Source organism: Hibiscus syriacus, unplaced genomic scaffold (genome assembly GCF_006381635.1).
Source record: "Hibiscus syriacus cultivar Baekdansim isolate YM2019G1 unplaced genomic scaffold, ASM638163v2 tig00111671_pilon, whole genome shotgun sequence".
NCBI lineage: Eukaryota > Viridiplantae > Streptophyta > Magnoliopsida > Malvales > Malvaceae > Hibiscus > Hibiscus syriacus.
Window position 1 is genome coordinate 968,518 of NW_024063152.1, and position 60,948 is coordinate 1,029,465.

General features: G+C 36.7%; 9 protein-coding genes and 1 pseudogene across 10 annotated transcripts; 5 read left to right on the plus strand and 5 right to left on the minus strand.

The window, feature by feature from the left end:
- Nucleotides 1-3,492: 3,492 nt before the first annotated feature.
- On the minus strand, nucleotides 3,493-5,711 carry LOC120167318 (rust resistance kinase Lr10-like). The gene is made up of 4 exons (XM_039176375.1): nucleotides 5,039-5,711; nucleotides 4,841-4,950; nucleotides 4,708-4,737; nucleotides 3,493-4,619 (listed from the first exon to the last, which is right to left on the minus strand). The coding sequence occupies exons 1-4, from the start codon at nucleotides 5,707-5,709 to the stop codon at nucleotides 3,508-3,510; spliced, it is 1,923 nt and encodes a 640-aa protein (XP_039032306.1). The 5' UTR covers nucleotides 5,710-5,711; the 3' UTR covers nucleotides 3,493-3,507.
- A 468-nt stretch (nucleotides 5,712-6,179) lies between these two features.
- LOC120167376 (rust resistance kinase Lr10-like) lies at nucleotides 6,180-8,274 on the plus strand. The gene is made up of 3 exons (XM_039176409.1): nucleotides 6,180-6,943; nucleotides 7,045-7,071; nucleotides 7,157-8,274. Exons 1-3 carry the CDS (start codon nucleotides 6,226-6,228, stop codon nucleotides 8,269-8,271), a joined length of 1,860 nt encoding a protein of 619 aa, XP_039032340.1. The 5' UTR covers nucleotides 6,180-6,225; the 3' UTR covers nucleotides 8,272-8,274.
- Nucleotides 8,275-9,550: 1,276 nt separating this feature from the next.
- Nucleotides 9,551-10,871, minus strand: LOC120167377. 2 transcript variants are annotated; one of them, XM_039176411.1, is made up of 2 exons: nucleotides 10,304-10,871; nucleotides 9,551-10,273 (listed from the first exon to the last, which is right to left on the minus strand). In XM_039176411.1, the coding sequence occupies exons 1-2, from the start codon at nucleotides 10,792-10,794 to the stop codon at nucleotides 9,721-9,723; spliced, it is 1,044 nt and encodes a 347-aa protein (XP_039032342.1). In that variant the 5' UTR covers nucleotides 10,795-10,871; the 3' UTR covers nucleotides 9,551-9,720. The 2 variants fall into 2 exon arrangements, with proteins under 2 accessions (XP_039032342.1, XP_039032341.1); XM_039176410.1 differs by having other exon boundaries at nucleotides 9,551-10,871.
- Nucleotides 10,872-23,445: 12,574 nt separating this feature from the next.
- On the minus strand, nucleotides 23,446-25,134 carry LOC120167319. Its single transcript, XM_039176376.1, has 3 exons — nucleotides 24,502-25,134; nucleotides 24,267-24,405; nucleotides 23,446-23,723 (listed from the first exon to the last, which is right to left on the minus strand). The coding sequence occupies exons 1-3, from the start codon at nucleotides 25,132-25,134 to the stop codon at nucleotides 23,446-23,448; spliced, it is 1,050 nt and encodes a 349-aa protein (XP_039032307.1).
- Nucleotides 25,135-25,833: 699 nt separating this feature from the next.
- LOC120167263 lies at nucleotides 25,834-26,966 on the minus strand. Its single transcript, XM_039176333.1, has 4 exons — nucleotides 26,831-26,966; nucleotides 26,434-26,544; nucleotides 26,252-26,307; nucleotides 25,834-26,160 (listed from the first exon to the last, which is right to left on the minus strand). Exons 2-4 carry the CDS (start codon nucleotides 26,534-26,536, stop codon nucleotides 25,849-25,851), a joined length of 471 nt encoding a protein of 156 aa, XP_039032264.1. The 5' UTR covers nucleotides 26,537-26,544; nucleotides 26,831-26,966; the 3' UTR covers nucleotides 25,834-25,848.
- Nucleotides 26,967-33,336: 6,370 nt separating this feature from the next.
- Nucleotides 33,337-34,775, plus strand: LOC120167320 (annotated as a pseudogene).
- A 599-nt stretch (nucleotides 34,776-35,374) lies between these two features.
- On the minus strand, nucleotides 35,375-38,476 carry LOC120167213 (calreticulin). Its single transcript, XM_039176295.1, has 14 exons — nucleotides 38,364-38,476; nucleotides 37,555-37,662; nucleotides 37,278-37,470; nucleotides 36,925-37,183; nucleotides 36,783-36,839; nucleotides 36,639-36,686; nucleotides 36,467-36,553; nucleotides 36,328-36,385; nucleotides 36,165-36,232; nucleotides 35,978-36,073; nucleotides 35,847-35,894; nucleotides 35,739-35,768; nucleotides 35,542-35,649; nucleotides 35,375-35,448 (listed from the first exon to the last, which is right to left on the minus strand). The coding sequence occupies exons 1-14, from the start codon at nucleotides 38,461-38,463 to the stop codon at nucleotides 35,437-35,439; spliced, it is 1,272 nt and encodes a 423-aa protein (XP_039032226.1). The 5' UTR covers nucleotides 38,464-38,476; the 3' UTR covers nucleotides 35,375-35,436.
- A 4,432-nt stretch (nucleotides 38,477-42,908) lies between these two features.
- LOC120167218 (protein CANDIDATE G-PROTEIN COUPLED RECEPTOR 7-like) lies at nucleotides 42,909-44,289 on the plus strand. The gene has a single exon (XM_039176298.1). It carries the CDS (start codon nucleotides 42,933-42,935, stop codon nucleotides 44,256-44,258), a length of 1,326 nt encoding a protein of 441 aa, XP_039032229.1. The 5' UTR covers nucleotides 42,909-42,932; the 3' UTR covers nucleotides 44,259-44,289.
- Nucleotides 44,290-45,890: 1,601 nt separating this feature from the next.
- LOC120167321 (protein CANDIDATE G-PROTEIN COUPLED RECEPTOR 7-like) lies at nucleotides 45,891-46,856 on the plus strand. Its single transcript, XM_039176378.1, has one exon. It carries the CDS (start codon nucleotides 45,891-45,893, stop codon nucleotides 46,854-46,856), a length of 966 nt encoding a protein of 321 aa, XP_039032309.1.
- Nucleotides 46,857-59,230: 12,374 nt separating this feature from the next.
- Nucleotides 59,231-60,586, plus strand: LOC120167322 (F-box protein At3g07870-like). The gene has a single exon (XM_039176379.1). The coding sequence runs from the start codon at nucleotides 59,231-59,233 to the stop codon at nucleotides 60,584-60,586; it is 1,356 nt and encodes a 451-aa protein (XP_039032310.1).
- The last annotated feature ends 362 nt before the right edge of the window (nucleotides 60,587-60,948 follow it).

Here is a 60,948-nt window from a genome sequence, read left to right on the forward strand (position 1 = left end):
GTGTACCTTCAACATAATGCAGATTGAAATTAAACAACAAATCAATTAAACAAAAAAGTCAAACGTCTACTAGTAATAACTTGTTTATATATGGTAGTATTTGTGTTAACTTACATCATTCATCATCGTATATGGTAGTAAATATTCCCAATCCAATAGCCGAATCCTCTTCCAGGTAATAGCCCTAGGAATATCATTTGAATTTTTTATGGCATATGTTCGCATGCTGGGAAATGCCTCAAATATCCAAATCTACAAACAATATAATACACAAACATTAATTTTAGTAATTGTTAAATAATTAATTATAATTTTAGAAACATTATATAGAAATTCTTACCTTAAAGGTCCAAATAAAGCCTACCAAAGTGTATTTGGAACCATGGTCACGCAAACTACGACGGTCCTCAAAGGCAGGCGATAACTTTTTCCAGGTAGCTTTCCATAGATATGAACCCCACGGAAACACATTCCATGCATCTAGGTCCTCTACCAATAATATTAAATCCTCAAAAATAGGTTGTCTGCCCTCTTTGCCTATAAAGCCGGCATTCAAAAGTAATAAAAGGCATACTCGGACAACATCAAGGTCATCCATCCGAGTAAAACCATCTTTAAGAAGTAATCTTTTCAAATCGTCGACGTGTAAACTGGGCTTCGCCTTTGCTAGCTCAAGAAAATCCCGAAATAACCATGATGGGCGGGTGATATGACTAGTGTACCGACCTACTTCATCGTGTCATCCGAAATGTAGACCAGTGATTAGGCAAAACTCCTCCCGCCCAAAACAAGTATACGCCGGTGGAAAATGAAACCATATCTCTTCATCACCACGTTGTATCCTCTCGGGTAGATCGTTAGTCATGGTCTGAAGAAACAAATGGGTCAACATAGCATCTCCATCTGGATGTTGTACTTTCAGCCATGGCCCGAAACAAGTTTTCTCAAATAAATTTCTTTGTATAGGTATAAGTGTCGACACAATTGTAGTGACTAGGCTTAATTTATTCCTTAAAGTCAATGAAGCCGAAAAAATTCCTAACAAAAACAATAAACATACCAAGTTAGATATACCAAAAACTACAAATTATACACTATAAACAAACATGATATTAAATAGGGAAAATATAGCCAAATATGTTTCAAACTAGCACGGTATTCACCCAAGTCATTATTCTATCATAGTTCACAAAATGCATCAGATAACATTCCAGAAGTAAGCACTTATATAAACATTTAAAAGGACAACATATAGGTTTAGTGCAGGTTCAAGGACAACATAAAGAGTAGTAGTTTATTCTTGAAACTTAAATTCGCAACACTGTGAAGTTAGTATTTGTCTTTGTTTTTTGGTTGAAGTAATGTAATTCATTCAAGTTTCAATTTGCAGAAGAAGAGTAGTTTTTTAAACTTAAATTCGCAACACGACAATGGAATCGCGTTGCGAATTTCATTTTCGTGTTGCGAATTTAAGTTTCAAAAACTATTCTTCTGCAAATTGAAACTTGAATGAATTGCATTACTTCAACCAAAATACTAACTTCACAGGGTTAAAGACTAAACAGTTTAGCAGTATTGGCAGCAACCGAATGTATTTAATAAGCAATCTAAGTGAAATGGTTAATCTATATATTGAAATTACCAGTAAATTTATCATCAATTTAAATATGAAAAATCTAATAATAATACAAAAAAATCAAAATAAAAATAATTAAAAAAACTAACCATCGGTGGTTGATTTTCTATTTGTGGCCGTGAATGGTTGTGAGAGGGTGGCTCTGAGAGATGGAGATAGAGGGGGGACGCCGGATATGGAGACGGATGTCGCCGGAGATGGGGACGGATGTCGCCGTAGAGATTGAGAGATGGAGATGGGACTGAGTTGTGATTTAGGATTTTAGGTTATGAGTTGCGATTATACTGTTTACATTTGTGTTGCGAAATTAATATTGTGTTTCGAATTTGAAAATAAAATTCGCATTGCGAAAATAAACACGCTTTGCGAATTTGACTTACATGTTGCGAATTTGATTTTTGTGTTGCGAATTACAAATTCGCGTTGCGATTTACATATTCGCGTTGCGAATTTGGAAAATCGCGTTGCGGAAAAGAAATTCGAGTTGCGAATTTCAAAATTGAGTTGCGAATATGGGAAATTCGCGTTGCAAATTTAGAAACTGTGTTGTGAAATGGGTGTTCGCATTGCGAATTTGTTGGTCATTTTCGCAAATCCAAAAAAAATTGGTTAAAATCGTATATTATAAGGCATCTTCGGTCACTGAAGTTATTTTCTCTTGTTTAAATTTAATTGTGAATATTTATAATATTATGGTACTAATTGATTTCAATTTAAACATATTATAACATATATCATGCATAGAGTTGAGGGACATGACTCTTACTTAAAAGTCAGTCCACAAATTCCTACAAATTTTAAATTATTTGAGTTCTATTTAAGACGAGTTTATGAAATTAGAAGTCGAATAGAGTTTTTTAGTGTCAAATCAAGTTGAAAAATTTAATTTTTTCCCCGAGTCGTCAGTATAGATATGTTCATCAATGGGAAAAGTTTAAGAACTTACAGATGTACGTAGAGTGGAAAATTCAAGTCTTTGAGCAATGGAGATGCTTTGGAAAAGCTCCATGAGTGATATGGGGCTGGAACAGCGCAAAGGTGAACGAATATGTGTAACAGCAGAAGTTAAAAAATGGTGAAGCACTCATGCTAAAACCCAGAAGAGAATGTTCCATAATATCGAGATATTCAAGCTTTGGTGCTTCAACAACATAAAAACTACAAGAGCCTTCATATTGTACTCGACGTTTCCATCTTAGAATATTCAATGAAGGTGAAATAACAAAAAACCTCCGGTTTCTGATACAATCGGATGCTGATGGTTCAATGAGGGTTTTCAGGTTTTATCACTGATGAAACGTGCATAACCCATGAATATGAAAGGTAGAAGCTTTTTACAGGCACTGTTCTGTAATGGCCGGTTAAAACCTTGTTGGTGAAGTCGATGAAGTCTTCTCCCATGGACTGATTCAAATACAAGGTGATATTCTGAGTCAAAGTCCATACCTTTTCCCATCGTTTTGATAAAAGACGGGTTCTGAAAACATCCCTTAGTTCCAAAAAGGACAGAATGTGAGCCAGAACACCGTCCGGTGAGCTGCTGATAATGTCTTCTTCTTCTTCTTCCTCTTCCATCATCATCTCCCTGCTTTTGGGTTTAGCTCTACGTTTCCTTTTTGGATACATGTTACTATGAAGCTAATGCCCTAATATTTTGTTAAATTTAAGATAAACTATACTTGTGACCACTTAATTATTATCTTTTTTACAATCAAGTCACTAGATAAACTTTACAAGTCATGGAAAAAAATAACATACCTTCGAAATTACATATTCCTAATCCAAAGTGATAAAGAGATTTTGAAAATTAACATACCTTATCAAAGATTACATATACATATACGTATACTTAATACAATAAAACATTACAGTTACAGGTCGACAGAACATTTCGACGTTGTTGCCTCATCCATGGCGTTATTCTCAGTATGATCTTCAGTCGACATTTGGAGAGAAAACAGAAAAGGTTTGGGAGGCAACTCAAGCTGCTCAACTCCATTTTCAAGCATTTCCAACACTTTGTTCATCGAAGGACGGTTAAGGGGTATCATTTGTATGCACCAGAATGCAGCCATGATCATTTTCCTCGCAATCTGTTCATCAACTTCAGTCACATCTCCTAACCCCATGCTCTCCCCTTGATCAAATCGATCATATATCCATGATGGAAAATAAATTTGACTCAGATGTTCAACCGATACATTCAGATTCTTTCTTCTTCCCACCATCTCCATTAATAACATCCCGAAACTATAAACATCAGCTTTGTATGAGATGCCCCCAATGTTTTTGTAGAACAACTCAGGAGCAATGTATCCTAATGTACCACGAGCTGCTGTGAGAGAGATGATACTGTCGTCCACTGAATATAGTTTTGCAAGCCCAAAATCAGATACTTTAGGGACAAAGTTTTCATCCAGAAGAATGTTGTGTGGTTTTATGTCGAAATGTAGAATCTGCATTTGGCATCCTTTGTGCAAGTAGTCGATCCCTCGAGCCACACCGAGTGCAATCTCCAGCAGGTTTGGCCAATTTAAACTGCAAGTTTCCTTTGAAAATATGATTTTGTCTAAAGATCCATTCACCATGAAATCATATACAAGAGCTTGTTTCGATCCCTCTACACAGAATCCAATGAGTTGCACTACGTTCATGTGATGAATCCTTCCGATTGTCGCAACTTCACTGATGAAATCTTCTCCATTTGCTTTGGATTTGCCTAGCATTTTTACTGCAACAAACCGACCACTACGAAGCTTTCCTTTGAACACAGAACCGAACCCTCCTTGGCCTAATTTTACTTTGAAACCTTCTGTCATTCTTTTTATTTCATGGTAAGAATATCGAATAGGCATGAAATTATTTTGACTTTGAAGAAAGTTTTCAATGGTGTCATCCATTGATAAATGTCTTCTCCTACACTTGTGTGTAACAAGTGCAATCAAACAAAATATTCCCAGCAAAGTTCTTGCTAATAGTATGCCTGTTTCCCCATGAAAATCACATACACAAATTTTTATCGTTGAACCATATATATATGCTTAGTAAAATGTTGGGAAAGTGAGAATTACCTGATATTGCAAGACAAATAAGGTAGCCTCCTGTAAAAACACAAATTGAACAATAATTGCATACTTGAATACAGAGCGTAAAGCAAAGGTAAACCCATTAAAACAAAATACATTATCAAATCTAAAAACTAACCTTTTCCATAGGAAACATATTGGCTGAAGTTTCCCGGAAGAATAAAGGCCAGATCGTTTTGTATATATGCAATAATTAGAGTTACCAGATTTATCGCCAACTTTAGCAATCTAGAACACCCCAAAAAACCAACGAATCCATTAACAAGACCGTGAAAATATATGAAAGAATCTAAAGAACGAATCCTAGAAAACTCACACTTTGAGAATCGGGTTTGAAGGCCAAAAGTCGAGTTTATACCATGACACCTCGACGCCTTTCAACAGGTTTCTGTAAATATCAAAAGTGGATAAGCCACTGATATTAGAAAGCATGAACGGGAACTGGGCTACAAATCTGCACGACTGGTGGAAATCGGATATGTTTGAATAGGCGCCCGAAAAGTAGAAGTAGGTCCATGGCGAGGAAGAGCTATTGGCTCGGCAACGAGAAGCATCAACATAAACTGAAGAGTTCATCTTTGTCGTGCAATTCACGAGATACATGATGTGACTTGGATACCAACTTATCATGTCTACAAGATAATTGTTCGTTACGAAGGAACTGTGAGGAATCGAGCAGTTAACGTCGACCAGACTCGCATCCACGAGTCGAAGCGTTTTGTTAACATAAGAGATGTCTAGGACATAAAATTTCCCATATTTCATGGGCAGACTGATTCGGTTTCTCATGCACTCAAGTTCAATACTTTTGTGACCGCACTTGTGAGGTTGACCTTTTAGTCGAAAAGGCCTCCTGATTTCAACGTTTCCACACATAGAAGGGCCGCACTGGTTGCTTCGGCCTGGTCTAGCGTCAGAAACATCCGGGGATAAAGATAAAGTGAGTACCAAGAAGCTAAACAAGAGATGTTTAAATCTTAACATCATGAAGTTCCGGTGGAGCTCCGTTGGGGAAATAAACAATGGGATGTTATTTAATCTTCACCGTCAATTATTCATTTATTATATGGCTGTAACTGAAAGAAGGAAATATCTACATTTGAAAAATCAACAAACTAATAAAGAAAAAGTGGAAAAAAGGGTTAATATAAGTCGGTCAATGCTTGGAAAAGCTGACACACTCGACTGCGACTGGACGGCTAATGGATCCCTTCACGGCAACCCACTGGCCGGCTAGGAAAGTTGTAATTTAAAGTCTTTGTTGACTGTCTACTCACCGGTTTAAGAACTTGTTAATGATTTTGATGTTGAAAACGAAAAAGGTAACTTCCGGGAAGCTGATGAATCAAAGCATACATTTAAATATGTTTGTTTTAACTATAATAATTTTTTTTATAATATGTCTTTAAAATTATAGTTTAAATATGTTGTTAATCCTCCTCTTAACCGACACAAAGCATTGCTATTGGTATTTTACTCTGAAGAACTGAACCACCGATATCAATGGAACGTTTCACTTCAGGGGCTCACGAGTTTCTAATACCAATGGTATTTTACTCATTATTCTGCCTTGTCTTAACTGTCAATGTTGCAGGTGCTGTCTCGATACAAGACGACTGCCACGAGCGGCGGTGCAACAACCACGAGCCACCCGTCCGGTTCCCATTCCGATTACAAGACCAGCAGCCACCCCACTGTGGCTATCCTCATCCCGGGTTTCAACTTTCGTGCTCCGAAAACAAACAGACCCTGCTGAAGCTTCCTCGTTCGATGAAGCTGTTGGTGAAGCGCATCGATTATGATGCTCGGTGGATCAACTTGTACGATCCCAGTCGTTGCCTCTGGCGACAGCTTTTGGATCTCAATTTATCTACTTTTCCATTCGTGGACGAAATCGAACCGGCTGCATCCTACACCTTGCTAAACTGTTCAAGCCAAGATGAAGCTTTGTATAAAGGAAATAGAGTCGATTGCTTAAGCACCTCTGCCTCTCAAATTATAGCTTTTCGTTCTGATGGCTATGCATATTTGGATAACTTGTTAAATTGCAGCATGATTGGCAACATCTCGGCACCGATTTCTCCATACTTTTTCCGTTTTCGATTAAAATGGAATAAACCAGATTGTGGTGATTGTGAAGCTCAAGGCAAGGGATGTAGACTGAAGACCAATAGCACAGAGGATCAAACCGAGTGTTTCTATATCCCCAAGCACCGTATAAGTATGTTTTCAGTTTACTTGAAAGAGAAGCTTAAATGTTATGGTGAGCCCTTTTGCTCAATTTCCCATGTATCAAGCTGAATGATTTTAAATGTTTCGCAGGTGTACGAGAAAGGCTGATGATTGCTGGTAAGTTGGATTTTCCTTTTGACTTCAGTTTGTTAAGACAGATGATAAAGCATGATCTAACACATGATTAACGTATGGTTTGCAGGTATTGTCTTAGGTTCTTTGATTCTTGCAATGATTTTCATTGCAGTCGGCTGGAGATATTACTCAGAAAAGAAGAAGAAAGAAGGTTTACTCAAGATTGAAATGTTTTTGGAAGATTACAGAGCGTTTAAACCCTCGAGATACTCCTTTGCTGATGTTAAAAGGATAACTAATCATTTCAAGGACAAACTTGGACAAGGAGGTTATGGAACTGTCTTCAAAGGCAGACTTTCCACTGATATTTTGGTTGCTGTCAAGGTACTCAATAACTTCAAGGGAAATGGTGAAGAATTCATCAATGAAGTGGGTTCAATGGGAAGAATCCACCACGTGAACGTGGCACGTCTGGTCGGGTTTTGTGCCGATGGATACGATCGAGCTCTCGTTTATGAATACCTACCGAACGAGTCATTAGAGAAGTTTATATTTGCAGCCAGGGGAAAGGATCGATCCCTTAGTTGGGAGAGGCTTCATGATATTGCTCTCGGTGTAGCCAAAGGTATCGAGTACCTCCATCAAGGTTGCGAGCAACGAATCCTCCATTTCGACATAAAACCTCACAATATCCTGTTGGATCATAACTTCACCCCCAAGATATCTGATTTTGGCCTTGCTAAATTGTGTTCCAAGGATCAAAGTTCCATCTCGATGACAACTGCGAGAGGAACCATGGGCTATATCGCACCCGAGGTACTGTCTCGCAACTTCGGAAATGTCTCGTATAAGTCCGATGTTTATAGTTTCGGAATGCTATTGCTGGAGATGGTCGGAGGGAGAAAGAACATCGATGATACAGTGGAGAATACGAGTCAGGTATACTTCCCGGAATGGGCTTATAATTGTTTGGATAAAGGAGAGGAGCTGGGGATCAGAATTGAAGATGAAGAACAAACAGAGACAGCAAAGAAACTCACAATCGTTGGACTTTGGTGCATTCAATGGTACCCCGTCGATCGTCCTTCGATGAAAGACGTGGTTCAGATGTTAGAAGGAGACTTGCATGTTCTTACGATGCCGCCGAATCCTTTCGCATCGACAGATCCGACGAAGATGGGAGCCACCATACCTAGGAAACCGGTTAATAGAGAGCTACCTACTATACCTGAAATAGAATAAGAACAATCTCAATATATATATATATATTTCATTAATAACATTTTCAAAACTACAAAAATCAGTTCTATATGAGATGCTAGTTTTCCTTCTTTGGTGTTTTCACCACAGCATGATGATTTTCCTTGGAGATATCTGGTTTCACATTTTCCTCAAAGAATCCTTGCATGTTAATTAAGTGATGGTCATCTTTTTCAATATCTTCCCATTATACAAAGGGTATAGAATCACTTCAGTTGCACAAACGCTCAAGTTGATGTGACCTTTTTTACAACCATGCTCAGAACCAGGACTCAAAGAGAGACAGAAGACCGAGCCATCCGGGAATTCTGATGAATTTGGGCCAGGTTTGTCAGAAGGGAGTAATGAAGTCCCAGAGGAATGAATTATGTGGGTCACAAATGGCTCCTCCTCCATTGCTACTCGGGGACTGTATGAAAAAGCCCGTCCCACTATTTGTCATAGTCGGTGCCCAAGGGCACTTTGGTTGATGTGATTGTGCCACCATTTGCCCCTAATAATTTTGATTCCGCATTCTCTCTGTTCAAACAAGAGCTCTGGGTTGTGGGCTCAGACTAAGCTTATCCATAAAACCAATTATATGAGGGACATAATGTTTTATCATTGGAAAAGGCAGAAGAATCTTGTTCATGTGCTTTCTTGGAGTTTTCAATTCCTTTTTCCCTAAAAGCAAATGGAGTTACATGAGGATCACAAGATACAGAGGAAAAACCCAGATAGATGATGCCAAAAAAGGATATTAATCCCTTTGTTTGGCATTGGAAACACTGTCAAAATCAAAGTCCAAGTCTCATATAATCTTAACTTCTTATATGTCCATGTCTCATGATACAACCTTTATGTCAACATCTACTAAGACTACATGCCCCCATTGCTCACAAGCATTTTTCTAACCATGTGTTTTGTTTTGGCCTAATCACAAACTTCATCCCTCTACTTTGTAGGCAATGTATTTTGAGGCAAAAATCAAGTAAAGTTAGGAGCAAGGTTGATGTCATTGCATATCTTTACAAAATCCCAACAAATCCTTATCTTTTTGACAAAAATATATATATATATATATATATATATATATATATATATATATATATATATATATTCATGTGCATGTGACTCACACGGATGAACCAAGAAGAAACAAACAAAAAGATCCAGAGTTTTTCATTAAGATTGAGGGGCCATCCTCATGTGCTGGTGCTGCTTTGGGCTCACCTTTTATTAACTCCATAACTCGACCACGTGTGTGATATTATTGCGATGACCTTTTAAAATCTTATAAATACATCAATAATGGCTAAGTATACTGTTCTCATTGATTTCTCAACACCGGCACAACATACCCATTTGGTTCAACAAGTTCATAACATTATAGAATCTAACTGTAAAAATAAACTTATGAATAGTCTTCTATACATATGGTACCTCTAATATTTACCTTGAGGAAACAGGGTTCAAAGCTCTACAGAAGCCATTCATGGCGCCATAGCCTTTTGAACTGAACCCCAAGCACCCAAGTAGGCCTTGCCTGTAAGGCAAAAAGGTCTTCTTCCTCATTTCTTCGGCTTGTGCTCTATTTGCAGTGTAATGCAGCTCATGTGGAGATGGTGGAACCACCCTCCTTTTCATTACCCCATTGACAGGCTTATTGTTGATCTTATTGCTTCTTTGATTCTCTGCTGGTTTCTTTTCTTTTGTTGCTTGAGAGAATGAAATGGTTGACCAGAACTTGTTGTTGCTTCTTCCAGTTCCTTCACTCTTGCTCCTCAAGAAATCTTTGAGAAAAATCCATCTCTTTGAGCTTCTTCCTGCTGAAGAAGACCTTGAAGAAGCAGCACTTGTTTCGTTGATGTCGGCTTTCTTGTACTCCAAGCTTTGAGTTTGGTCATCAATGGTGAGACCAAAAGTGGCATTATTGTTTCTCAAAGGGGACATGGATCTTGTCCTTCTCCTTAAACTTAACGACTTAACCCTCAACCTCAGATCTCTACCTCTTTCTTTATTATCATCATCTTCTTCTTCTTCTTCTTCTTCATGTTGAATATCCATCAAAGGAGCCAAGGCTTGTGGCCTTTCCAAATGAGTGGACAGCTTCATAGGTCTGATCTTCCCATTCAAGAAAAGCTCATCAGCCGAGCTCATGGATCCTGTTTGACCCGACCGTGATGAAGAAGACCCGTATCTCGCAGAGAACTCGAACTCAAAACCGAGTGCCACTGAGTTGTTGTTATCAGGAGAAGATGGTTGAGTTGATGATACCTTTGAAGCAACCGAGGTGATGGAGAAATGCATAGGACTGGATGGTGCACTGTAATAGAACCCACCACAACCATAGCCATTGATGGAGCCGGGACCCGGACCAGGCGCCCGACCAGGGCTTGAAGGAGCACTTACATAGGGTGTGGAGCAAGTGCTGTCATCATAGTATTCATGGGAATCTAAAGTTTGACCATTTGGGGTACTTTCTAAGGTTGAGTTTGATTTGTTGTTGGGGTTTTGAAACTCCATTTTCTTCTTATTTTGTGTGACAAAAGCTCAAGGAGGAAGGTTGTGGAGAAAAGAGATGGCAAAGCTTTTGAGTTTGGGATTTGTTCATCGATGTGGTTTTTGTGAGATGGGGAGTGATTTATGATTTGTCAAATACCCAAAAAATGTCAGATGGGGGGCTTTTATTTTTTTATAGGGTAAACTACATATTAAATACCTCAACTATCACTTTTGTTCCATTTTGGTCACCCAAAAATATATTAAATACTAGGGCAAAATACACATTATTACCTAAACTATTACTTTTTTTATTTTGGTACACAAACTTTTTTTTTTCAAAACCATACCTAACATTTAATTTAAATTTAGTATTGTGTGTTAAAAAATTAATAGAACTACAGATGTGTCATATTTTATTTTTTTCAATGATAATGTGGCAGTCAACATCATTGTTAAGTTTTTAACGACTGAGTACCAAATTGAAACCTAAACTAAACTTTATGTATGGTATGAGAAAAAAATAAAGTTTAAATATTAAAACATACTAAAAATGATAATTTAAATACTAAACATGTAGTTTACCCTAAATAAGATTAGTCATAGGAATATTTCTCTCCATTGGATTGTAGACCTCTATCAAGGAAGTAGATTTGAAATGAAGTAAATCCCTATTCCATACACAAAAACAAATTTTAAATTCAATTTCACCCAAAACTCAAAAGTCAATGCCAACTAAATTGATTAAGAAATAGCCTGCTTGTAAGGGTGAATAATGGGAGCTAAATGTCTCCCAATTTGTAGCATAAAAAACTCTATGCAAATAAAAAAATTAAAAATAAAAAGAGTTAATTATATCATAGGCTTTCAAATTATCATTTTTATTATAAATTAATATCTAGACTTTTAAAAGTTTCAATTTTATTCATAAATTATGACTCTCATTTTAAAATGCTTCTCAAACTTTTGAACATTTTAATTTTATCTCCAAGCTAGGACTCTTATTCTAAATCGGTCCCTTAAAATTTTGAATGTTCTAAATTCATCTCAAGTTATCGGTATATGCTATTCATGTTCGTTGTTAATAAAACAATTTAAAAACATGAACTATTATATAAACACTGACGTGTACTCTTTAATAATATCATGTGACATAAATGATAATTAATGTTTGATTTAAATAAAATAATATTTTAACTTTGGAATATAAACAAATTATAAATAATTTGAGAGAAGAAAAATAAAAAAATAAATAACTTTTTAATTTCATTTTAAATAAAAATTTTAAGGTACGTTATACATCATTAATTATCGTTTGTGCCACATCATATTATTACTTAATACGCATCGATGTTTACATGATAGTTAACGAATTTTTAACAGTTTTATTAACAAGTGATGTAATTAGCATATGCCGATAGTTTAAAATGAAATTGGAACATTCAAAACTTCGATGATTAATTTAGAATAAGGGTCATTATTTAAAGATAAAATTAAAATGTTTAAAAATTTAAAATTCGATTTAAAATAAGAATAATAATTTAAGAATGAAATTAGTATATTTATAATTTTAAATTAAAATAATCATTTTTATTGAAATTAATTATTAAAAAATAATTACAAATTCTAAACATAAACAATGAAAATATATAATACAAGACATGTTGAATTGAAGGCATGGGAGACAGCTGTGTCCTACAAGGCTGAGGGTCCTGCACTGGCACCTACATCACCCTGTCTCATGATCAATAATTAATCATTTTTGTACTAAATTAATATGATAAGAGATGAATAAATTAAGGGTAAGAGAACTTTTTAGACCCTAATCAATGTTAACATTGACCCTTTAAATTAATGAGAAGGATTAAGATCTGTACATGCTAATCTGTAAACACCTCTGAAGACTGTCAATTTTCAGTTCCCTGTGCCCAAGAAAGAAGAATATTTGGTAGCATTTTGTAGCCTTGGGAACCAATCAAGGCTTAGCTTGTGTAACCCCCTAGACCCGGCCTAAACGTTAGACCCAAATCTAAGCGGGCACATGTCCCATTCAGAGATTTCTTTATATTTAAAACACTTATATTACATTATTTATAATACAAAACAAGATATTAGTAATACAAATAAGTCCAAAACGATAGCAAATACATGTCACCAAACACAACTGAAAAACATATAGAGATATACGTTCGTACAAATTAAGTAGTTGATCTTCCCTGATGCCAAATCTGCTAGCTTACGGTCTTCTACTATCTGAAAAAGGTTAAAAACTACAGAATGAACTAAAAAGCTCAGTGTGCTCCATACAGTATATAATAAAAACATACGGATAAAATCTTTCAATGAAATCGGTTTATGCAACATGTTTTTAAAACATGAACACTACCCCCATCCGTTCACATCATAATTGTGTAGGTTCCCCAGAACCATACACCCAACCGCACATGCCATTTAGACCCTGAGCACAAAGCCGAGAAGTCTGCAGATAATCTTCCTTCAACAATACCCACCCAAATGACAATGAATGTATTCAAATGAAAACAATGATTAATCACTTAAAACATAACAAATATTTCATGCTTAAAAACCATATGCAGAAATACGAAAATCAGAATTCAAATCAATAATTCAGATATCAGATAAGCAGATCTCAGAAGTCGGTATGAAATACCTTAATTCAGAAATTATATCAGAATATACAGTAAATCAGATATCAAGTATTCGGTATTCAGATAAATCATTTAAATCAGTAATATAATACTGTTAGGAAACACACCTGTAACAGTCTGAGAAATCGGATAGGGAAGCCTACTACTGGATTTGTCGATCACACTCTGCTGCAGCGCTAGATCCTACGAATTGGAAAAATCCTTATTGGAATTCTAATAAAAAAAATAATCTTAATCTTTACTTAAATAATATACGGAAACCTACGGGCAGTTCTTGTAATACGCGGTTCGGACTGATCTGACGAACGGACAACACCGGACCTGACTGATCCTTGCTCAGGTGAAACACGAGTACCTTCATAAAATATCTTACTTAATCAATTTCTTAACCATATATCAAAATACTAAAATACTAAGCCTTTTTAGGTTCACAAGCTCGATTCGGGAATTTTGGGTCAGAATTTGGCAAAACGGACTTCGGAATCAAACTCAGGACGTCGAAAAACATAAAGTATGACCTTCCGAAATTTCGAATTCTCGGTCAAAATCAAAGTCAACGGGTTTGACTGACGATTTGGAGACTTCTGGGTTCGAATTTGGTGAAACAGACCCCAAAAACGGATTCGGGACGTCGAAAACTGTCAGGATAGGTGTTTTCGGAAAAGATTAACGATCGTTTAATAGCCGGTCAAAGCCGGTCAAAGTTCTCGTCAAAGGAGGTCAACAATCTGTTGAACATTTTACACAAATATCACCCTTTTTCGAATTATTTACCAGAATAGCACCAAAACTGAATTATTTACCAGAATAGCACCAAAACCGAATTATTTACCAAAATAGCACCGGTCAACGGTCAACGGTCAACGGTCGGGTCGGGTCAACGGGTCGGGTCAACGGGTCGGGTCGGGTCAACTATCGGGTCGGGTCGTGACAGGTCAAACCGGTCAAACCCTTAAGAAAACCGGTCAAACCGGTTTTTTTTCAAACATTCACTCGCCCACCGGCGGCGCGTGTAGGCGCGTGAGACGTCTTCCGGGACTCTAAAAATTCCGGAAAAATTTCTAAAAATTATTTTCAGTGATTTCGAGATACTTACAAAGATCAGTTCAAATTTTTGAACGGCGGAGAGCTCGATTTCATCAAATCGGAAACTTTGACCGCTTCACCTCCCCACGCGCCGCCGTCGACGGAGATCGAGGATGACACTGGCGAACTCGGAACGGCACAAGGAACACGATGGTGCGGGAGGTGTCGTAAACGGAGCAACGATCGACGATGAATTTAGGATTTTCAAGGCGATTGAGCTAAAAAAAACGTCGATGCTTTGACTTGAAATTCACGACGTTTGGCAGCGTTTCGCTTCAATTAAATTGAGGGGATTGTTCCTGACTCGATAACGAACACGATGGTGCTTTCAAAACAACGATCGGAATTCAGACGGCGTCGGAATCGGGGTCGGAAGTTGAGGCAAGGAAATGGAAATTTGGGAGGAATTGGGTTCTGATTTTCAGAACCCAATTCACGCATAAATCATATATATAAACCAAATACCTAACTTTTTTGGGTAAATTCAGGGCTTGGTCCCTGAATTTCCTTTAACTCTAAAACAAGCTTCAAGTTTTAAAATCTTTCAATTTAGTCCCCAAATTTTCACCAATTACACAATTAAATCTTCAAATCCCAAATTAATATTATTTGAAATTTTCGGGTTGTTACAATTCTCCCCCTCTACAAGAAATTTCGTCCTCGAAATTTACCTTATGAAAACAGATGAGGAAATTGAACCTCCATTGACTCCAATGTCTCCCAAGTAGCTTCTGAGGGGCTACGGTTACTCCACAGAACTTTGACCATTGGAATACGCCTATTCCGAAGAACTCGCTCATCCCTCTAAAACATGAACAGGCTCCTCCTCATATGACAAATCAGGTCTCAGCTCTACCTCATCAACCTGAATGATGTGATCTGGATCTGGACGGTATCGCCTTAACATAGACACATGAAAAACATCATGAATACGACTGAGCTGGGGAGGCAACTCAAGCTGATAAGCAACAGGTCCAACTTTCTTCAGAATACAATACGGCCCAATAAATCTCGGACTCAATTTACCCTTACGTCCAAATCTCAATACCTTCTTCCATGGAGATACCTTGAGAAAAACCTGATCTCCAACCTCAAACTCGATATCCTTACGTCGCTTATCTGCGTATGACTTCTGCCTATCAAATGCCTCTCTTAAGCGATCACGGATCAGTCTGACAGTATCTTCAGTCTCTCGAACCAAGTCTGGACCCAAAGTCTTCCTATCATGCAATTCAGTCCAACATATAGGAGTACGACATCTACGTCCATACAGAGCCTCATACGGTGCCATGCGAATACTCGCCTGATAACTATTATTGTAAGCGAACTCAGCTAATGGCAAGAAATCTTCCCAGCTACCACGAAAATCAATCACACAACCACGTAACATATCCTCCAACACCTGAATCAATCGCTCAGACTGCCCATCGGTTTGAGGATGAAAAGCTGTACTGAAATTCAAACGAGTACCCAGAGCCTCGTGCAAAGCTTTCCAGAACCTGGAAGTGAATCTCGGATCTCGATCAGATATGATAGACAACGGGACACCATGAAGTCTAACGATCTCAGAAATGTACAACTTAGCCAGTTTATCCAGAGAATAATTAACCCGAATAGGGATAAAGTGCGCTGACTTGGTGAGTCGATCAACAATCACCCATATAGAATCCTTTTTGGAAGGAGTTAGAGGAAGACCAGTAACGAAGTCCATCGTAATACGCTCCCATTTCCACTCAGGAATCTTAATTGACTGTAACAATCCAGATGGATGCTGATGCTCTGCCTTAACCTGCTGACAAGTCAAACACCTCGCCACAAAATCTGAAATATTTTTCTTCATACCAGTCCAAAAGTAGCGCTCTTTGAGATTATTGTACATTTTGTCCCCGCCAGGATGCATAGCATATGGACTACTATGAGCTTCCTGAAGAATAACCCGTCTCAACTCATCATCTTTAGGGACGCAATGACGATCGTGAAAACACAAAATACCATCCTGATCCAAAGTATACTCCGAACTCGATCCCTGCTTAACTTGTTCAATAATGGGAAACAACGAGCTGTCAAGGAGTTGTTTGGCCTTAATCTCCTCGGCCAAAGTAGGTTTAACCTGTAACTCTGCTAACATGCTATTATCATCAAATAAGCTCAAGTTAGCAAATAAGGCTCTGAGATCTGATATCGCCTTACGGCTCAAGGCGTCTGCCACTACATTAGCCTTCCCTGGATGATATTCTATCTCGAAATCATAATCCTTTAAAAGCTCCAACCAGCGACGCTGTCTCAAATTCAATTCTTTCTGAGTAAGCAGATACTTCAGACTCTTATGATCAGTATATATATAACATTTTTCTCCGTAGAGGTAGTGTCTCCAGATCTTTAAAGCGAAAACCACAGCAGCTAATTCCAGATCGTGAGTAGGATAGTTACGCTCATGCGGCCTTAACTGACGTGATGCATAAGCGACAACCTTCCTATCTTGCATCAAAACACATCCTAATCCAGAATGAGAAGCATCACTGTAGACAGAAAAATCCTTCCCAGATTCAGGCTGAATCAACACTGGGGCTTGAGTTAGAACAATCTTCAATTTCTCAAAGCTAGCTTGTTGGTCCTCAGACCAGACAAATGGAACATCTTTCCTTAATAGTTTCGTCAGAGGAGCTGCAATAAGGGAGAACCCCTCAACGAAACGACGGTAGTAACCAGCTAACCCCAAGAAACTACGGATCTCAGAGACGTTCCTAGGTTACTTCCAGTTCAGAATAGCCTCCACTTTGCTCGGATCCACCTGAATGCCATCAGCAGAGACAATATGTCCAAGAAAAGTCACTTCGCTGAGCCAGAATTCACACTTGCTCAACTTAGCGTATAGTTTATTCTCCCTTAGAGTTTGAAGAACAATCCTTAAATGCTCCTCATGTTCTGCTTCACTTCTAGAATACACCAGTATGTCATCAATGAATACAACTACAAACTGGTCCAAATAAGGTCGAAACACCCTATGCATCAAATCCATAAAGGCAGCAGGGGCGTTAGTTAACCCGAAGGACATCACCAAAAACTCATAGTGCCCATACCGAGTACGGAAAGCAGTCTTCGGAATATCCACATCTTTCACTTTGAGTTGGTAATAACCAGATCTCAAGTCTATCTTTGAAAAGATAGAAGCCCCTCGGAATTGGTCAAAAAGATCATCGATTCTGGGCAGAGGATATTTGTTTTTAACCGTGAGCTTGTTCAGTTTTCTATAATCAATACAGAGTCTCAATGTCCCATCTTTCTTCTTAACAAAGAGAACTGGGGCTCCCCACGGTGATACACTGGGTCGGATAAATCCCCTGTCCAACAACTCCTGGAGTTGGACTTTCAGTTCCTTAAGCTCCTTTGGGGCCATACGATAAGGAGCCATTGAAACCGGGTTGGAACCAGAATAGACTTCAATCTCAAACTCGACTTCTCTATCTGGAGGTAATCCAGGCAACTCCTCGGGAAAAACATCGGAAAATTCCTTGACAATTCGGATGCCTTCAATATCTGATTGAGATCTCCTAGTGTCCAGAAATAAGCAAGAAACGCCTCGGAACCCTTTCTGATCATCTTCTCCGCTACCAAGGAAGACACAACATTCGTCAGAAATCCACGTCGTTCCCCGATCATTACAATCTTTCGATTATCTGGGGTCTTCAGAACAACTCTCTTAGTCTCAAAATCAATATTTACTCGATGTTTGTTCAACCAATCTACGCCGAGAATCAAATCGAACTCTTCAAAGGGTAACTCCATCAGGTTAGCCAGAAAAATCTCCCCGTTGATCTCTATAGGGCACTTTCTAAAAATACGATGCAACACGATGGATTTGCCTAAGGGACTTTGAACTATCACTGAATGCTCAGTATACTCAACAGGAATATTTAGACCCTCAGAAACGGAATGCGATACATAGGAATTTGTAGAGCCACTATCAAACAATGCAAAGTATGGAACTGAATGAATAGTAACAGTACCTGCAGTCACATTAGGCCCATCACGATCTTGTCGAAGTCTGGCAGTATAAACCAATGCAGGCTGTCTGGCCTCAGATCTGACTGGACCCCTATTTTGAGATGCTCGGCCTCTATTAGCCGATCCAGGTGCTCTCTCCTGAGTACGACCACCTACAGGAGTCTGAACAGTACTCTGAGATCGAGCGGGAGTACGAGCTGGTGTCTGAACTGTAGAAACTGGCACTGGACAATCCCTTATAATATGGTCACCAGAACCACATCTAAAACAGGTGCCAAATTTTCTTCTGCATTCCCCAAGATGATGTTTCCCACAGTAATCACATGTCTGCAAAGGTTGCAACCCAGAAGATCCACCATGTCTAGTAGACTGAAAAGTTGAAGCACCAGATGCAACAGGTCTGACACTCGCACTGCCTCTCTGAAAGAAATCACCCCTGCCTCTCTTGCTAGGATGTGCAGAAGAATTAACAAAACCAGAAGGCCTCCTGAATCGATTCTGGGCTCGATCAGTATCTCTCTTGTGCTCCATACCCAATAGCTCTATTTCTTCAGCAGTCTTGGCTATCTCGACCAAGGCGTCAAAATTCCTCTCCCGATGGGTAGCAACTCGACTCCTGATCTCATACCTGAGTCCATTCTCAAACCTCAAGCATCGATCTGCCTCAGTGTTAACAAGTCCAAGGGCATAGCGACTCAATCGGATGAACTCAACCTCGTAGTCCATAACAGTCATATTACCCTGCTCCAGATTCTGAAACTCCTGGCGTCGTTCCTGTAGATATCTCTCTCCGACGTAACGACTCCGGAAACGTTCTTTGAAAAGATCCCATGTTAACTGGTTTCTTGGAATACTACCAGAAATGGATTGCCACCATCTGAAGCTTTCTTTCTTTAACATAGTTAGGGCCCCCTTCAACTTCTGCTCAGGTCTGAGGTCCATCTCATCCATAATCCTCTCTGTGTCCTCCAGCCAATACTCAGCGTCTGTCGGAGGTCCACCAGTAATACCCTCGAATGGAATTACACCAGCAGCGACCAAAGAATTTGAAATCTCCACTGCAGTCATGTTACTAGGGGCTCTAGCAGCTCTCTGAAACATGCGGAAGATAGCTCTATTAATGGCGTCTTCATTCATCTCAGAATCCTCATTTTCAGTGACAGGAGGGTCTCTCACAGGAGTAAACTGATCATCTTGAGAAAGAGTCGGATCTACTTGTGGAACAGGAGAATCAAGTGGTGACAATGGATCGTCTATCGTAACAGAAGGTCGAGCGACTCGCCCTCTACCACGTCCACGTCCTGTCCTACGACCTCTAGCAGCATTCATTATTGGATCTATAAGGCTCTACAGAAAGAATTCGAAACATATGTCAGATTAGCATCAGGGATCTCGAGAAAACTTTAAATTATAAAATATGGTGACACATTTTTTTTTTTCAAAATTTAGGACCCATATACAGTCCGAGTGTTTAAAACCGAAAGCTCTGATACCACCAAATGTAACCCCCTAGACCCGGCCTAAACGTTAGACCCAAACCTAAGCGGGCACATGTCCCATTCAGAGATTTCTTTATATTTAAAACACTTATATTACATTATTTATAATACAAAACAAGATATTAGTAATACAAATAAGTCCAAAACGATAGCAAATACATGTCACCAAACACAACTGAAAAACATATAGAGATATACGTTCGTACAAAATAAGTAGTTGATCTTCCCTGATGCCAAATCTGCTAGCTTACGGTCTTCTACTATCTGAAAAAGGTTAAAAACTACAGAATGAACTAAAAAGCTCAGTGTGCTCCATACAGTATATAATAAAAACATACGGATAAAATCTTTCAATGAAATCGGTTTATGCAACATGTTTTTAAAACATGAACACTACCCCCATCCGTTCACATCATAATTGTGTAGGTTCCCCAGAACCATACACCCAACCGCACATGCCATTTAGACCCTGAGCACAAAGCCGAGAAGTCTGCAGATAATCTTCCTTCAACAATACCCACCCAAATGACAATGAATGTATTCAAATGAAAACAATGATTAATCACTTAAAACATAACAAATATTTCATGCTTAAAAACCATATGCAGAAATACGAAAATCAGAATTCAAATCAATAATTCAGATATCAGATAAGCAGATCTCAGAAGTCGGTATGAAATACCTTAATTCAGAAATTATATCAGAATATACAGTAAATCAGATATCAAGTATTCGGTATTCAGATAAATCATTTAAATCAGTAATATAATACTGTTAGGAAACACACCTGTAACAGTCTGAGAAATCGGATAGGGAAGCCTACTACTGGATTTGTCGATCACGCTCTGCTGCAGCGCTAGATCCTACGAATTGGAAAAATCCTTATTGGAATTCTAATAAAAAATAATCTTAATCTTTACTTAAATAATATACGGAAACCTACGGGCAGTTCTTGTAATACGCGGTTCGGACTGATCTGACGAACGGACAACACCGGACCTGACTGATCCTTGCTCAGGTGAAACACGAGTACCTTCATAAAATATCTTACTTAATCAATTTCTTAACCATATATCAAAATACTAAAATACTAAGCCTTTTTAGGTTCACAAGCTCGATTCGGGAATTTCGGGTCAGAATTTGGCAAAACGGACTTCGGAATCAAACTCAGGACGTCGAAAAACATAAAGTATGACCTTCCGAAATTTCGAATTCTCGGTCAAAATCAAAGTCAACGGGTTTGACTGACGATTTGGAGACTTCTGGGTTCGAATTTGGTGAAACAGACCCCAAAAACGGATTCGGGACGTCGAAAACTGTCAGGATAGGTGTTTTCGGAAAAGATTAACGATCGTTTAATAGCCGGTCAAAGCCGGTCAAAGTTCTCGTCAAAGGAGGTCAACAATCTGTTGAACATTTTACACAAATAGCACCCTTTTTCGAATTATTTACCAGAATAGCACCAAAACTGAATTATTTACCAGAATAGCACCAAAACCGAATTATTTACCAAAATAGCACAGGTCAACGGTCAACGGTCAACGGTCAACGGTCGGGTCGGGTCAACGGGTCGGGTCAACGGGTCGGGTCGGGTCAACTATCGGGTCGGGTCGTGACCGGTCAAACCGGTCAAACCCTTAAGAAAACCGGTCAAACCGGTTTTTTTTCAAACATTCACTCGCCCACCGGCGGCGCGTGTAGGCGCGTGAGACGTCTTCCGGGACTCTAAAAATTCCGGAAAAATTTCTAAAAATTATTTTCAGTGGTTTCGAGATACTTACAAAGATCAGTTCAAATTTTTGAACGGCGGAGAGCTCGATTTCATCAAATCGGAAACTTTGACCGCTTCATCTCCCCACGCGCCGCCGTCGACGGAGATCGAGGATGACACTGGCGAACTCGGAACGGCACAAGGAACACGATGGTGCGGGAGGTGTCGTAAACGGAGCAACGATCGACGATGAATTTAGGATTTTCAAGGCGATTGAGCTAAAAAAAACGTCGATGCTTTGACTTGAAATTCACGACGTTTGGCAGCGTTTCGCTTCAATTAAATTGAGGGGATTGTTCCTGACTCGATAACGAACACGATGGTGCTTTCAAAACAACGATCGGAATTCAGACGGCGTCGGAATCGGGGTCGGAAGTTGAGGCAAGGAAATGGAAATTTGGGAGGAATTGGGTTCTGATTTTCAGAACCCAATTCACGCATAAATCATATATATAAACCAAATACCTAACTTTTTTGGGTAAATTCAGGGCTTGGTCCCTGAATTTCCTTTAACTCTAAAACAAGCTTCAAGTTTTAAAATCTTTCAATTTAGTCCCCAAATTTTCACCAATTACACAATTAAATCTTCAAATCCCAAATTAATATTATTTGAAATTTTCGGGTTGTTACAGCTTGTGCTTCTATTTGTGGTTTTATTTTCTTTTTCTCTTAAAACCTTTATTAAATTGTTTATGGGAAAAAGAAAAAAGAAAAAATTTAAGTTCTAAGAAAAGTAATTTGAGTATGAGAATTCCAAGGTTTAAAAATAAGACTAAAGAAAAAGTTGATGTTAATTATCACACAACTATTCATTGTGTTCTAAACTTGACATTTTCCGTTAAAAATTTAACGACAGTCTGAACTGGACATTAACCTGTTGACTGATATATGATAAAATACAATATTATAATCTAAAACGACTACCATATCTTTATCACATGTTAAAGGCCAGCTCAGACGATCATTAATTTTTTAATGAAAAAAAAATAGTTTGGAACATAATAAATAGTCAAGTGGTCATTTTGTAACTTTTAACAGTCAAGTGGCTCAACAAAATAATATCCTATAGTTGGGGATCATTTTGTAACTTTTCATAGTCGGGGACTCAACAAAATTGTATACTATAATCAAGGGATCATTTGTGTAATTTACCCTAAAAATAATTGGGGGTGAGAAAACCATATGATATTTTGTTCAAACCATCATAACTGTAATTTATAGTTAATACACATGAAAGGGTGAATTTATTGCTTGTAAAAAACTTAGTGTAGAACATGAATTAATAATAAAATCTGATTTAATAAATTTCATGATAATTGTTTGGACCAGAATCAATTTTTTTTAAAAAAAAATATAAGTACTAGAAGTGACCAAATTAAAATACAATTACTAAATCTACAACTTTTGCATAATACATGGACCAATAGAAGAATTTGGTCTAATAATAATAATTTATCAACATTCTCTCAGCTTATATGTGCTGCTCTTGATCATGCTATGCAAAGTTCACAATTGTGAATTATACACAAAGTATATATCTTCTTCTTGAACAAAGAAGATCCAAATTGCAGTAGGTGAATGAGTAATACCCAGACAGGCTGAGATTTTGATAATGGAAACACAGAAGCAAAAATGGAGTCTAACCTCAAAGCAAGAAATCAGAAACTAATTCATCAACTAAACAGGTTAATATGTTCTTCACGATTTCGACGCCCTCTTCGAGTGCTTCCATGTCAAAATCAAGCCATCTCCCATGCTTCATGCTCATGTCCTTGTCTGCAAGATCATCCACCATTGTGTCCCCCATGCTTTTCCAACCCAAAATCTCTTTGTTCACCTCCTCCGCCAGCCAATCCCGGTTTTGCATCTTTTTTCCCCCATGTAATGCATCCTTTGCAGCTTCCGACCAGAACCTGTCGAAACCTCGACTCCACACATTCACTCACACAATGGAGTAAAAGCTTTTGTTCGAGCTTGTAATCTTCTCCGTTTCTCTCTGCGCAGGTTAGATGCTCTAGCTTATTGAAGGCCTTCAGGGTCGTAACCTTTTCAGTCTGACCCAGTGCATATTCTATCAACAATAGCTCAGAATCTTTTAGCACCATTTTCACGAAATCGACTTCCCAATTGGTTGACTGTTTATAGTCTCTGGAATTTAATGCCATTGTTATAAGCTTTCGCTGTGTCTCCTGCAACTGTAGAGTGTATGTGTCGGTTAGAACAATGATGATGATATAAACAAAAATACAAGTATCATGCAAAATTCACACACATATAACCGTTGCATGCTTCTCAGACATATAGTTTAACTATACTCTAGACTTTGTCCGAAGATTTAATCAGAATAATGTTCCTAGCCGCTTCATAGCGTTTTCAACTCAAATACGAAACATAAGGAAAACGGTTCAAGTGGCAGAAATTCAGAACTACAAAGAGGAAAATAAGAATAAGAAGAGTGCAGCTTACCATTTCTGCTACCTGAGCAGCCTGCGCTTGTGATAACAGGCTCAAGAGTTGAAAGCAGGCCGGGATGCCGGTTATCTGCTTCTATGCCAGTTTCGGTGCTGATGGTGCTAGCATTTTGCTCTTCAGTTTCTTTAGATTGCTGGCATCATTCAAACAAATTTGAATATATCATTATTATGTAAGATCGAAAACTAAGAATACAATTTTATTTATAGAAACTAGAGGTATAACAGACAATAAAATGGTTCCAAATCATTCTAGCTTCTGAACAACTGTTGCATATATGAAGAAATGTTGATGTATCTTTATCTAGATCCACCTGAAGTCTTCTATGATGTGCCGTTGATGTTGTGGTTGCCATGTCAGATGAGGGCAAGGAGTTTTGCGAACTGGATGTAGGGCTTGCAGAAGCCCCCTCTATAATGATATTGCAGTTGGATGACTCAATTCTACATGTCAATTCCTGAAGCTTTTTTTCCAAAATGGTACTCGGAGCATCCCAACCGATTATATTGAATCCGGAAGAATGAAATGCCGAGCTTTTCAAAAATAGCATATCATTGTCACCAGAAGTATCAGTATAAAAGCAGCTGCTGCCCCTCTTTTCTGCAACTGGACTAGTGGAAGATATGTCAGGCATGGATCTCGATAAGGGGGACGTAAATGTAAACGAAACAACATCCATACTTTTTTTCTTTACATCTGCATCCTGGTTCAAGTGCCCATCAGTTGTAACATTACATTTTAAGGACCTTTCACTACAATTTGTAGATGAAATATCTGGAACAGTTTGCCCCGACAGAATATCCTCATTTACAGGGCATTTCTTTCTAGGCAAATTCTTTCTTCTAGACATATGGATCTCCATTGCAGTTTCAGTCGCCACTGAGACTGTCTTCCTGGAGTTTATGGTCCAATTAAGGCCGAATGCACCATTTACGGACCCTGTGTTTCTACCTTGGTGGTCTGATGTTGAAATCTTCGACGTTGAATTATCTTTATTAGATGAGCGATTCTGCTTCTGATTATTTTGCCTCAGCACACTGTTAGTCCTGTTTGCCGAGGTCTTTTCTCCACAGTCCTTTGTTTATCCGACTGGCTTGTAGAGAACTGTTTTCTTTTAGCATCATTCCTCTTCTTCTGGTTCACAAAACTCCCGCTTATGCTCGATGATGACCCTTCTTTCCTCTTAACATTAACCCTTGCTTGTTGTGCGGGTGAGACTGATTTTCCCTTATTCCTTAAACTGTTAGAACTGCTGTTTTCCGAGTCCTTAGTTATCCTGAATGTCGGTGTATAATCTGATTTACTGTGAATCTTGTCCTTATGCTGTACTTTCAAAGGCCTCACCATAGTCTCACTAGGCTCATCAGCTCTTTGAGGCCTCGATACTTTATGTGCAGCTTCAATTTTCTCCCTCAAATTCCGCATTTTAAAAGGAGCCGAAGAGGGTCCAAATGATGGCACTTTACCTTCGGAAGTTGCCTAAGAACTAGCCTTGATAATCTTTGCAGACGCCTCCATAATATAAGATGCATCCTTGGTCGGGATGAACGCTGGACTCCTGATAGTAGACAAAAGCTTATGGTGAGTGATTTGAAGACGACCTGTCAAGCTTGTTAGAGATGTTAGTGTAGTCTGTGGGTTGATGTTCGTTCCATAAACTAGGAGTACTTCTTTCGTAATGCGATACTCTAAGAGAGCAAGACCCTGAGTACGGGACAGAAGAAGACTCGGAGACATTTTGTGTCGGCAATGAGTCTAACCCCATAAGCCTAGCAACAACTCCAGGCACTCTAGATCCGTATCCTTCGTCGCTAGTCACCGAAGAAGAAGAATTAAAATCACCGCTTAACCTATTATTCGACGCGGCAGTGTACTCATCCCCCTCCATCTGGTATGCAAATAAACAATATACTCAGGAACTAACATATTACCAAAATAAACAAGTTGAGCTAAAGCTGGAAAGGAAGCAAATTTCCCACCATAAGAGGCGGCGGCTTCACTACATGTTCCTCGGGTTTTACTCTCTTTGATTCTTCTACAGTCAAAATGCAAACAAATAGTGCATTGATTACAAACATGTCCATATAATGAAGAAAAAAAGGAGACATTAAACCAAAAAGAAATACATGCATATTCATATAGATGAAGAACATGAATGTACCCGGTAACTCGGAATTGTTCGAGAAGAGCTTCTTCCTAGATTTACCATTCCAATCAAACAATTGAAGAAATCCTCCCTTGGAAAGTTTCCTTTCAACCTCCATTATCTTATCTACAAAATCAACATTAACTCAGATTTAAACTTCAACAAGCAACTTCAATCATTTATCAAACAAAACAAGCAGGGATTTAAACAGCGGTCCGCTATCAGAGAAACAGCCGTTATATAGAGGTAAAGGTGCTGCCCGAAACCATCATTTCACATGCAACCGATATCGAAACAGAAAACGCAATTTAAATCCCTGAAAACAAGACCCTAAAAGTCAATCTAAAACAAGTATTACCCTTTTGTTTTAAGGCTAAGAAAAAGGAACAAACTTTAAATTCAAAAACCATACCTAATTTTGCTCACATTGCTCATTCAGTTAACAGACAAAGAGAGACCATGGATCAGATTCAAGCAACCAATTGAAATGAGAGAAATCAAGCGTTTTCTGGCATAAAATACATAAACATGTGAATCAGATCTCCCTAAGCCAAATTCCAAAGGAAAAAAAAACATTAATCAATGGAAATGCAGATAGTCCTCCAAAAGTGGAAAATAAAGTCACCTTGAATTCTTCAAAAGTGGCTAAACCCCATGATCCATGTACCAAGCTCCTTCTTTGTCACAATGGGCTTGCATAAAAACAGATAAACCTAACTGGGTATTCATTAAATTGAACAAAAAGCTTCAACTTTCAAACCATTAACACTCATTATAACTGAACTTCAAGCACCATTTGTTTCGTTTCACTGCAACCAGTAATACCACTAATGCACGTAGAAGAAAAACAGAAATGGAGGAGGGTTTAACAGTGGAAGAAATGTCTGGTTTTGAGCATTAAATGTTGAAGCAGTGACATAACATTACACAACCCGACTCTGCCGTTGAAAATTTAAAGACCCAAGGCTTTGCCTTGTGAAATAGATCAATTTAAGAAAGGAAAAGAAAAAAATTTGTTGTCTTGGTCGTGTAACTTTCCTACTTTGTTACCAATGCCATGCCCACATGGGCAGTTCCACCACGGGCTTAGGACCTTCATTATTTGATTGGATTCCACTTGCACCACCGCTCCTGCTATTTTTTTTTTGCCTTATTATATAAATAAATTGAATTTGTACGAATAAAATTATATTTATATTTGTTTGTTTGTTTTTGAATGTGTTCATGTTCAACTTATATCTGTTTTGAACGTGTTAGTGTTTGGTTCATTTAGCATTCGCAAACATGTTTGTTTATATGTTCGTCAAAATTTCGATCAGCATTCATAGACATATTGGTAAAATTACAACATTAGCCCTTAAACTCTTTAAGTTTTATAGTTTAAACTTTAAAGTCCACAATATGTTCACTTTAATCTCTATCTTCTTCAATATTTAAAGTGTAAAAAAAAGTAAAAGAAGAATTGAGTAAACAAGCTTATCAATAAGTCAATAAATAAACTTATAAACGAGTATTCAAACGAGCTTGTTCATGAACATAAACGAGCTTGTTCATGAAGATAAACGAACTAGACTCGTCACTGTTCATGCTCATTGGTTTATTAAATGAACATAAAAAATTTATTTATACTCATTTATTTAACTTAATAAACGAACATAAACAAATACTATATGAACAATTTATCGAACACGATATTCATTTACATCCCTAGAATTAAGCAAAGGGGTTAGCCTATTAGGCACATAATCATGTAATAATATAGGGTTGTTAACATGTCAATTCCAATGTCAAACAATTATACATATATTATTTCTTTTAAATTAAAGAAAATGTTACATTTAATCCATATGAATGTGCCGCACAAGTCACAAAGTTCATTCACTAAAGGATCATTTTATTCATTTTTGTAACTTGTGCCTTCACTTTTATAGTATTATCATTAGTTAGTTCATATAGTTAAAAAACATTAACTAATTAAATTTTTATAAAATTTTAAATTTATTATCAACATAACATCGTTTTACTTTTGTATATTATATACACAAATAATTATATTTATTTGAAAATAAATTGATGTATTTATTTTTAAAATGTGTACAGTTGAATTAAAATCAAATTTTTATGTATGCCATTAAATTAAAATTAAAATTTTATGTGTATAATTACACAAATTTAAATTTATATATCACATAAAAAGATAAAAATACAACAAAAAATTGATTAATTTAAACCATGGAAGCCAAAGTAGCTACCGACCAACCTTTCATTCATTCCTCAACCTCTCTTTTCCGTAACAAAAGGAGCATGCATTGCTATCCTCTCCATCTTTTACCTCAAAATCTAAAATCTTGACAAAAAAAAAACACAAAAGGGAGGCCAAAGAGGGGGGCGGGACGCGTCGATTGATGGAGGAGTCTCGGCCCTCACCGTACCAAATATACGTTGGCGGCGATGGCGGTCGAAGTCTCGAAATCATAGATGGCAACGTGTTGAAATGCACAAACAAGCCACCTTCCTATGGTTCGACTTACCCTCCAACTCCTCCCTTCGATCGTAAATACGTCACTCCCAAGAAGAAGAAGTCGTCTTTATCGATCAAGTGGTGGAATGATCAAAATATGAAAAGAAAGATGAGGCTTACAGGGTACAAGATGTATAGCATCGAAGGGAAGATCAAGAAATCTCTTAAGAAAGCACATAAATGGATCAAGAAGAAGTATCATAGAATTGTGCATGGCCACTAAATATGATAGATATATATATAAATGCTTTTACAAATTTAATAATATCTGTATTATATATGTTTACATTATTTATTGATTAAAGTTTATCTGGTACCAATACCCTCCGTGAAGATTATTTCATATCCTACCTTTGGTATTGATACCTTATAGAAGTATTGATACTACAAATTAGGTCCAAGTGACTCGGTACAGATACTCATTCATTGGTATCGATATCAAATAAATGGTAACAATACCATATGAACATATATTGATACTCTATCCCTTGTAGTTCAACCTTTGTCACTGTATCTGTTGATAAATTGTAGCGGACCGGTAATACTTCCATGTTTTGGATGCCAACAAGTTTTATATGGCAACTCTAGGAATTATCTCTGAAAGGGAACATCTTCCTGTCCCATTTGAAGTCGAGAGTATAGATCCAAGTCCATTCCCTGATACAATTGTCGTCGTCGGAGATATCGAAAATCCATAGATAACCCTCTGGTCCACGCAAATCGAAGCATGTTAGCCGACCCTCCATCTCAAACAGCTTCATCTTCTGGTGCAAATTTCTTCCTAGGCACGGGTAACTTGGATGACACATTGTATGGAACTTTTCACTGTCTGTAGAACCTCAGAATGGACTTTTCGCATTCGGAGACATGGATTTTGGTGTCGGGTTTACATGTATCGGAAATCATCCAGTAAATCTTGTTATCGAGTATCACCGACGATTGATCTCGTACTGGATGAGGAAGATAGCTGAGGGTTCTCCTCCATTCGGTTGAGCCTAGGGTGAGTATGGTGTATTCAAAGGGGTTGTTTGTTCTATGTTCTATCCGATTACAATAGAGTAGCTTGTACTCTTGCATTGGGGAGTGATAAAAGAATCCACAAAATCCATCTCTGCCATCTAAATGCTTCAAAGTCATTAATTCTCCGGTGATCGGATTGCCGGCATAAAATTCATACGAGAGACTAGCACAAGATTTGAACAAAACCAACCCATTGCAGGAAGCCACCGGAAGAACAGACTGACCCTGCATTTGATGTTTCCATCGTTCAACTAAAGATCCATTGATAAAAGCTCTTTTAATCGAATGTGATCCCTTGGCATCATCGTAAAGAGGAACAAAGAAATCGAGTTTTTTGCTTTCTTCTCATGAGGCGGATCACGTTCTAGTAGGTAGAAGATAAAGGAAGCGGAAGGAGGTCCTTGTCGGAGATGCGTTTGAGCAAAGCAAGGGGAAGAGATTAGAGCATTCCATTGCTTGCATACTAGCCGACACCGTCACCAGGTGCTCGGCAGGGACCCGACTTAGTATTTTAACAACCAAACCATCAACAAGATAATCAAAACCTCTGAAATTACCATCACCATCACCATTACCATTACCATTACCAACCCTAGGGTCATTGTCTCATCACACTGCAATCATAATTTAACAATAGTTATGTAACGGTAAGTAACATTTGCAATCGCGACACGGCAATCACAATTTAGTATTGTGTGTGATATAGGTTATTACACTTTAGGACCTTCTTCCCCAAAGAAAAATATTCTACATGATTTCTGTTGCGTTGTTTTCCTAAAAAGATGAAACTTACCTGAGGAATCGATGACGATGCACCACAAAACAAGAGCCTTGAGGCGACGGTGAGAGAAAGTGAGCCATACAGGAATTTTAGGCTAGACATGGTGACTTGTGAGAGGAGGTTAAAGAGTTTTTAAAAATGGGTAAAGTACACAAATACTACCCTACTACAAGATATTGTTTTATTGAGTCTCATGACTATTAAAAGTTATAAAATAGTATACTGACTATAGATTGTTGCTTTTTAGAGTTCATCGACTATTAAGAATTACAAAATATTTATTTAAGTATTCATATGTTCCAAACTTGTCATTTTCTGTTAAAAAATTGACAGTCGTCTAAGTTGAACGTTAACAATGCTAACTGAGATACGATAAAATTTGATCTCAAAACCGTTTCAGCTGTATAATCGTTTGAGATTTTGTAATCAAATTTTATCATACTTCAGTTAACAAGTTAACATTCAGTTTAGATTGATGTCCATATTAGCTATGTAAGGTTTTCATATTAGTACAAAGTGAACGATTTTAATGGTTAGGAGATTGTTGTTATCTTTTGAGATCTTGAAGAGCACGAGCGATGGATGAACATGTAATCAAGGGTGGACGTGCACACCTTAAAATCCGAATTTTCTTCAGTTAATTACTTATTTTATTGATGGTGCTCACCCCATTTAAAAATTCTATGATATTAACATATGTGTACTCATTCTAAAAAATATTTTTAGATCCGCCACTGATTATCTTGTATACTGCTTCCTCAAATTCATCCAAAAACACCACTACATCAGACAACATCGATCATCCATCCTCACCATACAAAGCATGAATCAAAAGACAAAATCATAATGTCAATCTCAAATGCACAAATTCTAACGCAATACAAAAGCTTTGTATTAATAATTTGAACGAGGTAATATACGAAATTCTTCAATGTTTATGAAGAACATCATAATAGAATTCTTCCCTGTTCAAGTTCAGCATTTATTTGAAAATAGAAATATAAACCAGTCAAAGTAATGTGAATCTGAAATAAGGACTTAATCAATTACTAATAAAGTTGTCGGATGAAGGACTTAATCAAATCAGTATCAAATTGTGGAGGACTAAACCCGGATTTTTCCCATTCTATTTCTAAAAGAATGCGCATGGGTTGTAAATAGGGATGTAAATGAGACGAGACAGATCGTGAGCTACTCGAGATAGACTCGGTCAAAGTTTGATCAACACTCGAATTGAATGAACTCGACTCGAGCTCGAACTCGACTCGAATTATTAACGAGCTAAAACGAGCTACTTAATACTCGACTCGAAAAGCTCGCGAACTACTCGAAAAAAATGTTATATTATAATTTTAGATTTTTTAAAATTACATTATTAAAAATATATTAACAATACATTATTGATAATTATAATTTTTAAAAAATATATTTTTAAATGTAAAATAATATTTTTGTAAGTTTAAATTCGAGTTTGAGTTCGAGCTTGAATTAAGCTCAAAATCGAGCTCTTGAAATTTTTTTGAGTTTGAGCCTTTTCGAGTTCGAGTCGAGTTTCAATATTATATTTCGAGTTCGATCTGAGCTTAAGAATTTTTAGCTTGTGAATGTTCGAGTCGAGTCGAGCCTAATTTTAAACTTTTCGAGTTCGAGTCGAGATCAGCAATACTCAAACTCGACTCGGCTCGTTTACAATCCTAGTTGTAAATGCAGAATCACGTGGAACAGACACTTTCCTTGATAAATGAAACGAAATTAAATAAATAAATGAGTAATCGCCCTTTTATTATACCAGACCTAAATTCCACTTTTTAACGTTGGTCAAAATACTGTCATTAGTCCTTATATTTTCTATAAATTTTGAATTTAGTTTCCCAATCTAATTTAATCAATTTTAGTCTATGTACATTTTGAATTTTAAAATTTTAGATTTTAGTCCTAACTCAAATATAAAACTAACAATATGATAAATTACGGAAATTTCAAATGGTCAAATTAGAAAATAATAACTAAAATCTATAACTTATGTATATTATGATTAATAATAAAATTTGACTCAATAAATTTAAAATATAATGATAAAATTATCTCCTAATGTATGCATAAAATTATCTCCTAATGTATGCACAAATGGTCATTTTACCCCCTATAATATGTTTTAGAGTATTTTAGTTCCGACGTTTCAATTTTTTATTAAAACAAACGTTGTTTGATGGAAACCGTTAGTTGACTAATGATCAACTCATATTATAGACATTATATTTTTATATATATTAAATTATTGACATGACATGTATCACGTCACTTAAAATTTTGTATTACGATTAATAATAAAATTTGATTTAATAACTTTAATAATTACTATTTAGAGCAAGATTGAAAATGATACAATTTGAGGTATAATGAAATGCAAATCAAGCTTCACAACATTATATTTTATTCGAATACATGTGCATATTTTAGCATTTCTAGGATCCATCTCTCCCGAGCACTTCTTCATTGTTTTCTTAAGAATCCAATTTCAAGGCTCTTGCTCCCAAGTGTCACCTTTCAACATCTTAGTTCCCACTTCCCACCAGGTCGAAAACAAGATCGACACATGAGCTCCGTCGCTAGAGCAAAGCCGGTGGCCGTTTGCCACATAGTGGCCATACCGTACCCTGGTCGAGGCCACATCAACCCCTTAATGAACCTTTGCAAGGTACTAGTTTCAAAATCCGACAACATTCTCATCACCTTTGTGGTGACCGAGGAGTGGGTTAGCTTCATAGGCTCCGACGAGAAACGTGGTAACATCCGGTTACGCTGTATACCGAACATCGTGCCATCGGAGCAAGTCCGAGCTTCTGACATGGTTTGATTCTTGGAAGCTGTTTGGACAAAGATGGAGGTTCCATTTGAGCAGCTCCTGGATGAACTTGAGCTTCCGCCGGCGCTCATTATAGCCGACACGCATCTTTTTTGGGCGGTATCTGTTGGAAACAGGAGGAACATTCCTGTGGCGTCATTTTGGCCCATGTCAACCGCAATGTTCTCGGTATTTCACCATTTTCATCTTTTCCGGGAAAACGGCCACTTTCCGGTGGATTTTCTAGGTAAAATGCACCACCATTCTTGTTTGTATACCTTTTTTTTTTACATTCATTCTGTTTTCAATCTACTGTTCTAATTACTGCAGGCAACGAGAATGAGCAAGTTGACTACATTTATGGGGTTTCTCCGACACGTTTGTTGGACCTTCCTGGTTTTAATGGAGGGATCTATCCGCTTATATTGAAGCAAATATTGGGGTGTATTTCGTCGGTGCATAAGGCAGATTATCTGTTGTTTCCTTCGATCTACGAGCTCGAATCTCGAACCATCGACACCTTAAAGGCAGAGTTGTCCCTCTCCATCTACGCAGTCGGCCCTTGCATACCTTACATGAACTCGAACCATGGCGACAAAGCCTACTGCTTACAATGGCTTGACACACAACCTAGTAACTCTGTCCTGTACGTATCGATGGGTAGTTTTCTTTCGGTTTCGAGTGCTCAGATGGAGGAAATAACAGCCGGTTTGCGGGGTAGCGGCGTTCGGTTCTTGTTGGTGGCTCGCGAGGAAATAAAAGACTGCGGCGATAAGGGATTGGTGGTGCCTTGGTGTGACCAACTGAAGGTGTTATGCCATCCTTCCATTGGGGGGTTTTGGAGTCACTGCGGGTGGAATTCGGTTAGAGAAGGCATATTTGCTGGCACTCCTTTTCTTACTTTTCCTCTGTTTGCCGATCAAAACCTCAACAGTAAGCTGATCGTGGAGGACTGGAAGATCGGCTGGCGGATGAAGCAACATGGTTCGATGACGACAAGAGACCATATTTCCGTTCTAGTTAAAAGGTTGATGGATACAAAGAGCGATAATGAGGTCGAACAAATGAGGCGAAGAGCTAGAGAGCTTCGAGAAATATGTCTCAAATCCACTGGGAGGCATGGATCATCTGAAACAAATATCAACTCCTTCCTTCACAGCATTTTACAACAAATTCCAATTGTATTCTAGTTTCTTGGCACATCATCAGCAAGACAGAAACTAAGATATAACGTTTGTTTATTAATCTAAATAAATATGAACAATTTTTTTATATTTATTTAATAAACGAACGGATACGAATAGAGATGTGTTTAATTTGTTTATGTTCACGAACAAGCTCGTTTATAAGCTACTAATCCTAGCTTCAGCTCTTCCTCCAAGCCTAAAAGGCAAAGTTGGATTCGATTGTCGGTTGAATCAATTAAGATCAACGTCGACGGGACCTTTGTTGTAGCTACAGGAGAACACTATCGAAGACCACAAAACCCATGCATGGACCATTTGTCCCAACGAACACCCGTTAGACTTAAAACATATATAATTATATTAATATTAAAATTTTCAACAGAGAAGAGCAGGGAAAGTAAAGTGGAATCAAACATGAGATTGAACTTGAAATGTCAAAAGCTATTGGATAAATCTTTAGTCTCATCATAAAATCCATCCCCCTCTTTCATTAACCATACTAGAACGCATTACTCACTTTTCGCTTGCCTTGTCTTCTCTGCTTGTACGCAGTATGCAAATCCTCCTCTAAAGAAAAACTCCCAACACTACAATTCTTTTTCTAACTAATGGAAAACTTAACTTGTTAACCAATTTGTCAGCAAAATATTGAAGTGCTCTTGCCTTATAGTTCATCCTGCGCATAAAAAGACGAAGATCGATCAATATACGTATTGTACACAAAACACTAACGATAATATTTTATCACCAAAATAGGCAAATAACATACATGTTCTACTGCATCTTCCTCAGCACTGTCTTTGCTGGAGTCCGACTTGGTATCGGAATCAGACTCGCTTCCTTCAGCATCACCGGTATCATCATCCTCGTCCTCAGCCTGAAAGGTTAGTTAACACCGTGAAAACCAGAACAATATGGCAAACAATGAAATCATTTATATTCTTAGAAGGAATGTTGAATGCTTACATCAGAATCAACAGGGTCGTCCTTTGATTCCTGAACATCACGTTTGATTAGTTAGACAGAAAATTCAATAACTAACAAATAAGACAACTTCTTAGCAAAAAGCAATACCTCTTCCTCTCTTTTTTTCTCTTCCTCCTCAAATGCTGCCTTCTCAGCCTGCAAAAGGCAATAACATAACCGCATATGACAAAATCCAACTATGATATATATATTCACTCAAAATATAGAGATGCACATACATCCTTCTGCTTGCCCCATGTTTCTTCAGCTAGTTTCTTGGCATACTCGACATCATCAGCAACTAAGATGTTATCAAACAGTGTTCCGGATTTCACCTGACAAAGCACAAACATTTATCTTGTTATAGTTCTAAAATAGCATGGAATAATAACATCAGTGGAATAGAAAAAAAGGGCGAAGGAATACCTGCCACAACTCGACACCAACATACTTCAAGTTGGGGAAAACATAGAGATCGGGATCATCCTTGAAATCTATGGACATAGGAAAACATGGTAATAAGTAACCTAAAATATTGTTGTTTAGAATAAAAAGAAAAGGGCATGAGAGGAAAGGAATAGCAATAAACCGGGGTTGTCAATCATCGGTGCCTTCCACTTTCCCTTGTAGTTAGGGTTCTTGATTTTCTGCAGATAGAGGAAACTTTTACACAATACTGATTCAAAAATAATACTAAAAAGCCGCTTGTAGATCAGGATTTCACAAACCTTGGGCTTCCACGGGCCCTTGTATTCTGGATTGGGAATGGTTGGAGCTGTCCATTCACCATCTTCTTCATCATCCCAATCTTCAGGCTGACACAAATGATTTTAACATTAATCTTCATCATAAAGGCATAGAACTTCATAACAAAAGCATCCCAAAGAATTAAATGACTACCTTCTTAGCATCAGGGTCTGTGATCTCTTTGGGAATGTCATCATATCCCTATAGTAATCAAAACACCAGAGATTAGCTTGGCTTTACATTTTCATGAAGTTTATATAAAGTAGCATAAGAGAATGGAGGAAAAAAGATTATTACCTCCGGCTTCTTATCTTCGGGATCAGAGATGTATTCTTTGTCATCCCAATCTTCAGGCTGTCCATGATGCAAAATACTAAAAATTATATGAGAACAAAATAAACCAAAAAGACATCGACTGAGAATAGATTTGACCGATTACCTTCTTGGCCTCAGGATCCTTGATTTTCTTTGGCGGAAGAAGATCCCAATCGGTGTATAAGCTACCAGTTTGTTTCTCAACATTATCAATAAGGATGCTGTAGGTAGCATCAGGACGGAGAATGAATGTATAAACATGAGTGAGTTGGTCAGTCTCACAAGGAACTTCCTTTTTGATCAAGTGGTTTGTCCCATTGTAGGTAAGAATAGCATGTACTTTCTTGGTGCTATAGCCGCAGATATCAGGTCCAAACATGATGCTGCAACCAACCAAAATAACAAAAAATCAGTATATCAATAACAGCAATATCTTTTAGAGATACGAGTAGATTCGATCACAAGGGATGCAACAACCTGTATGGGGTTTCACCACCAAATTTCTTCTGGTCAATGTCACCGCTGATCAACTTCATGTAGCCACCACCACAATCAAGCTTCTGCTCATGCTTGACAGAAAATTGGAACGCTAGAGTCTTGTCCTTGTTGTTCACTTCTGGAAACTCAGCTGAAATAGCATAGAACCTGTAATCTTCACTAGTTTGAATGCCTGTACAAAATAAAAAGCAATTAGTAATTACCTTGAAACAAGGGGTAAAAAGATAGCTTTACCAGTAAATTTCCAGAAGGTTACCTTTGTCATTAGGATCTCCATTCCATTTTCCAGAAGTGTAATTCCACTCCCCGGCCATGTTCTCATCTCTTTTCCAGTCAGATTTTACCCACCGAGTTTCCCATCCATCTTTAGTTTCACAAACCGGGAATGAAAAAGCAGCAAAATTAGCCAAAAATAAATGAAAAATGTACTATTTAAAAACAGTGAAATGTGAAAAGGTAAAATCAAAACAAGTAGCATCCTTTTCATGAGTTCTCTTTAAAATTTCAAAATGGATAGAGAATCATAGGAATCTAACTAGGAATAGTAAATTAAATCGTAGCTACTGTTTCTGCTTGATTCCTTAATTTTAAAATTATTTCTATCTAGGAATAAACAAACACACTCTAAATTATTAATAAACAGTACACAGTAAAAATAAACGCCAAATGCTAATATAATTACATTTTAATTTCCTCTGAAGTTAAAATCAATCGAACGCTAGAGACTCTAGCATTCACAAATCACAGGCATTTATTATCAAAACCACATTACTAAAACTAACTACATTTTACAAACAAATCTAAAATCAAATACGCAGATACAATCGAACAAATTGAATTTTCAAACCTAATTAAGCATTTGAGTAGTGAGCGAATCAAAAAACAACCGGATCGCCTAATTAACACATAAATATCACAGATCCGTTCAAATTAGACCAAAATGAAAAATCATAAATCTCTACAAAACAGATTCCAATGACGAAAGCAAGCCGATCTAAAGGTTCACATACAACGGACAGATTTAGTAAGAGAAAGCGGAGAAACGATGAGTCGAAAATGATTTACCATCAAAGCGTTCTTCGAAGAATACTTTAGCAGAGGCAATAGCGAGGAGAGATACAAAGATCGCAGAAACCAGAAGAGGGTTTCGTTTGTGAATAGCCATAGTGAAGCTGCAGAGTGAGGGAGGCAGAATGACGGGCTTCCCCTTATATAGTAGTCGTTGAGCCCACTGGTGCGGTACGGACTACGGTCCAGTGAGAAAATGACGTGGATTATACCAGCCAATGGATAAATCACACGTCATTTATAGATTGACGTGGCTAGGAACTATTGGGAAGGATTTTGACGTGACACGTAGGAGGAGTTTTAAGGGGTTTACATTCAGGGGGTGTTTGGATTGGGGAATGTGGGATTCCCATGGGAATGGAATCCACATTCCCCCGTTTGGTTAGCCTGGGAATCCTATTCCCGGTAATGTAAGATTACCAATAGTGGATTTTTTGGGGTATATTACCGGGAATGTCATTACCTCCCTTTTCTTAGGTATTGTTGGATTACCGGCGTTTTGGACTAAAATGCCCTTAAATTTTTATTTTTTTTCAAAAATATATTTATTCTGTCATCGAATAATAAAAATTTTACGAATGTTAAATTACAAATTTATCCTTAAATTATTTTAGATTTACAAAAAAAAATCTATAATTAAAATTTTATATAAAGTTCAAGGGTTTAAATAAAATTTTACCCTTTCATTAAACTTTTTTTTATTTTTAATTTTGTAAAAAATATATAAATATTATGAATTTAATTTTTTTAAAGAAAATATATAAATATTTTCCAACTTGTAATATTACACAAATATATAATTAGGACAATTTGGTCAAATATACATTCCAATAATCTTTTATTCCTTTAACCAAACACGGTAATCTTACATTCCTGCTAAGCCAACCAAACACAAAATACAACATTCCCAGTAATGCTATTCCTTGGTAATCTTACATTCCCACTGGTAATCTTATATTCCGTGAACCAAACGCACCCTCAGGAGTTTCAGTTATCGGGACTGTGTTAAACGTGGCAATTATTTAGTGGTAGATGTCAGGGGGTCCACCTACGAGTTAATGGTGGGATATTTTACCTAAATATCATCTAAAAAAAATAATGCCGACGGTAATATTTCTTTTTAGATTATTTTTTAGATTGAAACTCTTTTTTTTATTATGTAAGATAAAAATATGTTATATAGAAATATTTTTTTGTAAAAAATCTTTTTTATTTATGTGACAAACATTGATTAATTTTTAAAAAAAGTTTGACTGAAATGAAAGAAAATAAGATGTTTTTTTATTACTGTGACATACATAGGTCAATACTTATAAAAATTGGATTAAAAAAAGAAAAGAAAAATAAAAAAAATACAAATCTTATTAAAAAAATAATAAATGTAGGATATAAGGATGGACCTAGAGAGGGGCGGGTGAGGGCGATCTCCCTCTCTAGAAGTTTTAAATTCCTATGTATTTTAAATATTTTTTTTGTATTTTCTATTAAAAATATATTTTCATCCCCTAAAATTTTATAAATTCTACTCTACTTAAAATTTTATAAATTCGCCTGTATTTACTCAAACACGAACCTAACAATGGCAGCTACGCATGTATATTAGCCTTATCTTTAGTTATATTCCAAAAATGTATGTTTAAAGGACTACATTCAACACTTAAAATCCTAGGGATGGGCATGAGATCTGAACCCGACCCGTCCCGATTGGGTCGGATCTTAAAAAAAATTAGATTCGGGTCGGGTCGGGTTTTTTTAAATGTGATGTTCGGGTTTGGTCGTGGTCGGGTTTATGGTGAAAAAACCCGACTTGATCCAAAAAATATATAATTTTACCTTATATATTTAGGAATAATTACAATAATACCCCTATATATATTATTTTTTTCAATTAAGTTATGTTTTTATTGAATAAAAATAATTTTTTTTATTATTTTGGGTCGGGTCGAATCAGGTCGAATTTATAAGTTATATATCGGGTTGGATTCGAATCAGATGAAATCTTGTTTTGATCGAATCGGATATCGAGTAGAAGATTCCTTACTCTCGAATCGGGTTGAATAGATCAAAAACCATACATATGCCCATCCCTATAAAATCCCTCCTATCTAAACTCTGTACTTTAAAACTCTTCTATTTAAACGATATGAAACTAGAAAAATTCATGAAAATTTAAAGTTTCACATTGTTAAAATAAAATGATTTTTAAATATTTTAACTATAAATATGTTTATATTAATAAAGCTTTAATATAATTATATTTTAATTATAATATATCATTAAAGAAAAATCATAGAGATAAATCCACCAAATAAGATAATTTTGGTAGGCCATTGACTCGAGATTCAATAATCTACAAAGCGGGCTAAAGCCGGCACCTTTTTTCCTTTTTAAATTTGTACTTTTATGCTTGGATTGTAAGCCACTCAAAATTCATTGCATAACGTGACATGGATAAATTATTATCATTTTGGGTAAACTATATAATTAATGACTGAACTTCTTTTTCATTCTTATTTTGGTCATTGTAGTTTAAAATTTTTAATTTAATGACTAAACTTTATACATTAAATTTTCTGTCACCAGGTTGTTTTCTCCAGCCACGTCGTTAATTATTAAATTAAAAACTTTTAAAATATAGTAATCAAAATAAGAGTGGAAAAAAGTTTAGTTATTAATTATGTAATTTACTTAACATTATGTGCCCAACTATTGCTGATAAATAAAAACAAAAGATTTCTTTGAAGCATAATATTAAAATTAGTCTCGATATTTATTAAAACGATGATTTTAGTTTTTATTATATACATTTTTAAGTATTTTGGATATAATATTTCATTTTAAGATAAAAGGATCCTTTCGTGGATGAAAATTATTAATTAACGATATATTAACACTCCAAAATAATGACATTTTTAGCCGAAAATAAAATGTCGGATGTCGAAATGCTCTAAAAAAAAGAATACGGGTCAAGGTAATTATTCAAGTTTATAGTGGATATATATTCACTTTAAAATTTGAATTTTCTTCGATTAGATACTTATATTATTAATTGTGTTCGAGGAAGTTTATTTACTGCTTACCATTTATACCACAAGTTTGATCTCTTTGAGGACTTGTATCCCGGTTTATCCAAAACTCATGTGAATTAGATGTATTTTGAAGATTATTAATTTTATCATAAGCGAAATTAGTAACAAATTAATTACGAGTCCTTAGAGTAATTTTAGATAATATTTGACGGATAAAAATAATATTTCAATTAAATTGTTAATGAAATTAATTAAATGTATTTATAAAATATATTAATTATGATTTTAAAGTTCAACTTTGAATACTAAAGAAATATTGAAAATTATCATAAAGGTTTACAAGTGTAACCGTAAACTAAACATATAATTAGGATATTTTCATATAATCATTGACATAAAAAATAGCCACCTAGATCACACAAGGATCAAACAAGAAAAAGATTAAATAACCTAACCAAAAAGCTCGAATAAAAAATAGACATGAACAAATCTGACCGCATCAGTAAATAAACCACAAAAGGGGATGAAGCTACTTAAAAGATCACTGACAAATCTAAAATTAAAGTCGAGCGACGTGAGAAAATATCCACAAACGCAAATCTCATATCCAAATCAATCCAATGATCCAATGTATGGAAAATCATCATGATAACAAATAAGTATCATCTTGATCAGTCGTGACAATATCAAACTCAACCCTGTGGAAAACGATAAATGAAAACAATGGTCAAACGACCGAAAACATACTAAAAGGTAAAGAAAAATATGTTACAAAAGCATAGTAAAATGTGTCCTAAAAACATAATTATTAAAAAAACAAAACAAAGGAAAAACAAAGATATAATGTTAAAAAAAGGATGAAAATTATTAGCGGCGGCAAACAACACTAAGGTTGGTGTCGCCGCCTACAATCAAAGAAGAAAATGGAGCAAGCAACTAAAAATTTTAGGGTTGAGAGAAAAAAATTCATTAATGGAGTTGAGATGTCAATGAGCTGTTGAATTATATATATAACATGGTTGGTTTAGAGATGGACTTAAGTGGGGTAGATAGGGACGGTTGTTCCCTGTAAAATTCAAATTTGTATATAGTTTAGATATTTTTTTATTGTTTATTAAAAATTTATTTCGTTTCCCTAAAATTTTATAAACTTATATTTCTTAAAAAAAAATTACAAGTTCGTCATCCCTAACATAAAATTCTATGTTGATTCACAGTTGGGGTTCACTTCAACCCTACATGCAGGGTATATTCACCCATATATCTACAAAACAGAGAAACATGGGATCAATGGAAAGTCTATCATGCTTCCAAGATTTGGAACATTATGAATAAACAATTATTTTGTACTTAATTTGACAATATATTTTTTAAATTCCTACGTCAACATCAAAACTTAACATTCCGAAGCTCCGGCCGGCCATTGCCCGATATGAACAAAGTAGGGATGACAAATCAAAACGAAGATGATTTTCTTTTTAAGAACTGAATTTTCTTTCACATGAATGCCATAAGTTTTTGCTTCCTCATTTCTCCCATGGCGATCATGCTCCGCTCCTTGTTGCTTTTTCTTTTGATCTCTCTTATTGTTTCTTTCGGTTTTGCTGAGACCCGTTTTACGGAGATCCGATCCGATTCCCGCCCCATTATCCCACTTGACGAGTTCAGGTTCACTGACTCCGGCGTCCTCGTGCTCAGCGTCTCGCAGGTCACTCTATCGAACAAGAATCCGGACCTCGACTTGGCCAAAGTCGGGTTCTTCCTCTCCACGCGTGACGCGTGGATACACGTGCTTCAACAACTCGCCGACGATGATATCTCGTGCGTTCTAGAATCCGGTCTCGTGAAGCTCATCTATGACTTCAAGTCTCTCAAATGGGAATCGAATATGTACACCGATTTTCGAATAAACAATGCCGATCGATACACGCTCGTCTTTGCAAATTGTCTTAATCAAGTCAGTGTATCAATGACCGTCCGATCGACAATGTTAAATCTCGAGGGAAAGAACAACAGTCCGGATTATCTCTCCGCCGACGAAACAATGCTCCCGAGCGTTTATTTCCTTTCGTCCCTCGTTTACTTCACCCTCGCCGGGATTTGGATTCACATCATTTGCAGAAGACGATTCACTGTTTCTCGAATCCATTTCTTCATGCTGGCCATGGTTATTTTAAAAGCCCTCAATCTCATTTCCCAAGCAGAGAATAAATCTCACATCAAACGAACAGGAATCGTCGATGATTGTTGGAATATTCCGTTTCAAATTATCAGTTTCCTGAAAGGGATCATGTTTTTCACCTTGCTCGTTTCGATCGGCACCGGTTGGTCGCTCCTAAAACCTTACTTGCAACACAAGGTAAACAGGGTTTTAATGATTGTGATTCCACTCCAGGTTGTTGCCAATATCGCCCAAGTTTTTTCCGATAAGGCTCCTCCTTTCAGCCCATATAAGGTCACATGGAACACGACGATCCTGTTCGTCGATATTGTTTCCTATTGCACCGTGTTTTTACATATTGTCCGGTGGATCAAGAACCTCCGCGAGGTGGCTCAGACGGATGAGAAAGCCGCAACTTACTTGATGAAGTTGACACAGTTAAGGCAGTATTACATCGTGGTCATCTGTTATGTTTACTTAACTTATGTAGCCGTCGTTGCTCTGTCCACAATTACTTCGTTCGAGTATCCATGGACTGATGCGGTGCTCGGGGAGTTGGCCACGGTCGCATTCTATGTGTTTACCGCTTATAAATTCATGCCGGAGGTGAATAACTCGTATTTCGCGATCGATGACGAAGAAAATGATGTTGGTGCAGACCTGTTGAAGGTTGAAGATAATGAGGAAACAAATGGGGAATGAATGCAAAAATGGATAACAAATCAAACTTGTGATATTGAGGCGAAACCCAGATACTTAAACATATCGTTGTTAAGAAAAATCTAAGATAAAGTAATATAATTAACTTCATATTAGGACTAGGATGGGCATGGACCAGAATCCAACGGGTTCCGACCGACTTGACCCGACCCGATCGGGTCGGGTTTTTTTTTATAAAAAAATCGGATTCGGGTCGGGTTCGGGTTTAGGGTGAAAAATACCCGACTTGACCCGAAAAATATATAATTTTACCTTATATATTTAGGAATAATTACAATAATACCCCTCTATATATTATTTTTTTCAATTAAGTCAATGTTTTTATTGAATAAAAATAATATTTTTATTATTATTTCGGGTCGGGTCGGATTTTTAAGTTATATATAGAGTCAGGTTCGGGTCAGGTGGAATCTTGTTTTGGTAGGGATCAGGTCGGATCTCGGGTGGAGGATTCCTTATTCTCGGGTCAAGTCGGGTGGACCAAAAACCCGACCCATGCCCATCCCTAATTAGGACCAATGAATTTATAAAATTTTAAATAAAGTTATAACCATCGACTTCTAATTTATTTATTGTTTAATTTTGATCAGATACTGCATAAACTCATTACATGAGTGACAATTCCAATCCAGTTTACTTCATTCACAATGTTAGAATTCAAACCATTAATCTTACATTACAACTATTATTATATATTTCGTTGAATATTTAATGACGAGTGTTGCATTTGTAATAATATTTTAATTGAATGATTATATTGTAACTATTAGAAAACTAATCTATTTATAATCGAAATATTAATTGAGTAACATTTCGTATATTTTACCTTAATAAAGATACTTGTCTTTGATTTATGATAATGTTCTAAAATTTATACATTTTATCAATTTGATCTTAGTTCCAAATAATTCACTAAATTTAATATTTCATATTTAAAAATTCTATTAATTTAGTCTTTGTTCTTCTAAATTGTTTGTCCTTCTTTTATCATTTCCAACTACTATTTTGATCCGATTGACTTTCTTAGTTTGACAATATTGTTAAAAAAAGACTAAATTGAATGAATTTTTAAATATAAAGGATTAAATTATTAAATTATTTAAAATTAGGATCAAATTGATTAAATCTATAAATTATAGAGACTAAAATTATTATTATATCAAATTATTATGCCTATATTTCCATTATACATCACAAATAGATAAATTTTAGAGCCTGCTAAGCAGAGAGTGAACCATTTAGCCAGATGTTTAAGTGTTTTTTTTTCTTGTTGTCCTTCCGGTTTTAAGATTTGGATCGATTCGTGTCGTACATTTGATTTTGATAATTAAGTCTTCTAATAGAGACTTTCTGCTTACATAATGACTCGAACTTAAGATGTTGTTTAAGTAATTTCAAGCTGCTTACCACTTGAACCAACTCTGTTGATAAAAAAATCAAAATTGGGAATAATTAATACTTATGTACTTAGTTTACTATATAAATCTAACGTTCGAAATCCGCTGCCGGCCGATATAAACAAAGTGAAGATGACAAATGAAAACGCAGATAATTCTCTTTTTAATCTCATATCAATGTCAAAAGTTTTTATTTTCCCAGATTTCTCCCACTGCGATGACGTGCCGATCCTCTTTGCTTTTCATTTCCATCTCTCTTGTTGTTTCTTCCGGTTTTGCTGAGACCCGTTTCACGAAGATCCGATCCGATGAACGCCCCGTAATCCCCACCGGCGAGTTCCGGTCCACTCACGAGAACCGTCGGGACTATCTGTCGGCCGGCGAAACAATTCTCCCCAGGGTTTACTTCCTTTCGTCCCTCGCTTATATCGCACTTGCATTGATTTGGATTTACGTCCTTTATAAAAGCAGACTTACTGTTTCTCGAATCCATTTCCTTGTCCTAATCTTGGCTATTTTAAAAGCTTTCAGTCTCGTTTTCGAAGCAGAGTATACGTCTTATATCAAACGAACCGGAGGCGCTCCCGGTAGGGATATTTTGTATCACAGTTCCGATTGTTTTAAAGGGATCCTACTTTCCGTGTTGGCCCTTTTGATCGGCACCAGCTGGTCGCAATTGAAACCTTACTTGGAAGACAAGGTTCCGATGATCGTGATTCCACTTCAGGCTGCTGTCAACGGTGCCCAATTGGTCGTCGATGAAACCTCACCTTTCGGTTCGTTTGGATTCACATGGAGGATAGTGATTGTGTTTGTTGATGCTATTTGTTATTGGACCGTGCTTTTGCCAATTGCTCGGTCGACCGAGAACTCGGACGAGGCGGCTCAGACGGATGGGAACGCTGCGGTGAATTCGACCAAGCGGAGAATGGTAATCCGGTGTTGCGTTGTGGTCGTCGGTTATATCTACTTAACTCGTGTTCTGGTTTCTGCTTTGGTGACGATTTCTTCGTATAAGCATCCTTGGACCACCGTGTTGGCCGTGGAGTTGTGCACAATAGCGTTTTTTGTGCTTACCTGCTATAGATTCATGCCGGAGGCGCGTGTCCGATATTCCGTGATCGTTGGTGAAGAAAAAGAGGCTGTTGCTGAGGTGCCGCTGCTTGAAGACGAGGGGAAATAGACAACGATTTAAGAAAAATGAATAGTAAATCATCTTAGATGGTGCTTCGACCCAAAAAATAATGTTTAAATTTACATATTTGTTGTATGCATTGTTTTATTTATGTGTTATGTTGTTAAATAGTATATTGTTCAGCACTGTTCATCTGGCTTTATGCCTTTACTACCTAAATAAACTAACCTCAATATATCCACTCCATCATTTAACTCTATAGTGGACAATGTACAGTGTTGTTATAATTATCAATATATCCCACTTCTACTGTGTTAGACGTTGTATCCATGTATGATGATCTTAATTGCAGGAACTTGGCACTGATGTGAACCTTTATACTTTGGTCTTTAAAGAATCCGTCTTAAATGATGCTGTAAGTTTTTGTTGCATGTTGGAGTTGGATTTGTATCTGCTCTAATTAGGCATGAGCATGAGTCGGGTTTTTGGTCCATCCGACTCGACTCGAGAACAAGGAATCCACCACCCGAGACCCGACCCGACCAAAATAAGATTTCATCCGACCCGAACTCGACGCGATATATAACTTAAAAACCCGAACCGACCCGAAATACTAAAAAAATATTATTTTTATTCAATAAAAACAATGACTAAATTGAAAAAATAATATATAAAGGGATATTATTGTAATTATGCCTGAATATTTAAGGTAAAATTATGTTTTTTTTTTCGGGTTGAGTCGGGCATTTTTCACCCTAAACCCGAATCCGACCCAAACATCACAATTAAAAAACCGATCCGACCCGAATCCGATTTTTTTAGAAAAAAAACTCGACCCGATCGGGTCGAGTTGGGTTGGGACTCATCGGGTTCGAGTTCCATGCCAATCCCTAGCTCAAATATCCTTGCTGATCAACTTTATATTTATATTCCACGTTTGATACTATAAATTACAAGCTATTATTTGTATACCTTTAAACCTCAACTCCTAGAACCTCTTTAAGTATGCTGGATTTGATGTTGAAAGTAAGTATTGCATTTGCATCTTTTGGTTTCTTTACGAAGTTTCTTAGTATTATTATTTTTTAATCACTGACCATGGTATCTTTCATCATGCTTTCCTCAGTCTTAAGAATTTGGTGGAGGTTTAGCCATCCTGAAAGTAATTGAAAAAGAAAAGCTCCAGGAGTGCAAAGATATTCTTTAAAGCTATGAAAGTTTAATTTTTTAGCTTTGGACTTAATATTCTGTAAAGATATCATGTACGATGAATGATGATAAATTGTTTTCTTTAATAAATTACTTACCTTCATATTCTCTAGCTCTGAAAAATGTTACTTGAGAGACCCAAGGTTTAAACTCATCAGTAAAATAATATTATATTAGCATTAATAGAAGTTTAAGGATTAAGATACTGATGATTAATAATATATGGGTTGAACGAAGAGCAACTCAATCAAACCTGCCTATGCCAATCTTTTGCAAATAGCGGTGTTTGTGATAAAAATGAAACTACAAATTATAATTTATAGCGGCGTTTATTATAAAAACGCCACTAAAGATGAGAATTTGTAACACCCAGACCCGATCTGTAAGTTAGACCCAAACCTAAGTGGTCACATATCCCATTCAGAGATTTTTTTATTTAAAACAACTTATAATACATTAGATATAATATAGAACAAAATATTAATAATACATATATATCCAAAACGATAGCAAATACATGTCACCAAACATAACCGAAAAACATATAGAGATATACGTTCGTACAAAATAAGTAGTTGATCTCCCCTGATGCCAAATCTGCTAGCTTATGATCTACTGTTATCTGAAAAAGGGTAAAAACTACAGAATGAGCTAAAAAGCCCAGTGTGCTCCATACAGAATAAAAAACATACAGATAAAATCTTTCAATAAAATCGGTTTATGCAATATGTTTTTATTTTTAAACATGAACACTACCCCCATCTGTTCACATCATAAATATGTAGGTTCCCCAGAACCATACACCCAACCGCACATGCCATTTAGACCCTGAGCACAAAGTCGAGGTGTCTGCAGATAATCTTCCTTCAACAATACCCACCAATGACAATATTAAACATGAATGTATTCAAGTGAAAACAATGATTAATCACTTAAAACATAAAAATGTTTCATGCTTGGAAACCATATGCAGAAATACGGAAATCAAAATTCAAAATAGTAATATGTGGTAATTCAGATGTCAGATAATCAGATATCAGAAATCGGTATGAAATACCTTAATCCAAAAATTATATCGAATATATAGTAAATCAGATATCAAATACTTGGTATTCAGATGAATCATTTTAAAACAGTAATGTAATACTGTCAGGAAACACACCTGTAACAGTATGAGAAATCAGATAGAGAAGCCTACTACTAGGTCTGTCGATCACGCTCTACTGCAGCGCTAGATCCTACGAATAAGAAAAAACTATATTGGAATCCTAATATAAATAATCTAAATATTATTTAAATAATATACGGAAACCTACGGGTAATTCTCGTAGTACGTAGTTCAGGTTGATCTAACGAACGGACAACTCCGGACCTAACCGATCCTTGCTCAGATGAAACACAAGTACATTCATAAAATATTTTTACTAAATCAATTCTTTACCCAAATCTCAAATAAATAATCAAAATACTAAAATACTAAGACTTTTGGGTTCACATGCTTGATTCGGGAATTTCAGGTTTGAATTTAGCAAAACAGACTTTGGAATTAGATTCAGGACATTGAAAAACATAAAATATGACCTTCTGGAAATTTGAATTCTTGGTCAAAATCAAAGTCAACGGGTTTGACTGATGATTTGGAGACTTTCGGGTTCGAATTTGGAGAAACGGACCCCAAAAACAGATTCAGAACGTCAAAAAATGTCAGGGTAAGTATACTCGATAAAGATTAACGGTCGTTTAATGGCCGGTCAAAGTTCTGGTCAAAGGTGATCAAGATATGATCAACCATTTTACACATTTATCACCCTTTTAAAAAAATTTACAAAAATATCACCCTTTTCAAAATAATTACTAAAATATCATTTTTTTAAATTTATGAAATTATCTCTTTTTAAAAAAAATTACGAAAATATCACCATTTTCAAAAATAATTACCAAAATATCACCATTTTCAAAATAATTACTAAAATATCACCCGATAAACGGTCAACAGTCAACGGGTCGGGTTCAAAACCGGTCAAACTGGTCATTTTAACCTTCCCCACGCGCAATGGCGGCGTGTGGGGGCGCGTGGGACATGTTCTGAAGTCGGTAAATTCACGGAAAAAATCCTAAAAAATATTTTAAGATTTCGAGGCACTTACAAAGCTCGGTTCACAATTTTGAACGGTGGAGTGCTCGATTTCAACAAATAGAAAACTTTGACCACTTCACCTCCTCACGCGCCGCCGTCTACGAAGACCAAGGATGACACCGACGAACTCGGAACAACACAAGGAACACGATGGTGCGGGAGGTGTCAAAAACCGAGCGACGATCGGTGATGAATTTAAGATTTTCTCGGCAGTGATGCTAAAAAAAGTCGAGACTTTAACTTGAAATTCACGACGTTTGGCAGCGTTTCACTTCAATTAACTTAAGGGGTTTGTTCCTCACTCGATGATGAACACGATGGTGTTTTCAAAACAACGATCGGAGGTCGGATAATGTCGAGATCGTATTTGGAAGTTGGGGCTTTGAGGGAGGAAATTTGGTGAAATTCATTCTGATTTCAGAATGAATTTCACGCTTGTAATGCATGTATGCTGACACTCCAGGGGTAAATTCAGGGCTTAGTCCTTGAATTTCCTTAAACTCTACAACAACCTACAAGTTTTGAAAACTTTCAATTTAGTCTCCAATTTTATCCAATTACACAATTAAATCCTCAAATTTCAATTAAATATTTATTTTTTTCCAATTTTCAGGTTGTTACAGAATTATCAGCGTTTATGGCAAAAAAACCTCTAAAGACAAGAGAATTAGCGGCGTTTTTGACAAAAAATGCCACTAAAGATAAGAGAATTAGCGACGTTTATAGACAAAAATACCACTATAAATCACAACATATAACGGTGTTTGAAAGAACAAATACCGCTAACTTTTGTGGCACTTCTTGCGACGCTCTTACTAGCGACATTACTATTTTTAGCGGCGCTTAAAAAAGCCACTAAAAACCTATTTTGCTGTACTGAACGCATGGCCTAGGGGTTTATAGGACCACCGTTTGTTTCCCGTGGAGTTCAGGCTCTTTCCTTAAGTTTTTTCTCTTTCTCCCTTGCTCAGTTTCTTCATCGTTGATATTCTCATTTGTAGGGTGGAGAAGGCCAGCTGCTTTTAGTGACTTTTGATTTTGATTTTGCTTTTGTTATTTGTATTTTTAGGAACCAGTTTGTTCTATTGCATTGTTTCTTTTCATTTCCCTAGCACGAAGGCTTAAGTGTTTCAGACTTTAATTTTTTTTCGTTTCCCAATGAGGTAATAAAGCTGGCATTCATTGTTTGAAACCAAAAAAATATTTATATGAAATTTTATAAAAATATCAATATATTATGTTAATAATAAATGTTAATTAATTAATTAATAATTTATTTAAACAAACATTATTTTAATTAAAATATAAACTTAAAAAATTTTAAAAAAACCGTAAGTCTGTATAAGCATAATCACAAGTCTCAAACCTGTGAACCCTACACCTTAGTAAAAGTAAAACCCTAGTCGACACCAAGTTCTGTTCTATGTTCTTTGCTTCCGAAACATCGAAGATAATGTCTTCCCTTCAGAAGCTTCTTAGTGTTGGTGATGATCCAGGTAAGGTTAACGGCAGAGGCTTCGAACATCTCTCCGATGACTTCTTCGTCGAAATACTAAGACGGCCCTGCTGACCAACTACGATTGTCTTAAATTATAGCCGAAACCCCTATTTCACTCAAAATTCATAAATTATAGCGAAAACCCCTATTTCGCACAAAAGTCATAAATTATAGCAAAATAGATTATAGTGTACTAGCTTAACGAGCATCGAGGTGAACAACGAGCATTAAACTTAACGAGCAACAAGCTTTTTAATTGAGTACGAGTTGAGCAAAATTTTAACGAGCTTAACGAGCTACGAGTCGAGTCGAGCAATAAAAATGTTTTAATAAGCACGAGTCGAACACCGTCCAACTAAGGGATTATTACCCTTTTAAATCTTTATCATCAAATTTTAATCCAAAGAATCTTGTTGTGTTAATTTATGGCGAGTAAGGTGAGTAAGGCGAGGTTTTCGGTTGGGAAAAATTATGTTTCAGTGATAATTTTCAATATTCCAGATTTTTTTCATCATCAAGGTCTTCGATTTATATTCGATAGATATGGTGAGGTGGTCAATTCTTTCATCCCTATCAAAATAAGCAAGGGAGGGAGCAGGTTTGGTTTCGTTCGTTTTTCTAGATTGGAGGAAGCGAAGAAGGCTATCATCTATGCTGATGGATCATGGATTCAAGGAAATAAGGTTAGAGTGTTCTTGGCGAGATATCAACCTCGTGATGCTTTCTGGAGAAAGAAGATTTCCATTTTAAAATTAGCTGAGGCCAAGAGCAGAGTGGAAGATGCTAGTCCTTCAGTGGATCCCATCGTCGGTGTTGTTGACGAGGACAAACTATCAAGTCTTAGAGATAGTTTGGTAGGATGGTGCAGAAAATTTATAAAAATGAAAGAATTGGCTGCTATTATGCATAAGGAAGGCATATTAGGTCCGAAGATTATGAGGTTAAGTGGTTTAGCGATTTTAATCATTTTTGAAGATAAAGAGAGTAGAGATTATACCCTTAAAAATTAGATGGGGGCGTTGAAAAATTGCTTTGAAAAAGTAGAAGTGTGGTCGGAAAACTTTCAGTGCAACAGTCGTCGGGAATAGTTATCATGTAAAGGGATTCCAACATTTGTATGGAGCCATTCAACCTTCAGATACATTGCAGAAAAATGGGGAGCTCTTATCTACATTGAGGAAGTGACCTTAAATCTAGGCTTGTTTGATAGGCCGTTGTTTCAGATTGTCACGAACTATCAAACTCGAGTGGAAGAATCCTTCAAATTGAAAGTTGGAGATCAGACGTTTACAGTTTTTGTTTCTGAGTTTGAACCTTATTTCAACCCAGAATCTATTTGAAAAGATTCGTCTTCGATTGAGGAAGTTCATGAAGAAATTCAAGGATTCATTAGTGGACCGTATGCGGGTGGTAGAGCTGAGAAAGTTGGCAAAATTCCTTGCATCGAAGAGGTATGGGCTGGTGATAAAGATTCCTCGACATTACGTAGTGGAACAGCTACGCATGGGTATGTTTTTTAGGGGAGTGACATGCTTAATATTTTAGAAAAAGCTTGTAGAGAGCACTTAGGATTTGGGATTTATGTGATTCTATCGAAGATAATACGCAGGGGAATGTTTTGCCGATCTCGTACAATGTTCCCTCGTTTGATGTTGGTGGTACGAGGCTCCTAGGTTTTGAGAAAGAAGGTGTGGTCCCTTGTATCGAAGAGCATGGTGCAATTGATTTTAATTCCTCGGTATTGTCTAGTGAAGTAGCGGCACACGTTTCGGGCTGTCAGAGGATTGACAAGTCTAATGCCTTGGAAGAAGTTAGTTGGGAGATTGTTGGGGCGATGGTGGAAACGTGTAATGCTAATGTAGGTATTGTGCAGTTGCAAGATTTGCCAAGCACGCCTATTGATGGGATGAAGTTCAAGGTTTTTAACGATAAAAGGAGGGCTATGGCAGTGGAGAATATGCACGATATCTCTATTGTTGATTCTGTTGGTCCAAAAAATAATGTTAGTGGGGGACAAAAGGCATCAAATAGAGAATTGGATTTGGCTTATTCCCAGAAGCCTATCTACGCTAGTTCTAATACAAAAGATGATATTATTTTATCAAAAGATATGGAAGGGTCGGTCGTGGTATACACTAGCAACATTTTGAAAAGTAAGTTAAAGTTTAGGAGGAGGCGAAAGGTAACTCAAGCTGTCAGAAGAGGTGCAGCTGATCGAGGTTTCTTCGCATTTTCGAATCAGCCATGATTATGAGAGGTTCTTCTGGTTTTTCTTCTTATTGCGGGCGGTCTATTCGAAGTTATGTTGCTTTGTCTGGAAGCTGTTTTCCAGTAGCTATGGTGGGTGCCATCGCTCAACTTTGTGGATTTTCAGCGCCTTTCATTGTTTGTCCAAAGATAACCAAATAGAAGCTTCGTTTCTTCTAGATAGCATCGTGTAGATTATTTGATCCCTGGTATTATGATTCGGTCCTTGGAGGAGTATGTTGGCAGCTAGTGCTAGTGTCTATAGTTTTTCTGTTAGTTTTTGCTGGACAGTCTCCTTAACATTGCATGGATCTATAGAAAATCGATATTCTTGTCCTTACTCCTTCATTGGTTCAGTTTATGCAAGTGTGGTTCTCCATGGATTAGGGATAGTCTTCGATCAAGCTCTGGTTGCGGGCGCTATCACGTGTGTTGTTTTGGTTCGTTACGTTGGCCATGCTATCGGTGTCCGATCTCCTTTTAGTTCTCAATGCATTTTTATAGTTTATTTGTGTTGTATTTCTTGTAATGGTTTTGGGGTGTTATAGGACTGGAGTATGGTATGTGTGATGTTACAACTTTGTGTTTTCTGATTTCTACCACCTCAAGGCACACTCTTTTTCCTCCATTTAGGATTAGGGAGATTTTTTAATGAGGTCCTTGAGGTGGTGTACTTTGTAACTATTCTTAATACAAAATATCCTCCTTAAAAAAAAGGACTTTCCAAGTTCATCCTTTTTCATTCAATTATCAATTCACATCAAGTAAAGAACTTTCGATTAATTTGACAAGATGAAATTTAATTGGACGCAAATATCAAATAATTTAATTGATAAAATATCTATTTATATCGATAGACTCATATAATTTTTTGATTCCAAATTTAAGAATATTACTTAAATGGTTTTTAATAAGCATGGACATTTGGTAAGTTGAATAAGTTGTTCATCTTTGTTTCCTCATATTTTCTTAAGTTATGGGTACTAAGAGTATTTCCCTTTCTTCCCTTAAGTGCTCTCTTCCACTCACTTCTAAATAAGATTAAGATTAAATTTAGAATGTCAAAAAAATACAATAACTGGAAGCTAGCTTTTCGACTTCTTAACTACAAAAGTACACGATCCATGTTTGTAATGCAAGCGCTTACGAAAAATTTAACTTGATGGTTTTCATATGATATTGAATTCGATTCGGCTAAGATTAGCGAGTTGCCAAACAATTGAATCCAAGGATCGGATGAATATATTAGAGATGGATGGTCGGTTAACATGTAAGTGTTTGTTGGGACAAGATTTCCCTGTATGGGCTGTTAGGAAAAGAGCCTAACCCTTTTTAGTCTTCTTGATCAACATTTGGTCTTCTTCTATGTCCTTCTTTGAGTTAGGCTCATCTCGTATAAGGAAACATTCATCTTTCGTTGTGTCTTCATTCATTATCAATTCAACAGTGTCGTCTGGAACCACATCTAATTTCGAGAGCTGACTTAAGTTACCTTGCTCTTTAACTGGCTTTGGGTCATATGCTGATGTCACTTTAGCCCCACAACCATGGTTAGAATCGTATAGATCATCTCAAAGAGTAACTTGGATTAAACTATTTGGTGTGCCGTTGCATTGTTGGAATCATACCAAGTTCAAGAGGATAGCTGAGCAATGGGGTGAATATTTAGCAATGGGAGATACTGCTTTTCAAGCAATGGGCTGTGAGGAGATGACGATTCTTATTGCAACGAACATGAGAGAGTCAATTGATGAAGTTATCGATCTTGAAGCTGGTAGAGACATATTTAAAGTTAGATTTCTGGAACAAATGATATGCAGAGGTGTTACAATTGTTCGAAAGCAAGAAGAAAAAGAGTGTCCGGTGGTTGTTGATTCAGAGTCATCGTCAGGAAGAACCAGGGTCTCATCGGAAGAAAAAAGCAACGGAAGGTGGATTGAGGAAGCCGAAATTCAATTAAGTTACATGGGAAATATTCTTATAGGCTGTTGCTTGTCGGGTGAGGAGGTGGTGGAAAGAAACATTAGTGAGGAAACAATTAAGGGTCTGAGAAACAATGATAATGAAGCTGGGATTGTTCAGAAGCAAAGTAATGTTGCGGTGGGCCATGAGGAGAGAGAGGAATTAGAAGTTAGTAAGAAGTTATTTAATCCAGTATGTGTCAATAAGGATATAAAAGATAAGTTAGAAGAGTTGTCTTTTTGGGAAGGACAATCAGATACTCGGGAAGTGGAGGATGTGTTTTGTATGGGCCTTAATTATATAGGTGTTAACAAAAAAAGTAAGGGGGGAAGGCAAAGAGGATGGGGTAATAGCATATCAAATAGGGGGAAAGACCAATTCAGGGAAAGAGTGGGAGGATCTGGAACAGAGGTTCAATGTTTCAACCTATTTGAATGAGGATATTCTATTTTGCAAAGCCAGACAGAACCAAAAATCAAAATTGGGGAAAAACAAAAAATACAGTTCTTTACAAAGCATTCAGGATAAATTTACAAACATCCCAAGGAAGAATAAAAGATGTCGAATAAAGAAAAATAAGAAGAAGGTAGAGTGTGAGGAAGATTCGACTGAATTAGAAGGAAGATCTTTATCCGATTCTGATCTTCAAGCAAGATGGATGATCCAAAAGAGAGAAGTGATGAAAACTTTACAGATTGGAAGAGAATTAGGAATATAATTTAAAGGTTCAGAAGAGATTTTGGTTCGGGAAATTTTGGCTAGCGAGGCATCAGAATGAGTATCCCAATCCCAATCCATTGCCTTTTAGTTGAATTGCAGGGAGTAAAATTTCGGGTTTAGAAAATTTCAGTCGAAGAAGAAGTTTGCAGGCTGTAGGTTTACTATTTCGGAACTGAGTGGTTACGGAGATGTTCCGACAGGACTGTGGGTGGCTATTTGGCATATTGCTTGGTAATCTTAATGCTGTCGTTTCTGTTCAATCTAATTGGAGAAGGCCTACGTTTCTTATCCACAAGTATAATGACCTCATCTACGTCCGGCATCTCCACCTTGTATACTCCATATTTTTCTGTTGTTCTGTTGACAGAGACGTTCTTTTGCTCTACTGGTTTTTGTTGATCTTGCTTTAAACTTATTCCATCATTCTCTCTCTGTAACTAGAAGGCTGAGGGGAAGTTTTGTAGTTTTTGCTGTTAGATGCTGGTTTTGTGTGTTTTTATACTAAATTAAGTTGGGTTTGTGTGTTTTCATACTGAATTGAGTTTTGGTTGGTGTTGTATGTTTTCTGTCTGAACTGGATGTTGTCGCTGGTGTTTTGAGTTTTGATTATGTAGGTATCTTTGGGTAGTTGGTGAGCATTAAGCTTATTTGGAGAATGGGGTGAAGTGTGACTTGAAAAGATGGATTTGAATCTCTTTGTGAAAACTTTATCAGCAGAGAATTGGTCGGGTTTGTAATTGCGATATGCTGCATTTTTTAATTGTTTTGTTCAATCACTTTTTAGATGATAGTCCGTAGAAATCAGTTGTTGAGTTGTAACTATTCCTAGTTGTGTTGTACTCTTTTCCTCCAATTAGGTATAGGGAGGTTTTTAATGAGGCACACAACTTAGGCCTTGAGTTTCGCTTTTTCATATCCTTAATAAAACATATTTTGCTGAGCAAAAAAAACTAATATTTAGATTCTCATTCAAGGGCTTTGTAGCGGGATCCTACTTCTTCGAGTGAGGCCCATCTCTTATAAGGAAACATGAAACATTCATCTTTCGTTGTGTCTTCATTCATTATCAATTCAATGGTGTCGTCTGGAACCACATCTAATTTTGAGAGATGAGTTGAGTTATCTTGCTCTTTAACTGGCTCTGGGTCATTTGCTAATGTCACTTTGGTCCCACAACTAATATTTAGATTCTCATTCAAGGTTTTTGTAGCAGGATCCTCTAGTGGCTTCTTCCCATGGATCACAATAGTCATTATGTGCATCAATTTAGACATCTTCTCTCTTGATTCGTCTTGAAATATCTTCGCTTGATTATTCATCTCTTGTTGAGTTTTCACAAGTTGTTCATGAAGACTCTTGATTCTATTAATCCACTTTAATATCTCATTCATGGCTCACGATCAACTTGGTATGATTAGGATGAATTCTATTTTCTTTCAAAATCTCTTTCATGGAATCCTCCACAAATTATTCTCTTATTTTAATGACCGAATGTATGTAAAAAATACTTAAAATGCGGATGTAGATGCAAAAGATGTTAATTTCGAAATTGATCATTGTAGAACAACCTTCACTTAGACAACAAGGTTTCATTACACCAGATGCTTAGAACAAATATATGTCTTCATTTCTTTGAACCATCTTCCGATATTACACTCACATTCATTGTTGCCCTAAGGTTGAGCCATCTCTCGCAATTGATGATGTTCATGTCTTCCTTTTGTCTATTATCGAATCTTGAGGTTTCGAAATGACCCTTATGTCTCTGTGAAGAGTTTTCTCATTCTTGCCTTAACTTGCATCCGACTTGTAGAGAGTATCTCGGTCTTCACACCTTCGAATGAAATCATCAATCATCTTTGAATTCTTTCTTCCATCGGTTGCCTTTCTTTGTCGGTCCTTGGATCATCATCGAGCATTTGATCTAGATGACTTGGCTAAGAAAATCCTTGTTTCATTATGAGTGCCTTTCAATACTGCAATCATTTACGAATTAACACCTTTATGTCATGAAGATGCAAATGCAAGAAAAATGAAAATAAGAAGGTACCTAAAGTATTCAATCTTTTTCATCTAAGTACCTCAAGTATTCTTTAAATATAACCACATGTCAACTTTTTAAAACATAGATGAAAAACATTAAATACTTTAAGTACCTCAAATTCAAGGGAATCAATTAGTTCGAGGAAGTATATTTACTGATTACCTACCACAAGTTTGAACTTGTATCCTGGTTTATCCAAAATCCTTGTGAATTAGATGTATTTTAAAGATTATTAATTTTATCATAAGTGAAGTTAGTAACAAATTAATTATTAGTCTTAGAGTTCATTTTAGATAATATTTGTCTGATGAAAATAGTATTTAAATTAAGTTGTAATTGATTAAATTTACTTGTAAAAATATATTAATTATGATATTAATTATAAAAATAGTATTTAAATGAAATTGTAAATGAAATTAATTAAATATTTTTATAAAAATATATTAATTATTAATTCCATCTTCCTCATTAATCGTGCAAGTTCCATAATCCAAAGCCCATTAATATTCTTCCTTAACAATAAAACCATAAGTGTATATAATATAAGTATAATCACAAGCCTGTGAACCCTAAACCCTAGTAAAAGTAAAACCCTAGTCACCGACATGTTTTCTTCTATGTTCTTTAGTTTTGAAACATCGATCGTGTCTTCACTTCAGAAGCTGCTTAGTGTTGGTGAAGGTCAGGGTAAGGTAAACGGCGGAGGTTTTGAATATCTTTCCGATGATTTGGTCATCGAAATACTGAGATGGCTCCCTGCCGACCAGCTGTGGTTGGCTTGTCGACTAGTCTGCAAGAGATGGTATGCCCTAATCTCCTCTCCCTCTTTTGCTCATGCGCATGTCCGACAATCTCCTTCCACTTTCTTTCTTTGCTACCAACAGAATCCTATGTGGCCTAATCATACAAGAAAACTGGATTTCGTTTTTCCTCATGATGATGATGATGCCAATGGATCGGTTTTTGTCAAAAGGTCTTTGAATAAACTTTTAGCTGAACGTTGGAAGCTTGATGGTGTTGTTCCCGTTTCTTCTTGCAATGGGTTGATTTTTCTTTCGTCTTGTTGGTTTTTTTCTGGTTCTACTTTCTTACCAATTGAGTTCCAAGTGGGAAATCTCGGTTTGTTTTCGACTAGAATCCGCGATCTCGATCAAATCTATATCTGCAATCCGGTCACCGGAGAACTAATAGCTATTCATAATCCTTATAATTTTACCCTAAGTGGATATTGTGGATTCTTTTATCATTCATCAATGCAAGAGTACAGGCTGCTCCATTTTCACACGACAGGTACAAGTAACACAGACACCCTTTTTGAATATGATGTACTCACTCTAGGTTCCACCAAGTGGAGAAGGTTATGTACCCTTCCTTATCGCGTCCGACCGGGATCGTCTCCGGTGGTACTTGATAACACGCTTTACTGGATGATTCACCGTTCATCATCCACATGTGAGAAATCTATCATGATGTTCACCATGGACGATGAAAAGTTTAGTACACTGCCTCATCCAAGTTGTCCATGCCAAACGATGAAATCCCATCATCGGATGCATCTGTTAGAGATGGACGGTCGACTAACATGTTGGTATTTGTCAGGACAAGATGTCTTTGCATGGGCTGCTGACGTCTGCGGCAAGGGCGACTATTATACCGCGGTGGTGCGTTGGCATCGGATCTACCATCTTGATTTTAATCCAAGTTTTGAGAGCTATTTTTTGGGGAGCATTCCGGATAATTGCCATGTAAAACTTGTGAGCATTCAGGATGGGAAAATATTACTAGTCTGGCCACAAAAGGGAGTGTTTCACTACAATTTATCGACGAATACAGTGGAGAAGGTTAAATTAAATGGGAGTGCTAAGTTCTTGAGTAAGTATTTAGGGCATACCAGTTACACCAAAAGTATGGTCTCATTGACCAACTTTTATCCTGGATTATCTAGAATTTATGTGAATTAGATGCATCATGTAGGAGATTATTTGCTTGCTTGTTTAGTTAAATCATAGATATCATATATCAAAATTTGATTAAAGATGTTGCTCTTATTTATTTATTTATTTTTGCACAGCAAATGTAATTTTATTAATATAAGCAAAATTAGTCAAAGATCAAAATATTACTAACTGGTGCTTCAATGAAACTAGAACACAAAAGAAAGCATCGAAATACACCGCAAAACAAGAACAAACAAAACATACCCCAAAATAGTCCAGTTCATTAGCCAAGCAATAACCATTAGCAGCAGCAAACACTTTGCTCTGTTTTTTTTAGTGGGAGAAGCAAAAGCTAGTACATTAAACTCTTATACGTAGATGGGGGA

Bases quoted from the DNA above. Each gene is read 5' to 3' on its own strand.
- LOC120167318 (XM_039176375.1), bottom strand. From the start codon at position 5,709: ATGATGTTAAGATTTAAACATCTCTTGTTTAGCTTCTTGGTACTCACT. The intron at 4,951-5,038 runs GTGAGTTTTCTA...GGGGTGTTCTAG, and splicing joins TCAAACCCGATTCTCAAAGT to ATTGCTAAAGTTGGCGATAA. The intron at 4,620-4,707 runs GTAATTCTCACT...ATGGGGAAACAG, and splicing joins TATTTGTCTTGCAATATCAG to GCATACTATTAGCAAGAACT.
- LOC120167376 (XM_039176409.1), top strand. From the start codon at position 6,226: ATGGAACGTTTCACTTCAGGGGCTCACGAGTTTCTAATACCAATGGTA. The intron at 6,944-7,044 runs GTATGTTTTCAG...AATGTTTCGCAG, and splicing joins TATCCCCAAGCACCGTATAA to GTGTACGAGAAAGGCTGATG. The intron at 7,072-7,156 runs GTAAGTTGGATT...TATGGTTTGCAG, and splicing joins AGAAAGGCTGATGATTGCTG to GTATTGTCTTAGGTTCTTTG.
- LOC120167377 (XM_039176410.1), bottom strand. From the start codon at position 10,794: ATGGAGTTTCAAAACCCCAACAACAAATCAAACTCAACCTTAGAAAGT.
- LOC120167319 (XM_039176376.1), bottom strand. From the start codon at position 25,134: ATGGAGATCCATATGTCTAGAAGAAAGAATTTGCCTAGAAAGAAATGC. The intron at 24,406-24,501 runs GTCTGTTATACC...GAATGATGCCAG, and splicing joins TGATTTGGAACCATTTTATT to CAATCTAAAGAAACTGAAGA. The intron at 23,724-24,266 runs GTAAGCTGCACT...TGTGGAGTCGAG, and splicing joins CTGCTCAGGTAGCAGAAATG to GTTTCGACAGGTTCTGGTCG.
- LOC120167263 (XM_039176333.1), bottom strand. From the start codon at position 26,536: ATGGAGGTTGAAAGGAAACTTTCCAAGGGAGGATTTCTTCAATTGTTT. The intron at 26,308-26,433 runs GTACATTCATGT...TTTTGACTGTAG, and splicing joins GAACAATTCCGAGTTACCGG to AAGAATCAAAGAGAGTAAAA. The intron at 26,161-26,251 runs GTGGGAAATTTG...TTTGCATACCAG, and splicing joins TGAAGCCGCCGCCTCTTATG to ATGGAGGGGGATGAGTACAC.
- LOC120167213 (XM_039176295.1), bottom strand. From the start codon at position 38,463: ATGGCTATTCACAAACGAAACCCTCTTCTGGTTTCTGCGATCTTTGTA. The intron at 36,840-36,924 runs GTAATCGGTCAA...CATCATGGACAG, and splicing joins AGGATCCTGAGGCCAAGAAG to CCTGAAGATTGGGATGACAA. The intron at 35,650-35,738 runs GTAAGCATTCAA...CTAACCTTTCAG, and splicing joins ACGACCCTGTTGATTCTGAT to GCTGAGGACGAGGATGATGA.
- LOC120167218 (XM_039176298.1), top strand. From the start codon at position 42,933: ATGGCGATCATGCTCCGCTCCTTGTTGCTTTTTCTTTTGATCTCTCTT.
- LOC120167321 (XM_039176378.1), top strand. From the start codon at position 45,891: ATGACGTGCCGATCCTCTTTGCTTTTCATTTCCATCTCTCTTGTTGTT.
- LOC120167322 (XM_039176379.1), top strand. From the start codon at position 59,231: ATGTTTTCTTCTATGTTCTTTAGTTTTGAAACATCGATCGTGTCTTCA.